Raw genomic sequence first — 60948 nt, forward strand, 5'->3', positions numbered from 1 at the left:
CAAAAGTAGAAAAGTGGGACTAACATAATTAATTTTTTTTTTGTAAAACAACATGTTCTCCTATTAAAAAATGTTACAAAATTTCATTTAACAAGAATAAATTTTAGTTTTGAAGTATTGTTTTAATATTTTGTAATAGGAGAATATGAGTAAGATAAAATATATGACATGTTCTCCTATTAAAAACTTTCAAATATTACCATAACCAAGCCATTTATACAAATTTTTTAATATTTTGTAACAGGAAAACATGATTTTAAAGAGTGGAAAATAAATAAATAAATATCATAAAGATATTTATGATATTAAATTCCCACCTCCTGACAGAATAGTGATTTATGACATATGCATAATTGACGTTATTTATAACAAGAAGGCGGGTTATATAGATATTTTAAGCCATAAAAAGAGTGGAAAATTTTTAACATCAGGAAAAATTCATTTAATCTAAAAGTAAAAATGTTATCCCCACCAAGGTACGAACCAGCGTACCTTGGTTTCATAGGCAAGTGCTATACCCACACAGCTACTTGGCTTATGTATAAATATATAATTATGTACATAATTATCAAATTCAGATGATGATTTTGCTAAAATTCCCTATGTATGAGGTTTCCGTAAACAAAATAGAATGAGCTATGACATAAGATGATCAGACTAAGTATCCATGGAGTAAACACGTATCTAGCTAGCCTCTCTACGGGTCGAGCTAGTAATTTTTATTACAGTTGTTGCAAGTAAACAACACAAGTAAAAAACAATATTTCTCATTAACAGTTTTGTAATGCATTATTTATGTATGCAAATGATTACACAATTATTAAATAATATAATATTTAATTTAATTAATAATATTGTTACTAATAAGTCTCACAGTTTTGAGTAGCAACAAACAATATTGTTTGTTTTATCTTATTAATATATTGCATAAGATTTTAACAATAAAATTATTGTTAAAACAATGAAAGAGTGTTAATGTCGTGTAAATATTATTTATTAAAGATGTTCCCTTACAAAGTGAAAACAGTGCAACAGGTTTCGTAAACAGACCGTCCACATATTGTGTAAACTACATTCAAGTAAATAATAACAAACAATACAATATCGGCATAATTTTTCAATTCGTGGCATATCATGCGAGAAAATAATGTCTACACACAATTAATCTAAAAGTAGTTGGATTTAATGTCTAAATTGCATTTTGTGCAGTTCTAAAAGTTGCTTTGCTTACCTACATTTCCATATTTATGCAATGAAAAACACCTCGCACTAATGAGAGCCTCCCGATAGTGTACTGCAATTTTCAACTGCTAAAGAAACAAATCCTTAAACTCCGGGCTGCAAAAGAATATTCAATTTTTTCACAAAGCTAAATGCTTTGTCTTTTAAACTAGTTTGGGGTGGTTAATTTTGAATCACCTGTACAATTGATAATTATTAATTATTTATCTACTTTTATATTTATGATTTAAAAATAGACAAACACCGTTTATTAAATAATAAAACTCCTTGAAACGAAAATAATTAAAATTTTTCTTTAGAATTATATATATGCCTATAAAATAATCTCGGGTTAAAACATATTTTATTAGGCTACGTATAACCAGCTGCAATTTGTGTATATATGATTTCATCTTTGATTACATCTACGTACATACACTGTACTCTGTAAAAATTACAACGTATAAAATATGAAGTATCTGAATGAACGAGCCATGCTACAGCGAGCTTTGCTCGGTATTTTTTGAGTTAAAATGACAGAAATTTTATCACTAATATAAGAACCGTTTAAAATGTCTCTACACAAATACATATATATAAATACATATATTCCTGAAAACATAGATAAAACGAAATTTTGTAAAAATGATACCTAGCTAGATCGATTTTTTGCCCAAAAACTCTCTGCATATTAATTTTCTTGAAAATCGTTGGAACCGTTTTCCGAGATTGCTGATATAAATATACAAGATACAAAGTATAAAACAAAGTCTCTTCGCGCTGTCTTTATGTTCCTAAATCCCTATGTATGCTTAGATCTTTAAAACTACGCAACGAATTTTGCGTCTAACAAATTCTGCTCTGAAAATTTGCTCATAAAATATACTTAGAATTCAGTTGAATAAACTTTTCTTCTAGGGTTATATATTTTTCCCGAAAGAATGCCAAATTAGCACAAAGTGTAGCGAAGGTTGGCAAGCCACGATCTTTTGGTCTAACCTCATAAAATCAACAGAGGGTCTAGAGGGTTGCTGCATTTGTATATATGGAGATCATTTGGCATTCATGCAACCTATATTTAAAAATATATACGTTTAAAACCTAATTATTTTATATATATTTTATTAAAATGAAGGTTTTTCATAATTCATTCATTGAAATTGATTAAATTTTTGTGTATATTTAATTCTGTTGATGCGATGATATATATGTTAATTAGTTTTTTATTTAATATTGCTTACCATTACTCTTAGCTAAATAAACCAAGAGCTCAATTTTTTAAATATAGCCCATACCTCTTGAGAAACAAATTATCCTACAATTTAGAATAATTCATATTCCTAGCGTTTCCATCATTAACTTAGAATTTACTTATTTCAAACTTATTTTGCCTACACTCTAAAATTCTAAAATTTATTGCTAACCGGAGCCATACATTCCTATATGAAACCAGATGAAATTCAGATTGCACTCCCAAGTAGAATAAGTTTGACCTGCAAACAATAAAAACTAGTCAACTTCCCTGTAAGCCTTCTTTATCTTTGTAAGCCAACTTTCCTGCGCCAACACAAGCACAACACATTTTTACAAACCTAAAATGATTTAAAATAAGGTCAAAACTTTATCGTACATGTACTCTACTAAGCGGCCCAGAAACACCACTCCTATGCAAACCATTTTATAAAATATTTTTCTGGGAAAAAGGCCCTGCTCGGGTGCGTTTTCTTTAAAAAGGCTCTTGGTCTACAAAGAGTGTGTTTGATGATTTCAGCAATGTTTTTAATATATTATTATTTATAAGTATTGTAATGAAAGTATTTTTTTTTGTTTTTATTTATATAGGTACACAATAAATCAAGGTTAAATTATAAATGATGTATATTGATGTTTATTAAAGGTATATAATTCTTAAGGATGTATGAGCATCAAAGCAATTTTAAATAAAAAACTTGATTTATGAAGTTGAACTAAGTCTAAATCAATTCTGAAAATTTTAGGGGGGTTCCTCAATTATTTAAATATATAAATGACTTCAAAAGTTGGCTTATTTGGTTTTATGGTGAAACGGACGATCGATGATATCTTTTCATAGATATCTCCAAAACTAGCCGGTGGAAAAAAAAACTATTTAAATTAAAGTTAAAACCTTAATAAATTATTGAAAACAAAAAAACCCGTTGTGTCCGACTAATTAAGAATGTATGAGCACGGTAGTGAAGACACAAATTTAAAAAAATCAGATTTTCAATTTTGATGGTGAATTATCTTATAACTTAACAATATAAGACGAAAATTGTTCGATATCTGGAGTAATTTTCAAAATATAGAAAATTTTGTTTAATTATTTAGCTTTCGATATTTAAAAAACCAAGGCAGATATCGAAAAATTTTATTCTTATTTTTCGTCTACATTCATGAATTTATAACAAAATTCATCAACAAAGTTGAAAATATGGTAAAAATAATTTCAACCCTAAATCTAAAATTGCTTTGGTGCTCATACTACCTTAAAAAGATTATTTTAATTTTATGCTGTAATATTTTATGTATAAAGTGAATAAACACATTTAAAAAAAGAAACTGAATACTTATTTTTTTATTTTATAAACAAAATTTCTTAGCGCTACTGAATAAAAATCCATGACTATTTTAATGCCCATGACATTTAAATCAAATTCTATTAATCTAGTTTTTTGTTTGCTATATTTTAATATTGTATGTTGAATTGTTAAATTGAACAATATTCTTTATTTTACTTTTGTATGTCCCACGTACACCCACAAACCATAAAAGTGAGAGCTTAACTGTAGAGCCATAGATCTATTTATAGAATGGTCATCTAATAGAATTCTGATTTATAAAACAACAAGCTGTTCAAGATATATCATGATTTTCCCATAACTTTCCATAACTGCCTCAAGCACCACAATTTATGTTTTTATTTTTTTTTAAACGATGATGGGTAATCCAAGGCTAAGTATGCTTTTGTTTCATGTAGCTTTCAGATCCCTTAACACAACCCTAGCCGTGATTTATTTCATTTTTTAACGGGAGCAATTGGAGAGGCCAAAAATCTGGCTTACCTTTAGTCCAAAATTGAACCTCTTACTAAATCTATCCGATTCTAAGGAAAGACATTTGCATTCGTGGCAATAAGATGTGATACATCTCTTTTTGTATCAATCTCATGTATGGAATTTCGATTTGTGATAGTTGAAAGTGATGTGATAATTGTCATATTAATATACATTGTCAAATAAGGTCATGCCAGAGATAATACAATACAAAATTATCGATTAGCTTCAATTAATCTCAAGGTTAGATCAAAACAATCTACAATATCTGTTTATGAGTTACGTAAATAATAATAATAAATTCAAGCACGTGATATAAGAAATATTTCAATACTGCGCCCATTTTTATTGAATTTTATAACACGCTTTTTACTTTTCTTAAGAAGAAAACAAGAAGTATGCAAAATTTAACACGTGAGCGATATGTATTGTTAATAATTTATTACCCTTGATTGTATTTGATTATAATTGAGGAGCTGGATGAAGTAAAGGCGTTAGTGTCCTTTTCTCCGTTTTTACACCTATTTTTTGTTTGTTTTTAGATTCTTCTAATCATAAAAATTTCAGTCAATATGGCTTAAATTAAGAGCATTAAAAACAAAAATTTAATCGCTCGAATATACCTTTCTTCCGTAGATTTTCTACAAGACAAATTATCAGCTTACACAGAAAATAGGCATTATTCAAATCAATTTCCATAAATTAGCAAAGATCTGAACACAATCGCATTTAAAGAATAATATTTTTTGCAAAAATTCTATTGTTACTAAAATGGACATTTTTTGACTTCGCCTACTTTAACTTAAATTTACGGAAGAATTTGAATAATAAATATAATCATTGAGAATTTGAATAGAGTTGTTATTTTAAAATCTAAAAGAATTTTGAAAAATGAAACCCATACCCGTTTTTCAATGAAACAATTTGGTATTTCTTTGTGTATTTAATTTGTTCACTTAAGGGTAAAATTACTTTCTACATTTGATTTAAAATTTCTTCACGAAAAATGCAGCTGATAATATGAAATGTAGCTGACAGGTAAATATTGCTTTTTTTTACCACTTTTGTTTAAAAACCAGACTTAATGAACATCTTGGTGAACATGACATTCATTCGAATTAATGATGTGTCTTGATTATTGTATTCTTTTAAATTCCAACATTATTCTGATTTTTAATAACCATTTCACAGGGTGATTCACTCAAGTAGAAGCAAGAAGAAAACTAATAAAGAATGTCGATATATAATCTTAATAAAGGATATCGATATACACGGGGAGCACTTTAAAGCTTAATGCTTTGTATACACCTTTATCTGCTAAATTCTTACGTTAATTCCTAACCCATGATCATTCCGGCCGCTTGAACCAGTGAAATTTCTAGAATCTTGAAATTTTACATGGGAGTGCTTAATATAATGTAAGTGTGAGCGCTTGGGTTTTTAAAATTTATTAAAGAATAAAATTATAGCGATGAAAGTTTAATTTTTTTAAGTTAAGTGAAAATTGATATTAATTAAGCTTCTGAAAATGCATACCCTAAGAACGTGAAATAACATAGCACATTTTATAATGTCCAAAATTAAGTTTTAAACTTAGTGCGAAAATTAAAAGTTTATTACGAACAGGTCTTAGACTTTTATGGCATCCTAACTCCTTTAATTGGGGGATATTTAAAAACATTAAAAATATAATAAACTATGGTCACAAGTTTATAGTTTTACTTTGAAGATTTTTAAATTTCACTTTGTTAAAAAACTACAAATTATAAAAATGAATAACCCAATAAAAATATTCATTTGTAACCTAAATTAAATGAAGTGAAACATAAAAATCTTTTTTTATTTAATTCTTGTAATTAAAAAAAAATATGAAATAAAAAGATACTTATGCCGACCGACTCCAAATTATTGTATTTATTTTATTAACGGTGAAAATTTCTCAGAACAAATTTTAAAAATTATTTACACTTCATCAAAAATGCATTTATGCTGTTCTGCGTTTTAAATCTATAAAAAGTAGTATTAATAAATATAAAAATAAAATTAATAAAAAAAGAAGAAATAATTAACCCATAATTATGTTCCGTTCCATTAGTGGGTCAAGTTGATCCATTTTTTTAAAAATAATTTACATATTAATTATTAAAGAAAATATAACAATATTATAATAATAAGAATTAACAATATAGCTTGTCAATAAAATGTTTATTGTATTTTATTATGTTTAATTTAAGCAATTAAATAAAAAGAAAATTACTTTGAAGATCAAACTTTCCAAGACTTCCCACCTGCGTCCTCATTTAATTATAATAAACCTTTCAAATCTTAATTCCTTTTTTTCTGAACATTATATTATTTAATTTATTTTTGATATCATAGGCAATTTATTGGACAGTAAGTAATGTGAATTGCCTATGTTAAAATGTAGATGGTTGATTTTAACGATAGAATTGTTTAGAAAAAAAAAATTTTTAACAAAAAGAAAACCGACTTCAAAAGAAAATCTTTTCCAAACAAATTAATATGCACTAAAAAAAGTAAAAAAATAACGATAATATAGTTAAAACGGCAGTTAAAATTATTTTTTTTTTTTGGAGTCGGTGTCAGCCAAGCTAATGTAGGTAGGCAACTGTTCTGTCAGAGCTGTTTCCTTGGCTGACACCGACTCCAACTGCCGTTTTAACTATATTATCGTTATTTTTTTACTTTTTAGTGCATATTAATTTGTTTGGAAAAGATTTTCTTTTGAAATCGGTTTTCTTTTTGTTAAAAATTTTTTTTTTATTTATATCTATTTATTTTTTAAAATGTTTTTTAGTATTTATATGTGATTTAAACTTATTATGGAAAACATATACGTCACCCATGCTATTCAATATAGGATTACAGAGTATCTCGAAAATATTAAAGGTGGAATTACATTTAAAACAGATTAAACATTCAAACTTCTTCACAAATTCAAAAATTATACAAAAATTATGATATTAAATTAACATATTTTTTTAGTTATATGGAATTATGTGGAAGTAATTCGTAAATAGTTTTTATGTATTTTGATTTTATTTAAATAAAGTTGAAAACTCAAAACATGTTTTTCTTTTATTTTTCCCCATGTCTCTGTAGCTATACATTATTATTTCAGTTAAAAATAGGTAAGTATTTCGAACCTTGCAATAGGTAAGTATTTCAAACTTCGTTTGCCATTTCTTTTTCTAATAAAACATCAACAAATTTTCCGAAAATGAGTTTTACTTTTTGTAATAATTTTTATTAGGGAATATTGAGTGAAAGTCAAAAATATTAATATAATTATTTATTAAAATGAAAAACAGAGGCCTTGTGGTATAGTGGTTAGCGTATCTGCCTATGAATAGATAGTCCCCTGGTTCGAAACTAGGGTAGTAGGACTATATTAAAAAAATTCTTCTTCTTTCTGTTAAGCAAATTCTGATTTTTATTTTCATTTTTTTTTTAATTTCCACCACAACATGTTTGCCTAGTACAAATGATGAAAAATTTTAGTTTTTTTTCGTTTAAAAACTTCAATTTTTTTCACATTTCTACTAGGAGAACATCATGAACGGACCGAATTAGTAGTACCTGATAGCAAGGTAATTGTTGTCAGCTCGTAAGTCAGAAAGTTAGTGGTCTGCACACCCGTGTTTGGTGAGTATGACTTCTGGGCAGACCAATAACTTTCTGCCAAAATAAAATTTTAGACTTTCGGGGTGAAAACACTTACTTGCTTTTTCTCCCTATCAGGAACTACTAATTCGTACTTATGTTCTCCTAGTACAAATGTTGAAAAAATTGAAGATTTTTTCGTACTTTTTTGATGAAAAAGTTTCAATTTGATTGAATGGAGGAAAATGATTGATTTTTTTCACATTTTTACTAGGAGAACATAATGAACAGGAAGGAATATCCTGATAGGTAAGTAATTGTTTTAACTTCGAAAATCAGAAAGTTATTTATTGGTCTGTAAACTTTTGTGGTGAGTTAAAAAAAAAAAAAAAAAAAAAAAAAAAAAAAAAACAATTAAGTTAAAACCTTATTAAAATAAAAAAAACTCATCAACTTTTGTTTTAAATAAACTCCGTTTGGATGCGAACTAGGGTGCTTTGTATCCGCATTCAGAATCGCAACCTACTGAGATATTTGATACATGTTTTATCTATTAAAAATTTAATACTTAAAAAATTTTTAAAAACCTACCTGTCCTAAACTCATTCTTTTAAATCTTATACACTTCATTCCTTACCTGCTAATTCAAATTTTCTTCAATAATTTTCAATCTGTAAATAAAAAGGGAAAACGGAGTGGAGGATGCAAATATGTCTAAGTCATCGTATAAGTCTCAGTCATACAGTTAAAGAAAAGGAAAATTAAATTAATGGAAATAAAAAAAAAAAAACAATTGAAAGTTAAAATCTTATTAAATTATTGAAAATAAAAAAAAACTGAACTTTTTTGAAAATATCTTAGAACTTCCGCTTGGATTTGAAACAGAGTACTTTGTATCTGTAGGCAGAACCGCAACCTACTAAGCTATTTGGTAGATATGAAATCTATAATAAAAAAAACTTTTAACAAAAAGAAAACCGACTTCAAAAGAAAATCTTTTCCAAAACAAATTAATATCGAAATCGGTTGACGTGATAATGAGTTATTCGTCCTCTTGTCGTGCATAACGAATGCAAATTTTAGACTTTTATGGTTTTCTCATGGATGGCGTTGTCAGAACTAGACCAAAATGAAATGGGACACAGGGGAAGCACCAGCTTTCAAATAGCTAATGAATCATCGAAATCGGTTGACGTGATATTGAGTAATTCGTCCTCTTGTCGTGCATAATGAATGCAAATTTAAGTCTTTTATGGTTTTCTCATGGATGACGTTGTCAGAACTAGACCAAAATGAAATGGGACCACACAGGAAGCACCAGCTTTCAAATAGATAAAGAATCATCGAAATCGGTTGACGTGATATTGAGTTATTCGTCCTCTTGTCGTGCATAATGAATGCAATTTTTTTGGTTTTTTATGGTTTTCTCATGGATGTCGTTGTCAGTACTAGATTAAAATGAAATGGGACCACACGAGAAGCACCAGCTTTCAAATGGATAAAGAATCATCAAAATCGGTTAACCCAGTCAAAAGTTCTGAGGTAACAAACATAAAAAAAAAAAAAAAAAAATACAGTCGAATTGAGAACCTCCTTTTTTTTGGTTTGAAGTCGGTTAAAAATGGCACTCTACGTAGTGTCTCTAAATCTAAAATGAATGTTATTTTGCATTAAGGAGATGAAGATTTGTTAATCATCGTTTTTAATTTTGATAATTTTCAATTTTTATATGTCAAATTGAAATATAATAAGCAAAGTTTTAGAAAATAAAATTTACAATTTTTCTACGTTTAATTTACATTAGATATCTACTTAAATTTCTTCAACCTCTTTGAAAATATAACGTCTCAATTGCAAGACCCCTCCTCCCTTCATAAGCAAAAAAACCAACCAGCTAAGACAAAACAATGAAATCCACAACGAACTGTGAATTAAAAAGTGATCTTAAATTGACGAAAAGCCAAAATCAGACCAACAATTGGACTACAAAAATCATTTAGGCTGTCAAGGAGAAAAGAATAAAAAATTAAATGTATTTTTTACAATTCCTGACCAATTTTTCGTGGAATTCGACTAGATTACATGGAGGCAGTAGTAAAGAAAGCTTGCGAACGGCGCTAGTTATTGTACCACTTACTACAATTAATACTCGATAACTCCCAATTCGGAGGTCAAAGAAAAATATTTAATTTAACCCTTTCCAGCAGTCGAAAATCGGATAATTCGAAAACACTGAATTTCTCAGCCTAATGTAGAGGAAACAAAATCTATATTGCATACAATCCTGACCTAAATTGGTTGTACAATCCCTTAAAATGTTTTCATAAGGTTGTAATTAAAAAAAAAAACTGAACTATTATTTTATATTTTATAAAAATGATTATTTTATTTATTTATTTTTTATACAAAATATATTTTACATAATACATTTCTTAACAATTCGTATAATAATAATATAAAAAAAAGTTAATTTTTGTGGATAGGATAGGTAGGTCGAATAATAATTATTAAATATATGGTTTATGATTTCAAAGCCTTTTTTTTTTTTAATATATATTAGAATTAATAAATAATAAATATATCACCGAGTACGTTAAAAACATTTTCACAATTTAAGTGAATCTAACTCACAACATAAAATAGTTAATTACTTTTCCATGATCTATTAAAATTCACTGAAGAAATAAATAATTCATTTCGACAATTTTGATGTATCTTAATCTCATAATCAAAATCGGTTCATTAGTTTTAGTTCGAACGAGCTTTTCAGCTATTAAATACAGTTTGTTTTTAACTGTAGTATTTCATATGTATTTTGTAAAAAATAAACGTGTATATGTAGTAGCCAACTTTAATTAGCCGTTCAATTAACATCCTAGCCTTTTTACTAAATAGCGCCGTTCGACTATCGTCTTGTATGATATTCAGTCATAAAGTCTAATTCTGATGTGGCATTTAATTAATTGGTTGGCTGATGCTTAGGTCATTCGTACGATAGTACAATGTTTAATGTCACAGTATTTCACTTCGATTTATTGTTATAAGTACAAGAAAATACGTTCATACCAAAAATAAAAAATAAAAAGTGTTCTGTCTACATACAAATAAAAAATACAAAAAAAATGTCTGATACATACAAATAAAATATGATAACAACAAATACGAAGGCGAACATCACACAAAAGCTAAGATAGGCAAGTACCAAACAGTATAAAATGATGAAGACGAATGATTATAATCAAGTCACTTTGCCTCTTGAATTCCCTGTTTGATACTTGTCATTCTTCGTTGTTGTTTGATGTTCCACAGCTTAAATCTAAGGCACATATGACAAATAAATTCAATCCATTCATTTTGCGATGTTGTTCGGTGTTCGTCGAGTGATGTTTGTCGTATATGTAATCGAAGCTTTAACTTCGAGATTTATACAATCTTCAAAGATTTGTATCTGTAGATTTTTGAACAAAGCAAGTAAAAGGAACCGAGGATCAGTTTTCAAAGTTTTCCAAATGCTTTTTTATAGCATTTCCGAATCGTTCCGTTCAGAGAATCGATATGAATTCTTCACAAAAGACGTATAAAAAAATGATTAATTGATCAATGAAATTTCGAATCATTTATCAAAATACCTTAAATAGATGCAGAAAAAAGGTTTATGTATCTAGTTAACCCTACAAGATTCATCTCATTAAATGGTGGCTAAGAATGGGGCACAGTTTATATATAATTCCCAAACAGACATAAATCTCAATTTTTTCAGTAATTTTTTTGAAGACTGTCTTAAAAAGTAATTAAACAGTAAATCCTGGTGCACAATGTTCGACTCGATTATCCGGTGGTGGATATTTACAACAATAAGATGTTAACACCCCTAACGATGCTAACAACAATGATAAAGCGGATATACCACATACAGCTCCGGATGTAACATCAGCTAGTGGAGTTCCCGGTTTTGGGCGTAAACCAAGTAACACCAATAGACCGGCACATGTTAATAAACTGAATACACTTAATACGATATAACCTGAAACAAGAAAAGAAAAATTCGTTAGAAATTACAATTAAAATTTATTCATTTTTTCAAATTATTATATCTATTGGCACCGAACATAATTAAAGAAAATGAAATAAGCAGCTCACTCTTTGCTAAAACCTGTTGGAATGTGTATCATTCGTAAACTATGAATTACTTGCGAAAATATTTCTATTTGTTAATATACAATAAATTGTTAATTAAATGGATAAATAGGCAACTTGTATTACGTGTATACATGTTATACATGTGTAAGTAATATTGCATTTTTCTTAGCTGTAATACAAGCTGCCTATTTATTAGTCAACTTAGGCATTTTTTATCCAACTTTTTTACATGGACCGTTTAATTTCAATAAAAATTTATTGTTTATTAACAAGTAGAAACATTTGCAACTAACTCGTGGATTACGAATGATATTTGACATCTAAGAAACACATTCTACCAGGTTTTATCCAGATTTTTTAATTTATTTCGTATTTTACATAATTTCGAAGATATTTCGAGATATTTGAATTGTAAGGCATGTATATTGGCCAATTTTTTTGAGGAAGAAACTTAATTCCCGATGTAACATGATTTCTATGCTTAGATTCTTTTGGAGACAAAAAGGAATATATTTTGGAGAAATTAAAAATGGCTTTTAAAGGGGAATGAATGGTACTTATGATGGCATAAATTGTTTCGAGATGGAACATAACTTCAAATATAAGGAAACAAGTTTTTTTTAAATATTTTATTCAGTGTAATTTAACCGAGATGCATGTAGTCTTTATTTCAGTAAAATAATTTTTTAGGGATATCCTTTATTGAAACTTTAGATAAACTTAACTTGCGGTTTCCTGAACACCAGTGCTTTGTGTGAAAAATCAGATATTCGGTTATACTGGAGTGGAAAACCCCATTCTCAATATGATTACAAGGTTAATTTTTTTTCAAAATTAACTCAAACTAGTAGCACCGTTGATTCAACTGTTCAACCTATCACACTTTATACTCGTAGAGATATCGCAGAGATTTAAGTAAACGTATTAAACAAAATTATAAACATGAAATATCTGCGATATCGTTTTGTTTGCGGAGTGCCTAACGTAACGTTGTAAAATGACTAAATTTTTTAACAAATAATAATTATTATTATTGTTCTTTTAATCATTAAGCAAACAAATTAATTGAAATAATTTCTTAAGTATATTTTAATATACGAATGCCATTTTGACCCTATGCCATTTAATTATTATCTGATCTTTGCTTTGTTCAACGAACTCTTATTTATAATTTTATGAATTTTCACACGATAATTATAACATTTTATTTTGTTTGATAATTTTAACAACCCAATTTACTAATTGCATTTCAATTAATTTGTGGCCTTGAACAATTTAAATTTTAGCTGTGATATTCGAATCCGGAAAATTGGCTGTCTAATAATTTGAAAAATAACTTTTAAAATCGTTTTCGAAAAAATTTTTTGCCTCCTATTTTGATAAAAACATGGATTTAAGCTTATTTTTATATGGCGAAAACGATGCGATAGGAGAAAATACGCTCAGATTTATAGATTTCAAGATTTCAGCTCCATATAAATAGGAAACAACTAATTTTTTTCCCAAAGGGGTACATACTCAAAATTTCTATTACTATAACTTCGTAGCAGGTATCATTTTCGTATTCTAGCCGCTTATAAGCCAAGTGGTTATTTGAAGAACAGTACATGCCAACGACGGTTTTGAATTTTTCAATTTTCAATATGTGAAATCGCAGAGAATCATTTCAAGAAGATCACAAAGTTTCAAGAATGGAATTTATACTTCACTCCACAAATCAAGTTTTTCAACAACAAAACAGTGCATCAAAAAATGTACTGATTTTGAAAATTTGAAAAGTTATTTCACTGCTTTCAGAAATTATTAATAGTTTTTCCTTCTAATGCACTTGTACAAGGTAGGACCCAAAAAGAAATTCCATAAGAAAAATGACCCCCAAAGGCTAAATTACACTGCTGATTTTGCAAATGGTATCATTTAGTCTAAACAATAAATATTCGTGGGTTGATGAATGCTTGGGCTAGTAATATAACTGCGCTAATATATCATGCTTGTATGTTTGTTTATCAGTAACTATGTTTAGTGTACCTAATCATAACAACTTCCTTTTTAAGACAATCCCAATTTATTAATAACATTAATAAATATTATACTATACATTAAATATAATCATATGGACCCCCCCCCCCCCCCCGCTTTACTTTTTAAATCATCATTATTACTCTGGTAATATCGTTATACCAACTTTCATTTATGGTAGGAAAGCTGGCAAAATTTTTGAAAGTTTGTGTTAAGGCAAACAAATTTTGGATATTTATTTCCTTATTGAACTTAAGTAAGGGTGAAGTATGTTTTTTACCTGAGAACGATTGAGTTATAACAAACATCGAAAGCGCGCTAGTAAAGCAACCTTTTAATTATTTGAATAATATATGGCGCTGTGTTAGCAACGGTAAAACTGTCTGGTTATTATAATTTATATTGTTAAAAAGACAATAAATATGATTTTTACCCCTCATCCACACTCTCGCAAAGTATACTCGCCAAAGTTAGCCGAAGTGAAGCCACTCACAACTACACTTTCGTCTTACTTCAAACTTCACAGGTATATTATTATTATGGCTGATATCGAAGTCGCAACAGCTACTGCGGTGTCTTGTAACAAAACTTTTGAACGGAATGCCTCGTGTTGTCTTTGACTCGGGTACAAGCAACCGCTCTTATAGCGAAATAGGGCAAGGCGAAGTGAGTACAGGCGAAATATCGCAATTATCATCTATACATTCTCGTTCCGTTCCTCACCCGACTTTGATCTAATTCGAAGAATGGGGAGGGCTTATAAAAAAATTGGCTTTAATTGATTTTAAAATCAAAAAGATTTGGACCAGTTTATTTAAAAAATAGACCAAGGCTGCTGACTTATTTTCTTGTGGGGCTTTGAAAACTCAAGAAACATCTCTAGAAACTGGAAATAAAAAGTAAAAGCAGTGCAAATTCAGCAAAAAGAGATACGAAACTTCAATACACAATTGCTGACATACAAAAGAATCAAATTTCTAAAAGCCTTCTAATTTCTGAAATGGGTATGGAAGTAATCAGATAGAATAAACGCAAAAAAACTCTTTGTCCAGCAGATAGAATAAGTAGAACAAATCTTTGAGTTAACAGTGTGACGCCATCTTTATAATATCCATTAATTAATATTAAGTGCCTAGTATTATACCAAAATGACGAATTACCTTATGCCTACAACATATTACTACACTAAAGAATGCACCATCAAAATTTAAAAACATAATACTTTACTCACCGGATATGTAATTTCGATTCGGTAACCATCGACATGTACGTGTCCGAAACCCAAGTAAACCTAAAATAAAACACGTAAATCCTGACACCAGCGCAAAGTCTAAATAATATCGACGTCCAATTAATGAAATCATATAAAACCCAAATCCCGACGTTAATGCCCCGCACAATATCATCATTAAGGCTGCAACAGCTAATGTTGCATTTGAATTGTCTTTCAGTTTTTGACTTAAATTCATCCACGAACTAGATTTTGATGCTGATAACGTAGTTTCACTGTAAACACTTTGTGGCGGTGGACTTCGACTTCGAATTGGTTGAATAATTGCAGTATTTCGTTGATTTTCCATTGGATTCACTGTTAAATTATACCGTCCGTTGTGATGCGGGGATGGTAAGGTGTACTGTAGCTTCTGTTGTGCCTTTGGAGATAACATCATTGGCGTACCATTATGCCTCGTTTTTGGATAATTTGGCGGGGGATAGTGTGACGGAGGAGAAACATAGTACGGTGCTTGTTGCAATGGTGCTTGAGTACGGATAGGACTAGTTGGATAGCTTGGTGGGGGTGATTTAATACGCTTTGGTGTCGATGCTTGCATCGGTGGTGACATTTGGTGTTTTTGCGGTGTTATCATAACGTTATTCGATCGCTGTGGTGTTTTCCTGGGTGTTGATAACAACTCATGCAATTTTTGTGTAGCAATTGGATTATATTTTTTTGGTGTGACTGGCGATGTTATGCTATTATTTGGTGTATTTCGTGGTGATATTATTGTTCGAGGTGCTGGAATCGGTCGATTTTTCGGTGGAGTATTTCCATTATGATCTACTATATCGATATTTGTTGAAATTTTTTGACGATTATTATAGTGGACTCGATTTGGTGACATTCCACGTATTTGGATTTGTTCTTCGCAATTTTCCTCCTCGTCTTCTTCTTCCTCTTCATCTTCCTCGTCTGTGGGTATTGTTGCATATCGATGCACTCTACGCCCACTCGATTGTTCTTGATAAACAGGTGGGGGTGATATTGTACGACTTTTATTAGTATCTGGTATATAAGCGTAACGATTTCTTGAAATATTCATTTCTTCCATTTTTAATTCGTTGATAACTTGTTGGTTAATTTTTAATTCATTTTCATCCATTGGTGGAGGTTCATAACGATTTTTATTATAATTTCGCATACTTGAATAACGTTCAAATTTTTGCGGAGATGAATTTGCACCAATTGGTGCTTCTCGCATTGAGGAACATCGCACCAAATTTGGTTTTGGTGGCGGTTCTGGATAATATTCACTCTGTTGACAAAATGCTGGATTTGTATAATAATTAACACGATGATTTTGCGCCATTTTATTAATACGTTATAACGGTTAAAAATAATAATCGTACAAAACAATTAAATGTTCTTAAAATGATGTAATTAAACCATTTCCGGACATCCGATTGTCCGCTTACACGATTTTCCAAAAAAAAGGAAACAGCAATCTGAAATATTAATCTTAATTATAGTCACACTTCAGTAAAATTGCAGTTTTTAGCCACACTAGATAAAATTCACTCCAATTCAGTTCCAATTGCTAAAAAAATCTTTAAAAATTAAACGAAATGTTTTTTAGACATAAAATTGCTGTTGATTTTTTAATTTTTAAGATATGTATTTAAAAAATTCAAATAGCGTGCTTGGTTTCAAAAATGCAACCTAAAAAATTCAAATCGCGTGCTTAATTTCAAAACTGCAACCATTGGTTTCAATTATGGCTACCACTTTTGAATCAACCTGTTTATTCGATCGATTTTGCAAGGCTTTATAATAAATGGTATTAGATTGCCACAATTCCTATAAAAAGATGCCACAATTCCTTTTTTTTTAAATTATCGTGATCAAATTAAAAACCTTTGGGATACAAATTATCTAGGATGGCTAAATAAAATTATTGGCGTATTCTAAGGACATTACCGATCTATACGTTTTCTGATAAAACCGCGGAAAATAAACAATTCAATTTCAAAAAATGTTCCGTTTTCACTAACAAACAACTTTTGTTTGAAACTTTTACATAAATCAATAAATTTGTAGCAAAAAGCCCACTTTTTTAAGCTCGGGGTATAATACTTTTTTTAAATTTTTAAAATTCACATTTTGCACGATTGTTCCATAAAGTTAGCACAGTTAAAGGCCACTTTCACTTCACTTTGAGTACACCGTATTTTATCACTTTTCCAGACACTAAACTATAAATAACTCACTTAATTAATATAAATTAAAAACAATAAAACTGATTTAAATTAAATGAGCATGTATTAAAATTATAAGTCGTAAGTAGAAGACGCTCAACTAAGATTTCATAGACATGTGACTATTATGTTGTCGGTTTTTAACCGTTGAATGTATATGTATGGAAGTTCAACGGTTTTTAATAAAAGTGTTTTATTTAATACGTAGAAACGATTCAGTTTGGTGGTTGTTGCTTTAATCGTTGATGCAATGAATTGTTGTTATTTAGTTGTGTTAAAATGTTATTGTAAATACGGGACAGGGGGGATACAATATTTATCATGAGGGGTATTACATATATCGTGTATTGTATACGTACATGCGTATAACGTTGCAGGGGTATTCCGAATATTAAAAGACAGCTGGAGAGTTTAATAATACAGAAAACCCTAAACAAATTAATATTTTTTTGAAAAACCGTTAAATTTGTCTATTATCGCACTTTTATTAGCTTAGATATTTTTCTTTTTAGTTTTCATCCATTTCCGGATGTCTGATATAAAAACGGAATTCGAAAACACGATAAGAAATATAAATTTGAATTGTGGAGGTCACGCAAAGACATATATTTGGTTAACATGGGTGTCGAGTTCTTGTCTTCTATAAAAGTATAGTTTTTTTTTTTTATTAACACGCCTTATTAACAAGTGGATTAAAAAGTACAAAATATTTCCAATCGTAATATAGAATTCAATCTTTAAAAAAATAGTGGCGCAGGAGCTGCTTTAGATAAGCGAATTCTTCGGAGATTGAAAAAATAACATATTTTTCTTAAAATCGAAAATTGCATTTTTGGAATTCGCAATAATGTGGCTTATTATTGGGAAGGCAAACCTTGAGGAAACCGAGAGTTATTACGTTTAAGTTTCTCTCCTGCAAAATAAGTTTTAAAAATTTAACATATTTATACACACTTTATTAATAAAAAGATTAAATAATTTTTTTATGTATATATACAGACATTTTGAGAGCAGCTGCTATGGCTTGCCGCCATATGAGCACGGGTCGTTATATTTGTGAGGGGCAGATCTACAGCTGCATATGTCTAACGTCACCAAATAACACACATAAGTATATTATTTTAACTTTAAGTACTGTATTGTGTTATATTCGTGTAAATTGAAGGCATAATAAATTTAGGCAAAAAGAATATTTTTCTTCAATTTATCAATTTCCATGAAAATTAATATGTTTATCTATTACCTCGAAAACCATATATCCAACCCGAAAACAATATTTTGAACAATGTAGAACAACCTTTTTTCCTATTCTAATTATCTTGTAACAAAATTTTCTTAAAAATTTCAAATTAATAATTTTTATTAAGTTTATAATTTTTGCAAAAATTGGAAAGATTTTGTGAACGTTTGAAAATCATTTTTTATCAAAAAATACTAAAATCATGTTAATTTAGTCGTAAGATTTCAAAATATTACGCACGTCGTCATTGCTTCGAATTGAATCTGAGTCCTGCAGAGCTGCTATTCAGTTTCAGACAAAAATGACCAATAATCGTTAAAACGTTTTCGTTGGACTTAAAATAGCTAGGAGAAAATTGAAGGGAATTTTTTCAAGGAGCAAACAAATAATTTCTTCATTATTATTCAAAAGCAATTTTTTGGTTTGCTATTTGAACGAAAATTATTTTACTAATCAATTTAAACTAAAAATTATAAAAATCAGGTTTATCTTGTATATTGAGTTTGTGCCTTGAAGTAATTTTGAATTTTTAACAACAATGCGCAAATTGTCCTATGTTTATTATGGTAAAAAAAATGTAGAAACTGGAAAAATGTGAAACTAAAAATCTAATAAATATTTTACAATTTCTAAATCAGTCGGTGCCTTATCTTCCAAGAAATTTCGAGTGCCTTACATATATAGACAGTTCACATTTCTCAATTGAAAATATTTTTTTGTTAAACCTAGTCTAATTACTATTTGCCTATTTTTTGTATGCCTACACCTTTTTTTGTTTAAAAAATCAACAGTTTGAACTCCTACATTCAAAGCAGAACTCAAGCGAACGAATCTTACAAATGAAAACAAAGAAAGTCTAAAATAAATAAGTAATGAATAATATATTATTTCCATATTGTATAATAAAACAAACACTTAAAATAATTTTTATCTGCATTTAGATTTTTGAAAAAAATTACTTGGTACTTTTACAATAAAAGATTGAAGTATAGGAAAAAAATTTAATTCGCCCAACGTGGGGCTCGAACCCACGACCCTGAGATTAAGAGTCTCATGCTCTACCGACTGAGCTAGCCGGGCTTGTTCAAGAATGTTGTAATTTCAGTACATATTATACGAAACCTTTAAAACAAAATATATAATTAAATATTTATCTTACTTATCGATTTAAAATAAATATACAAATTTTACGAATAGTTAGGTTGTATTATATAAATTTTAAAACTTTGGTTTTTACATTAAACATGCACAAAGTAAAGACAACAACTATTAATAATATGGATTCTATACTTTTCATGATCAAAATGTTTTCAATATTTTTTTCAAACAGCTAATTTTTAAATATGTATAATATATGTTAGTCTAAATATTAGCAGATTTTAATTTTTGATAATTAATTATTCAGGTCTTCAAAATTAGTGAAAAAAACAAAAATAATGAATAGTTTATAGAACTGAATTCTTACGACGCTTTCCAAAAAGAAAACATAAAAAACTTTAGTTTTTGACGCTTTTACGATATTTTTAGAACATGTTATTACATTACCGTCATACAAATTGCCTAGTTTACGACAATTTTAGAGTATTTTATTAAATTTACGTCATACAAATTGCCTAGTTGACTGCACAACAGCCGGGCTACTTTAATATAGGAAATATTTTTCACAAAGTCTAAATTGGTTGTTATCAATTACTGGCTCAAAGTCATTTGCCGTGACAATTTTGCTCAAGTTTAGGGTAGGTATATTTTTTGTACATAATGTTTGTACAAAAACATTTCGATAATAATATATAATACTAATACATTATTATCGTTTTAAAATTCCAACTTATCATTTTATAAATCAGTTAACAATAACAATTACCGATATTGCTCCCCTAGATTTATAAATAAAAGAATAAATAATACATTCATCCCCTTTAATATATGATTCATGTTGCATTTGCTGCAATAATAATTATACACACCCGCACGTGTTTCGACAGTCATTATTTTGATTGTTAGAAAGGTCAATAATAATGGTATTGCATTTAGGATTTAAAAGTTTTATTAAATTCAGAAAAATAAGGGTAAATAGTAAATTTATCATCAATTTTAGTTGAGCTTTTTAGTGATGATTACAATTCGCTAACAGTCACGTTACAATTAAAATTTTGAAATATTACTTATCAAGAATAATGAAAGAATTAATTTATACTTACCAGAAATGAACGAGCCAGTGTGTTGACAAAATTGCCTTAGTTTTCAATCCAGCAAGACGTTGAAAAAAAACATTAAGCACACGTTCGAAACCAACACAATAAAATATCATAAAGTTATATTTTTAAATTAATTACTGGTTTATCTAGTCTTAAATAACGTACACATGTAGGCCGAATTTTTAAACCAACAAGCCAGCAAGCTAATAAAAATGAATTCGTTTGAAAATATTGACTTGTTTTTAACGTCAGCAATTGTCAGGACAATAAATTAATATGACTTCTAGTTCAGAATTTCAAGTAGTGCGTAAACTGCCTGAATTTTTGTCACTGCCATAGTGCAATCATACTGATTTGAATTTCAAATCCTCGTGTTGGCAAAAATGGCTTATGCTAAACCGACGCAATAAACTAAGTATGTGTGATGAAAAGTTCCATGTTATCTTGGCTTAAAATATTGACCTCGTGTGCTTAGGAAATGAAAAATCCTTATTATAGGAGCTGAATAAGAAATTAGATAATCAAGTTAGTACGTATAATGTATTAATTATATAAAAAATATCACAACAAAATTGAAAATAAAAAAACTGAAAATAGTAAATTCTAATTGAAAATAGTAAATTCTAACTGAAAATAGTAAATTCCAACTGAAAATAGTAAATTCTAACTGAAAATAGTAAATTCTAACTGAAAATAGTAAACTCATCTAAATCATAAAAAATATTTGTTCAAAAATTTCAAAAACAAACAAGTTACATTTAAAAAAAATTAAAAAATGCGAAAAAATAATTATGTGACAAAAAGTTCACAGGATTCTTAAAGTTAAAAGTTCTTCGTATACATCCGTAATTAAATGCGAGTATGTCTCTTTCAGTTTTTTCCATCCCACAGTAGCCGCTACCTTTGGATTGTTGTTAATAAAATTAATAGCCTGAGCTTTTAACTGATTAGCTCCGTGAAGATCCGCAAATATTAAAGTTTCCGCTGCATTCTCTATTGACAAATTTCTACATAATTCTTTCTCACATAATATCTTCAATCTTTCTAGAGCATATTTATCAGCTGCCGCTAAAAGTTCCGAAGCCATCGTTTGTAAATTATCTACTTTTCCCGTATATATAAATTTCAATAGTTCATGTAATATGTCATATTCAATATCGGTTATATTTACACGATTTAGCTTGCGTTCTTCCATTTCATGATCGAACATTGCGGCGAATATAGGACTCCGAGCTGCCAGAATGGTTTTATGTACTTGAAACTCCTTGCCATCAGCAACGGATAAAGTGGCATCACAAAACTTTTTTGTTTCAAATAGAATTTCAAGATCATCAATTATTCGACATTTTGGCACTTTTATGATACTTTCTATAGTATCACCCGTAACTATTTCTATTACACTTATTTGACAAAATATTTTGAATTTATCATCAGAAATTAATCCATTCTGCTTATTTAAAATTGCACTCACATTGGTAGAATAGATATTTGCTTCAAATCCTATGCCAAATTCATATCCATTTTCTACTTTTGTTATTAATTCTTCTTTATCATTTACAAATGAAAGTTTATATACCGCTGGTGTTTTAGTTTTATAACTTGATACTAGTTTTATAGCAAACGTCAGACAGTCGAACTTTTGTTGATTATCCTCGAACCTTCGCTGAATTTCCATATATTTAGTTATTTTAAGAGACCATGCTAAATTATTATTATTCCCTTTGGTAAATGTGGGAGATACTAACCCCTCATCAAAAGCTAGTTTTGGTTGTAAGAAAGCAGTAACATTATTTATAGTCCATAGGTAAGAAAACTTATTTTTTTTTAAATTCGTAATTCCTGCGTGATCCATTTTCTCCTAGTTTATCATACGGTACGGTGACTCACTACTCCAGAAAATACTGTAGTATACATATAATCAATTCTACAAAAAAAGTTGTGAAAAATTCAAAGTTATAAAATTACGATTACCTACACTTACACGTAAAAATTATTATCCAGTCAAATAACACTTTGAAAGTTACAAAAATTCCCATAAAGCTAAAAATTGGTACGAATGTTCAGAATACTATTATAAATGAATTGTGAAAAGTCCTCATGAATCCCCCCTGTGCAAAAATTTTATTGAGGATGGAAGCTTGCAAAAAATAGGTTTTTTACGCTTTTTAGCAAAACGGTGAGTTTAACAGCAAAAATAGTTCAGACAAAATTGTAGATCATTCAATTTTCTACTAAAAGTGTTCCTACATACTTTTTCATAAGTGCTGCCATTTCCGTGATATAGCGGTTCAAAGAATTGAAAAAATTATTTTATTTGTAATATGCACGTTAATGTAGTTTTATTCAATTGTCAGCGTGGTGATGCTCGTATTCCTACCTCGTTTCAAAGGTCTCATAATCCACAAAATACTGTTAGTTGTAAGTATTGAAAGAGATGATGAATTTTCGGAGTACCGGAAAGATCATATATCTGTCAGTGAAACTACATTTTTTTTTAATCAGTGTTGTTTATTTTGCGGCAATGAATTAAATGAAGAGTTGGAGAAGAAAAAACACTGCAGTACCGGCGTAAGATTTTTAAAGTGACTACACTTTCGTTTAAAGACAGTATTCTAAATATAGCTAAAACTCGTTGTGATGATGTAACCAAAGCTGTTGCTGCTCGTATCATAACGATTGCTACAATTCTTTTTTGAAACCGACCACTGGGGTAAAGTCGGTCGTCCTCAAGTTGAAGCTACAAATATTGCAACGAGAGAAATATTTAAGTACATTGAAATGCGATTGAAGTTGGAGTATGGTTATTACAGAAAAATCAGGATCATTAACATTCGTATGTTTTATTGATAGTCACCATGATATTTTAGCTCAAGCTTGGTATGAAAACAAAACAGATAAAAAAAAGAGCGATTTAGTATCCTGGAAGCTGCAGCAGTAATTAATCAAGAGGATATTCAATGCGCTGTGTTAGATAATTCTAATTCGTATAACGGTTTAAAAATGTATATAAAAGTACATTAACCTTACTTATATTTTAATTACTAATTTAACTAGATAATTATAATTGATTCCTATTGAAAAATTTATGTATCATCAAAGCAATCTTTTATGATTTTATATTTAAATTAAATTTGGTTTATGGTACATACCTAACACAGAAAGCTTTTCGATATTATCACTTTTTGTAATGATATAAATGAAAAACGTGGGACGTTTTATAACGTTCTTAACTTAATACATGTGTGTTTTTATATTATAAAGTATACAGCATATTTAATCTTGCAAGTCTATGGTGCACACATTGACCATAAACTTAAAAGAACTGGACATGCCTTTAAAAACATTGACGTTAGAGTTATATAGACTGAGTGCCAAACGATTTTAAACGTGCCATCATTTGATGTAATTGCTTAAATCCAATCATTGTAGATTCGTAGGAAAAAATGTAAAGTGATACGTGATAGGTATTTTTTAAGTTAAAAAGCGAAAAAGTTCAGTGAAATCACGATGTTTGCACCCCATTGAAAATGAAGAATCAATAGTTTAGATAAGTTCGGTATAGTTTCATTTATCTTGTCTGCTATAGGGGCTATAGTCACTCGAACATCAAAACTAACGATTTTCTACTAAGTTAACAAATAACTCGACACATGTGTCCTAAAGTAGTCACGTCACCCTGATATTACAATACACAAAATTATTTTTTTTAAAGTAATAAAGATTATTAATACTTTTAGGTAATATTTTTCGTAAAATTATGCATCCGGTCACTTGACGGCAAACATCAATCAGATGTACTTTGAAAGTACTACGTACTTCACGCCAAATGAAACACTATATAAACTTACATAATACAAAAACATGTAAACTTGCATATACTTGTAACTTAAATATACAAAAATGATTGTATGTCAGAGTCTGATGTCATTCAAGACGCCATGACACTCTACCCTGTTTTAGAAGTAAATTTGAATTGTTTTTTTTTATGCAAAATACATAACGTGTATAGTTTTTGTTTTTTTTTTTTAATATTACTTTCTTGGTGTAAATCAGATACTAATGTAACGTATAAACCAATTTTTCAAACGACAAAAGGCTATTGTGTATAACTTTGTTTATATTTCTATTTTGAAAAAAATATTAAATTCATATTTCAAATGGATATACAATTATTGATATTTATTAAGACAATATTATGAAATACAAACAAATAAATCAAAAAATATTGTTTTTTTTTTTAAATATAATTATATAACAATAATTATCATTGTTTTACAAGAATATATGATAAAATACTTCGTATATAAATGATAATAAATAATTGAAAGAGAAATAACAAAATAAGTTGATTGATTCTTTGATTATAACATAATGATAACGCAAAAACAAACCTCTTACATGCAATTATATAGATTTTTTTTAAATATTTTTTTATTTTAAATTTAACACCATATATTTCGTGAATTAATACACCCTTCTCATTTCATTTCAAGTGTGAACTGTGACGTCCCCAAAAAATATTTCAACATAGGTATCTTCATTGACACAAATAATCCTCAAATTTGAATTATTTGGATGATCAAGAGATATCTAAAAACTAAATTAAAAAAAAAGGTTTTGAATTAAAAAATAATTTAATGATTTTTTTCAATTAATCAAGTGTATGAAAAATTATATGGTTAGATGAATAATGAGTTTTAAAAAAAAAATTTTAATTTATAAAATACTATATTATTGGATATTTTTTTGGTTTCGATTCAAATCATTAACCAAAGTTATTCCATTCATTCGATATTCAATTTTTGGTCCATAAATGAAATCCCGTATACTTTCGATCCAAATCGCTGTTTGCCACATGCAAATTTATCCGTAAATTAACCAAAAAATATCATATTCGATTGTACGCCAATTCAATTTACAAGTTCGGGGTAATTTCCCAAAAGTTATTCTACTTATTATTTACTAAACACAATTTTTAAATTTTTCAACATCGCGTTTTATAAGGTTTTTAATTTTGGCCATAATAACGGAATAATCGGCGAATTACAGCCACTGATCTCGCAATAAAGCACTATCAAAACTTTAATACATAGTTGTTATAAAACCTAAATTCATGATTTGAAAACTTTCTCTGGTAAAATCCAAAAATGATAATGAATCTTTATAACTAATCTACCACTTCGAAATTTTTAACAAATCTGAAATGGTTTTGGAAAGTTTTCTAATATTATAATACTTAATCGAATTTGAAATATGAGCAATATGAATACCATTATCAAATGCAAATAATAATGTAAAAAAATTTAAGAAATATACTGTACCACTTCAAGTGTTTAAAACCCGAAAAATTCGGTTGTACGTGTCTCGTACTCATACTAAATACATACATTTAAGTTGCGTACCCGCAAACGTGTCGCGATAAATGACCTACTTGACGACACACGAATGCAAAAACGGAGGTGTACTCATAGCGGATTGAACATCAATAATCTAATATTGGAACTGATAAAAAGTTTTTGAAATATTAACTCAATTTCCTGTAAATTGACGTACTACTCCAGCTTTTTTGTAAGAGTCATTTAATTCCACATTTTAACACGATTACTCAGTTTTTCGAGTAAGCCAGTCATAAAATTCGAATTTTAAACTTTACGCAACTTTAAAGAAATGCGCCTATTTACGCAGCGAATTTTAGAAGTTCTTCGACTAATTTCTTTTGTTCAGACGCTTTGGTGGGAATTGTCCTTGAAAAGCCCAGTTATTGTTTATGGTCCAAAATACAAAATCCAGAACTTGCCAACAAAAACCCTTTTTGGTTTCGATTCATAACTTAGTTTTGCTTATTATAGTCATTATACTAAAACAGATATTATTAACCAAAAAAGATCTTTTTTCCAAAGATTGACTTTTTTAATTCAAATTTATTTTTAATAGCAGTTCTTTTCTAGACAAAAATTTCAACAATTCATCTATGATACTTGTGGAAAAATTTATCAAAAGCGTTTATCTAGGTTTTTACAACGAAAACTGGGCTCGCCTTACAAAATAACTATTTAGCTGGCCTATCAGCAATGTGACATTTGGAACAATACGCAACTAATTTAGGGATCAACGGCGTATACGCAGGCACGCACCTCAAGTAACACAAATTCAATAAATCAATAATATACTCAAGCTTATATCAGTAACAGAAGCGGAAAAAATCTTAAGGTTTCGAACTGTCAGTTTTTATAACTCCCAATTAAAACCCAATATACAGTGTTATTCAATAAGATGTTACCACGTAATGGGGAGGGAATTTCCCAAAAACATGTTGATTGGAAGAAAAATCTTACCACTTAATTGGGGGAGGCATGTATTGCCCACAAGGGTAAACAGTCAAGTCACCTAGCTATTATAAATAATAAATATTAAATACTATAATATTAAATTTTTATATTACACATCTCCCTCATTTAATTGATAACATCTTTTTGGAGAAAGTACCTCTCCCATCTAAGTGGTAACATCATTGAACAACCTTATATAAACGCAAAAAACGTTGATAGGAATTTTAGGAATTAAGTAAGGATAATTATTGATAAAAACAAAAAACAAAATCCAAACATTTTTTTTTTTTTTTTTGTAAATTTTTAATTTTTGTTAAGCTCTATTTTCAGAGTTTAACTCCACAAAATTGAATCAAAATGAATACCTAATTTAAAAATAAATTTTATTCTGAAATTACGCTTCTTACAATTAATTCTTTTTTAATAAAATAATTAATTAAACCAAAGTGTTTTGTATAATGATGCGCTACACACACACCTAGGGCATATCCCTTTTGTTTTGCAGCAAGTATAAAATATGTTTTGATATAATGGACATAAAGACATGAAAATTTAGTTAACGATTTTTCTTTTTAGACAACTGACAGTTTTTTAATTAATATTTACAATCTAAATTATCTAATCAATGTGCAATTACTTTTTTTTAACAAAAAACATTTCTCACGTCAGGAAAGGGTTTGTTTCACAGACGTTTAGCCTTTTGACGCACTTGACGTGCATTAACTTTCATTCAATAAGAAATGCAAAACCAAAACTTATTGGTTGTAATCGAATTTCTCAAGGTTGATCGTTGAAGCGCATCAACGCACTAAATGTCTGCTAAACAAGTTTTATGTTTTAGAATTTAATGTTAAAACGAAAATGAGGGAAACGTTTTTTTTTTTAATTAAATATTTTACAATTTTTATTTTTATCAATATGACGTGAATAACACGGACGATTTTCATTTTTGTGTCTTAAATTTTCAATATTTAAATTTTAATTGTTTATGTCGAGAATATTAGTTAAGTCAGTTCCAGCCAAAATTGATAACTGCTAGATTAATATCACAGAAATTGTAGAAGTCGCCTAAAACAGTTGGCGTCCTATTTTCAAGGTAATAGTGGTTAATTTAATACGACTCTCGTGATATGGATAAGAGTGATGTAACTGACTAAAATTTGAAGATTTTTTAAAGCTTTTCTTTATGCTCTTAATATTTTATGAATTTCTCGCGGTAAAAAGTAGCATTTGCCCGTCTCCATCATTCAACTTCCATGCCAAATTTTATCAAGATCTAGTCATTCTCTTCGTTTGGAATTGAAAATATGTATTTCAAATCGAGAGTATCGTTGTACTACTAAAAATTTCTTTCTTTAATCCAACAGGAAACAATTTTAGACATAACAGACTATAACTTTAAAAATAATGGTCCAAGGTAAATTTTAATTATTTATTAAAAAATTAGAATGGTTCGCATTTCAAATTTTTAAGCCATACAAAACAAAATTAACGATGGCTAAATTTCTTAATTACATATTTTTGGAAATTTTCAATTATCCAATTTTTTTTCGAACATAATTATTGTATAAAAACGCATGTCAATTGTAATTATTTGATTTATTTTAAAAAGAATAAAATTGTTTGTAAAATTAGTTCACCAAAATACAGTTCGAATTGTATTCTATAAGTAACTTGCCTGAACTGTGTGAATTGGTTGATTTTTTAAAAAAAATGATTTATTTTTTTTACTTTCAAATGTGTCCGATTTTGAAAGAATTAGGGAGAGTAATTTAAAAAAATGAATAATTTAACTTTACCTTCTATTAGCTAATTAATAACAAATCATTAACCACTCAAGAGCTGCTTTTAAAAAAAAGCAATATTTAATCTTTGAGAGTCTTAGATTGGAAACCCATGTTATTATATGGATTTCAGCAAGATTTACACGACCAACAAGGAAATATAAGCCATAAATAAGGTATTTAAATTTTTCTGAAAGAATTTAAACGTAAATCTCACCTTTTTTCAATAAGGTATACTTTTCGGGAAAATTGTATTTTTTTATTTGTTGAAAAGAAGTTTCATATTTTACAGAAATGACTTTCTGTCGATACCAGCAATGATTGTTTTAATAAAATTGTACCGGCAGACATTATAAACGGAATATATAAACCGCAGTCGATTGGTGGCCATTTTATTTTATGTATAAGGCCATCTTTCAGAATAACTCCTCTTCTACTACCAGAAGTGTCATACCAACAAGGAAGAGACTTGAATTTATAATCTTACGATAAACTTTTACCTATCAATCACTTCTTTAATTTGCCTAAATCGCACAAAATCTTTCATAAATCCATATAATAGCAGATTTGATATCATGTGCTTCCAATCTATATTATTAATATACATACGATTAATAGTAAATTTGTAAAAGTTTTTTATGTTGCCAACTTGATTCAAAATTTTTCCCTACATGAAATTTATCAATAAATGTATATACTGTTTCCGCTAATGAAATGGTTAATGCCATAATGATGTTTTTTTAATATATATATATGTATATATATTTGTACAAAATGAAAACCATCCAAATCTGTACGAATATGATAGTAGTGGGAGAGAGAGGAGGGAAACGCTTACTTCTTCTTATTCTTATTGGTGGCTCCCCGTGGTGGTGTTACTGGACGGCCTGCATTTAAATTGCCATACTGAAATTTACGTTTGTCAGCCGGTTTTAAAATCTGGAATGAGCACATCAATGTTTCGTCCACGGACATCATTGCACCGGCATTATCAAATTCACCACAATAATTTGGTGCTGAAAACAATGTTACTAATTGTCGTTTTGCGAAAAATTCATAGCCATCTTCAACAACTTGATGCGCTCGACATATTAAATCAAAATCATGTTTATTTAAAAATTTGGCAACGACTTCCGCACCAAATGTAAAACTAACACCACGATCGTTCTCACCCCAACCCATTGTATCTTTATCTGGATCTGACCATAATAAATCACATAAAAGGCCTTGATCGGGAACATCTGTAGGTCTCATAATACGTCGAATTTGTTCCATACTTTGTAAATCTGGGCTAAGTCCACCATGACAACAAAATATTTTCTCATCGACAATTGCTGCGACTGGCAAACAATTAAAGCAATCTGTGAATGTTTTCCATAATTTGATGTTATACCTTCGCTTGCATTCATCATAAAAACCATAAATGCGATTAATTGAGGCGCATTCATGATTGCCACGTAAAAGGAAAAAATTTTCCGGATATTTTATTTTATATGCCAATAATAAACATATTGTTTCAAGTGATTGTTTACCACGATCTACGTAATCTCCCAAAAATAAATAATTTGATTCTGGTGGAAAACCACCGTATTCGAAAAGTCGTAATAAATCATAATACTGACCATGAATGTCACCTGCAACAAAAATTTATCGAGTTTTAATTGCAAAAATAATTATTCATTTAATTAATTCGAGTTTATTTATCATCAAAGGATATTGATTAATATGGCAATCAGCCAAATATTTAGGTGGGCTAATCTGTTACACGTACTTAAATATTTGAGTATTACGTACATCAAAATTTTGTAAACATATGTTTATATTTTTAATTCACTAATTTTATAATTCGAGTTAAACTTTAAAAAAAAAATAATTTTTAACCCTATTTCATGTAACAAAGTACATTTAAAAAAATTCAAATGTATACAGATTTTCGATAATCCATTCAATTATTGAACGAACGTTAAAATTAGTTAATGGATTTATAAATTTGTTTGGGATGAAAAATGAAGGATGAAAAGTTTATAAAAAATCTAAATGTATCTTGTATCTAAATACCTATACAACTTTTCAAAAAAAATGTTTCACCATACGACCCTTTGAAACAAAAATAAAATTCTGATCGCCGAAAATTACATAAATTCAGTAAAATGCATGAATTTTTTGTAAATCATGTATCATTTTTGTTTAAAATGACAAAAAAAAAAAAAAATTATTTTTAAACCAAACACTCTTGGGTTTTTAACTTTTCTTCTAGTACCTAAAACGTTTTAAAACACACATTTCTGTTGGAACCAGGGACTCAAAGCTACATACTCAACCATGAAATCATTTTTTAGTTCAATAATACACTATTATTGGTAGAGAATAGCGTATTATTGCTATTATCATACACGAACAGAGAATAACTGATAAAGTGATTTTATGAACATAGACAGACGACAGATTAAGAAAAACTGATAGTAACAAATATAAAATCTTAAGGCTTTCTAAGATGTAGGATTGACATTTCTATCAGATTTTTTATTTAAGAGATTTTGGCGTTTTTGATTACTGAAATTAAAAAAAATTAATTAGAATAATAGCTCTTTTTATTAGAAACTAAAATGACTAAAAAAACAGTCATTGGCTTAGAATTTAATTCATTTTAGAAGCTATTATATCAGAGAATAAGTATCTATAAAAATATATAAACAAATTATTTATTATGAATGCCATAAATTGCATACTTTTCTTCTTAATAAAATCCTATTATTATTGAAGATAAAAACCCTGATTATATTTAGATACTTCTATTAAGTAATTATTTTTATTAAAACAAAAGAAATTTACAAAATTTAAAAAACCGTCGACAAAAACAAATGCCATAAACAAATCGTCACGCACATAACCGTATGTGTTTTTATGCTACTAAACATATTCTGATATGATTCAAGTTCTGAGTTCTCTGTTGTGGGAGAGAAAACAAACTTTGCATTAAATATATCTTGTAGGGTCTTCGTTTTCTCCATAATTATGAAAACTACCATACCCGTATGTCACCATAGGTACACGTAGGTTGTAGAGGCACAATTATGTCCAATCTCAACCTTTTTTTATAGAGTAGTGGAGTTAATAATGAACTGCGAATCGAATATTATTTGAACCAATAGGGCGCGCGTCGTCTTTAATAAGAAATTCGATTTATACAGGAGATAGCGGATATTCGTAGCATCACCGAAGAGGACATCGTCAAACCAAACGCGACAAAACTACACTTACATTTATTAGAATTATTTCCAAAAAACGAACATTTGTGTTGTCACGGTCCTCTCTAGGTAGTTTCTGGCTCGCTAAACTTTATAGTTTAGGCCCTTTGAAATTTAATATGACAAATATTAAGATTAATATCAATCGACAAAAACCGATTATGTTTCACTCAAACACAATCTCTATCTTTGTAATATTCTATCATCCTGAATAAAAACAGGCAGCGGTGTACCGCAGCGATTGAATCAATAGTAGCAATAGAACCCCAATCAGTTTGATTGAACTATTTACGTAGCTAATACTTAAATCACCTAATATTTCTTAGCTATGAAACGCAACCACCCGCAGCTTCATTATATGATTATTGATGTCATCAGGATATGTTGATTCAACGTGATATAAATAATCACAGACTCTCAGACCATACACGACTTTCTTTTCTAATTTAAATTCTTGCACAAGTACATACACCGCAAATTACATGACTTAAATTTCCTGGGTTTTTTAAATTTATCTTACATATTTTTTTAAACAATTTTCCCATATAAAATACTTTTCATAATACAATTATACAACAAATGTTATTTGTTTTCCTTGTTAGTCAAGGTCAAGTTTAAATAAATAAACACGAATGGTATTGTAACTGAGTTATTAGAGTTACATGTATTGTTTTTAAACATATTTGAACAGAATGTACCATGTGTTTAATTTACATCTTGGCATAACCATGTCCCACGAGTGTGACAGAGTACATGCGTTAAGCAATGCATATAATAAAGAGGTGTTACAGATGTTATACAAATTATCAAATAAATTAATAATATTTGTATTCAACAAAAAAAAAACCACTCTACAGGCACACAGCAAAAGAACCATCGTACAGCTTAAAGGGAACCGAAGCTACAACAACAACACACTTTCGCAAGAAAACATACACTTCTTTCATATAACACCTGTAAGATCTCTTTCTTATATGCATTGCTTAACATATATACTCTGTCATTCTCGTGGGAGGTGCCTATGCCAAGATGTAAATTAAACGCATGGTATACAAAGCAATAAAACAAAAGTAATATTATAATTACCAAAAAATTACTAGATTAATTCCGCCATAACTATTACTAATGTTAGTATTCCCTCAATTATCAAATCGAAGGGCTTCAAATATATTTTAAAAATCAAGAATATTAAAAAACCATTTGATAAAATTAAAGGACCCTATCCCAGATGTGGTTCGACCGTTAGAATTTTTAAGTATAAATTTAATTGTAATTTTTGAAGTTATTATTTTCAGAAATTGATATAAATAAAACGAAAGTATTATCATAAGTAAAAAAATTTTTAATTATGGAAATTTTAGAATTTTTCGAAATAAATTTATTCGTCCTCTTGTCGTGCATACTTAATGCAAATTTAAGATTTATGGTTTTCTAATGGATGCCGTTGTCACAACTGGACCAAAATGAAATGGAACTACACGGGAGGTACCAGCTTTCAAACAGATAAAGAATCATCAAAATCGGTTCACTCAGTCAAAATTTCTGAGGTAACAAAAAAAAATAAAAAAAATACAGTCGAATTGATAACCTCCTCCTTTTTTGTTTGAAGTCGGTTAAAAATACCAAAAAATTTTACTCTTTAGAATAGGTCCATCAAATTTCATTGAGCTATCGAAAGTTAATCGTAATAGTGATTGTCGAAAACGGAGACGTTTGTCTATTTGCATCAAAACGTAAGAGCAAAAAAGTGTTTTTTAGTCGCCTTTGAAAGTAAGTAGGACTTACGTTAGACTTTGTGCCGAAAAAATCGTGTATGACAAGTAAATCTATATACAATAATTTTAAAGGTTAATTAGTGTTATCTTAAGCTACTGATAAAACATGATTTGAAAAAAATTAAGTTTACATTGAAAAAAAACAGCGCTAGCAAACAAAGTAAAAATTTGGTACAATGACATTCGGCTCTAATTGATTGTCAAAAGTATAAATGTACAAAATTTTGGATATTTAATATAATTGTGTATAATAGATAAATTTTTACATTCTAATTAGAATGTAATATGAAACTAATCAAATAAATTTGAGTTGATTAGGTATAATTTATAAAGATTACTCATATAATTTCGTCATAACAACTATTAAACGTAATACTTTGGATACAAATTAAAATTAGGTAAACATCTTTGTATTATCAATCATCAATAAAAAACATTAAATAATGGAATTTTTACTTATTTAATATAGTTAAGAAATAAATTCAAATTACCACAAATTTTCAGAGGCGCTTCAAGTTCCAGTAATATTGGTTGCGATAAAAATATTTCTCGAGACTTCAAGCACAAACCACGAATTTCATTTTCGGTCAACTGAACATTTTTCCCCGGCCTTGCTCCACGAACTATATTAAACAAAATTATAAAATTTTATACATGATTTTTAAACAATATACTCGGGCGTTGGCACCGCCATTGACATCAACAAAAAAACTTTACCTTCAAGAAGACGAGCAATAATATTATCAATATTCAATTTATCTGTTTCAGCCATCTAGGCGAATATTAGTACTGCTTATAGCAGTGTCCAAAATAATTAAATTATTTAAGATGCCTTCAGATATTTTGGATAATTATTAAACACTTTACACTTCCAATAGACAAAACAACTGCACTTTTATTACTAAAATGGCCGTGATGATATATTCAATGTTACCACTATTATATATATGTCATAATCAGAACCGAATTATTTAATTTTTTGTATACAGTTATATTAATTTCGTTCCTAATTTTAATTAAATTATATAATTTTTTTTAATTATTTTGCACTTTTAAGTAAAATTTAACACTAGAAAAACTGAAATAGTTTTGTGATTATATGGTGGAATTTTTCACACAAATGATACCACCTTTCAAAAACACAATCCACTTGTGTCAGTAAAGCTATTAGACCAGTCATTTTTATACGATAGTCTCCGAGTTATTAGAAGTTTATTATTTACAATCGAGTATTAAATTATTACATTTTCCATTATATTATGATGCAATATAAATAGTTTAAGGAAAATAAATCATTACGGTTTATCTCTGTAAAAATAGTAGCCTTGCTGAATCATTTGTAAAGTTTACTCTCAAAGTTCAATTAATTTACCTGCCGCCTCAGTTTTGAACTTTCGTCTTTTTGCAACAATCGTTTCCATAACGCAAGCACAGTTTTTCAATGGGATTATTTTCGTTTGCATCAGCATCTGTATAATAGAATACGGGCCGTCTTTAGTTTGCAAATTTGAAATATGTGTATAATTGAATGAGGACCGACTCCACACTAACCTCCCAGTTTTGAAATTTTTTTAAGTTAATCGTCTACACAACATTAGTATTCGCTTATAAAATCATTATTTTCATGTTGACACATACATCAAGTTTTCAAAGATGCAAATTTGAACCAGGGTGCAAGTTGTGCAAACGATTGATTAAAAAAAAAAAATAAATTCAAAACCAAGAACAATCAGAAATTTTAAGCATGTGTCATACGAAAACATACGTAATAAATTTTTCCTACTGTTCGACGATGTCACTCAAATAAAATCTGCAAATACCCCCAAATACTCAAATATAGCTCAGTTTTACGTCAAAGTGCTTCATGCAATAATTTCATTATTCTCTTTTGCCAGAACATTTTCCTCTAATGACTGGACTACATAAACACAGGAAAAAAATATCTATTTTTAATAATTTTATTAATATATTTTTCATGTAAAATGTATTGATAATCCTTAATAAACTTACAAAATCAAATAAAGAACATTTTATATAAAACAATCTATTAATAATTGAATCAAAATTTTATTCTGAGCTTTCAAGATAAATCCGATCGATTTTATTTTCTTTATGAATATCTGTGAAGATAAATTTTGAAATGAAATTAATACAATAATGTTTAAAACTTGAATATAACTGATAATTTTTAATTAAAACAAAATAAAATTTAAATCAATTCTTATCAAAAATTTTATAATTACTTTTAATAAAAAGTCTTTTAAAAAGTACGTCTTATTCCCTCTTTTCATAACAATCAGTCCGTTTTCATAATAATCTAAAATTAATTATCCGCGTCCCAGCGTTTTTCCATCAACCATATTTTTTATTTCTTGTTTTATTATTTCAGTTGTGCACCTGCACAAATTTGTATAAATGGCGCTAAAATATAATTTTATTATGCGCAAAATCCAACCTAACAATAAAAATGTCATTTTGACAAATACCAATGTAAAGTTTATTAAAAGTAGATAGAATTACAAAACAAAGAAAATGTTTTCATTTTTTTCACGAAAAAAAGAAACTCCACCAGCGGACGATATAGAAAAGGAATATCATATTGTAGAAGATAAAGATACTGATGAATATCCAACAAACAACTCTCTGTATCCTTCACCGTATCCAGAACACTTGGTTCCACCAGCAATACCGACTCTTCCGCCTGCAAGTCCAGTTTTAACAAAGCAAAATTCAATTACACATATTCTGCAAGATGTTCCGTTTCGACTATCAAAGCAATTTACTGGTCCGGACTACACAATGGCATTAATTAAAGCTAAAGACATTTTAATGTACATCAATCGAAGCGCTGAAAAAAGTTCACAATATAAATATGATTTTAATGTGGAAAAAAGTGTGATGAATGAACGGAGTGAATAGATTTATTAGCTTTCGCAAGTTACAAGACATCACTCGTACATGTACAAAATTTGATTATGATCGACGGTTTAGAAGTATTGTATTTGGCTTTAATTATAGATTTGAATTTGTTAATTTATATTACTATACATATTATATATTTTTTGTACATATTTTAAAAACTATACGGTTGCATAAAATATACCTTGAACAGTACATACTTACAATTAATATTTTTATCCCAACTTACTCCTTTAGATGGATAGAAACTAAATGGTCAATACTATGTCAACATGTTTAATATTATTGCCAATGATTTATAGTTTGTATAACATTGTTCAATATGTTAAATCAATGAAGAGTTTGGTCTTTGGATTCACAATGTCAAATCTCGTAAATATTACCTCGTCTGATGTTTCTATTGCGCAATATACTGTATGGAGGGTGATGAAACTTCCATACATGTTATTTACACCTGCAGAAATTCGCAAGGCGTCAGACTTGGCATGTTCGTTTCCTTGGATCCATCAATCCTGGGAGAGATCTCGACGGAGAAGCTGTGGGCTTTCTGAGTGGCGTCTGGCTTCGACAGAATTCTATAGCCTCATCCGATTTTAATATCACCTCTTACCCGAAGACGTTTCGTCTTTGGGTAACAGGTCGTTCTTAAAGAGGGTACAGAGGACTCTTGGTCTAGGTGCTAGGGATCCACTTGTTGTATCCCTCTTATTGTTATTATTATTATGTATACACACATACCGCTTTACACAGAAATGTAAAGCTTTTATAGATCGCGTGAATTTAGCAGGCATCCTTTTTCGGATGCGAATTTGCTAGGTGCCATAAATATTATTATTAACTATATTAAACTTATATGTATTTTGTCTTGCCACGATCGACTTGACTTATGAGCCCCGACTGACTCCTGAGACATAGTTTGTAAGAGACACTATATAAGAAATTCCGATGTCTACCGCAAATCATCCGAAAATATTTTTAGAGAATCTGATTGCCAGATGAATGAGGTTCGGCCCGATATCTAGCTCACATTATTAGAAATTCTCATAATCTCGCCAGAAATGTTGATAATGTGCAGGGTGGGTCTAATATTAAATATTAGATCAGAATATTTTTTAATAATTGCGACCGCTCTAAATACCATTAACAATTTTAAGAACCAGTAGACGATTGACTGACAGTATTTCAGAGAGTTTGATCTATAGTAGAATCATTTCCTTAGAAGATGGTAGTTCAATTTCTCTTAGAAGTGAATAAAAATCAAGAAAAAAAAAAAAACATTAAAAATTAACAAACGTATATAATTGTTATTTTATTTACTCATTTTTTAAAAATTAATAATAGCGAAACAATAATAAATTGTATTATATATGATAGTTAATTAAAATGAATAATATTTATATTAATATATTTATATATAATTTAAAAATTATAAAGAATCATTCAAGATTTTTGATAATAATGTTTTCTTTATCTAAGATATACACCCAATTGATGAGCACTTTGTAATAAAACTTTTAAACCAGGCATAAATGTAGCTATTTGTGAAAAATCTGGTCCAGATACTAATTGGGTATGTACATTAAGACCACCATTATAGTCGCCTTGTTGAATCATTTGTATCATTTGATGTAATAATGTTAAGGTATTTGGTGATAACTGTAAAATAAAAGTTAAAATTTAAAATAGTGAAGATAATAACTAAGAGTTTTAAGCCACCATATATATTACATCATGGCGTGTTAAATATTTAATGCTCGATTAAATAATTTTGGAAAGATAGTTAATATGGCAATAAAGTATAATTCGTCAAATGCAGTCAGCGTGTTCTCTAAAAGTAACAGTTACTTTGTTACTTAGTAGAAATAGTTTCGATTTCTAACAAGAAAGGATGGTAACTTGAACAAAGTAAAAATATATAAAATGACTTAACACACCAACTTACCAAATTATCTCTTAGTAAATCATATAAACATTCTAATTTTCTTTTAACATCATCCAATTTTCTTTTATATTGCTAAAAATATCAAATTCATATAATTAAAAGTAAAAACAGACATTTTTGGCTTGTATCTTGAAAAATATATTTACCGGATTATTTGCTGATTGATAACACTGTACTTGCAATTCATCTAAAACTGTTTTTAAATGTATATGTTCCTCTGGAATAGGACCTTTTTGTTTTGGAGGTGCAACTTCTTTTGCTGCCTCTACAACGGGTGGAGTTTGTGCTAATGGCATTTGTTGCATGGGAAATGATCCAGTGGTATTGAACTGAGGCGGTGCTGTACTTCCAATATTCGGAACTTGATTATATCCATTCGTAGTTTGACCGGTATTTCCGTATGGAGCACCATAACTTGGTTGTTGATTCATATAACCATTATTTTGATCGGGGGCTGCACTTGCATACAGCGGGTGTGTTATTGGATTGGGTGGTGCACTTTCATTTTTGCTATGCTAAAAATAATTTTTAAATTTAAAATTTCGAATATAGAACTAGCTTAAAAAACCACAAATAAGATGCAAAACAAGGCGTTAAAAATGTGGTTTAGTAAAAATCCTCTACGTTTATACAGAATATTAAAGAACTATAGTTGAAATTCAACATTTTACGAAAGGTGCAAGTGATTTCTTTGTTATCTTAAATTGTATAACCTCACCATTTAAGTTAAAATTGCTAAGCATTTGAGCTAATTTTTTATTTAACTTTTCAGTTTCTATGGATACTAATGATGCTTTGTTGAGTACTGAAGTGTTCAAAAATCAAATTCATTAAAATTAAGTAAGGAACTGAGGCCTTAAGGCTCTTTCTGTTAATCTAAGGATAATCTGACTAGTATATTCATTTTTCAATCAGTTTATACAATGCATTTTAAATGAATGATATAAAATGTTTTCTAGGCAAACGCAGAGCTTAAATTTTATTTTTTATCGTCTAGTTCGTTTAAAATAAATATGATATGATATCCTAGCGAAAAAATACTCAGATCAAGAATTCCTAATTTATTTAATCTTTGGCGAAACAACGTATTTTTTTCCCTAACAAACTGTGATTTTTTTAGTTTTCCTTACAGACATCAGTATTCCTTAAAAATATTTAATATTAGAAAAAGCTTGTTTTTCGCTATGGGTGCATTTTTTAACGCATGCTACTCTAAACGTGTGTGTTTTCATTGACATTATGTGTCAATTAATGTCAAGCTGACAGGAATTCCCACTGGCCAATTATTGACAGTTTGGCATGATGCTTATTATTTACGCGCTAAGTAATATCAAAATGACACTAGTTAACGCTATCTTCAAATATTTGACGCAAATGTCAATTATTGTCAGTTTAACATTACTTGACGCTCAAGTTGAGTGCCAATGAAAACACACCTTGAGTCTATATATATATATATTAAAGGTGGTATTTCGAATTTAATTTCTAATAAAATGAAACTAAACTAAAACTATGAATTCCATAAATTGGCCTCTAAAATTTTTACTACAATTAACTTATCGGTTGCAATCAACTAAGTTCTTAAACTGTTCAAGTTTTTTTCATTCTGTATAAGTAGATTAAAACAACTCGAAAAATATTTATTTGTTTATTTTGTGTTTATCCATACAAGCACTAAAAAAACATTGAAATTCTAATTAGCTCAAACAAATATCTAGGGATAATTACGATGAAAAAACTCTTTTTGATCATAAGGTGAATTTTCAAACCATAAAAATGGGGATACCTCATCATCATGTGATATAACATTATTCCACATACGAGTTCCAGAATGATAAGGTGACATCTCTAACTGCCCCCATATATTCTATAGAATTTATAATATAATATTACGAATTTGATAATAGGTACTTACATCTGAATAATGACGATAATACGCTAGCTATTAAAAATATTCAACGTTTTTAATTTCAAGCTAAAGTTGGGTAGTTGTGTGTTTCAAATTTGAATTTATAATACACATACATATTTACTTACACTGACTGACAACAGTTTTTTGTTCCTCGAAACATGTTTATTTTGAGGAAAGATTTTGATAAGCTGAATTAGAATCTGAGCTCAAAATTTTACAAACAGTCCTATTTTCGAGAAATTTCATCTTAATAGTGGTAAAAGTTCATTTTCATTCGATATCCGAAAGCATGTTACATCAGGAAGTAATATTTTTCCATGAAAGAATTTACACCATCAGAAAGTACCATCAAATTCTCTTTAAAACTAATTTTGAAATTTTCCGATATATCTTTTTTCTCTATTTGTCGGTCAAAAATAGCCATTCAAATCACGAAATAAAATTTGTACACTATCGCCATCAGATTTCGTGTAAATTAAAAAGATCGAATAGTTTATTGATTAAAAATCACAATGGCTGCAAAGTGAATTTTTCTGTTATTTTTTTATATGAAAATGGCTTATTTTTCAACATGGCGATCGCTATTAATATTAATAATCAAAATGTATGTATGCGTATTATAATCAATTTATAACAAATTAATTCAAAAACTACTTAATACGAAAGGCGCTACTATTTTGAACAGATATAGCCTACTTCAAATAGGGTAGCTTAGATAAAGTAGCAGGCTTATCCTAAATTTCTCAAATAAGGGGGAATAATTCCATCAAAAAAGTGACATTATCGACCTTTTCTTCCCTCCATCAAGCTGGCATAAAGTTAGACCACCCCTCTACTCCTCTCTCTTTCACGTTATGTTTTACTACCACCCCATTGCTATTCTTATAGTTATAAGGGCAATTTTTTATAAAAGAAAAGACTTCTGAAATTTTTATAAATTTCTAAGTTGATTACCAAATCCTTTATTTTCTCCGATCACTCCAACTTTCTAAATTTCTAAAATGTCTTAATATTTATTGGTATCAAGAAAATGTTAATTTAATGTAATTTGATCGATTTTAAAGTTATAGCGAATTAAATTTTGACGTAGTTAAGGTTATACGGTCACTGTATTCGCTATATAAAAAAACAATTCAAATTTACCTATATGTCGTTTACGGTTAGCGACATCCGTTTTCAAATAAAATAATCTATTTATTAAACTTACTTGTTTATTACTTTTACTTAATACAGGTGGGTCATTCCATCCAGGAGCTGACTGTTGATAAGCTGTCGGCGGAGCTACGGGTGGCGGAGCTGTTACCGTATTTGCATTCATTTGCATTTGATTCGATGAGGGTGGATTGTAAATATTTTGATTATTTCCAAAATTAGGCCCAGGAGGTAATGGATTTGATGGATAGGGTAAGGGATTGTTGTTACTTTGACTTACGTTAACCGGATTTAAAATATTCGTTGTGGATTGTGGATTTGTCGGTATCATTGGTGGAAGTAATGGATTGCTCGTTTGTTGATTTAAGGGATTTGGTGGTATTAAAGGATTATACGCTGGTGATGATACTGCTTGATTGTTATAGGATGAAAGTGCTGATGGATGTATTATTGGATTATTTGGACCTGGTTGACATGTAGCAAAATTCATGGATGTTGGTTGCGTTGTTAATGGAGGCATTGGTTGCGATTGCATCATGGGATTACTTAATGGTACAGATGATATGGGATTCGTATTGAAATTCGTCATTCCTACAGAGCCTCCCCCATAGGAGTTATAAGATGGTACAGATGGCTGAACAGATGGATCTAAAACGTATTTACTCTTTGGTAATCCACTGGATCCTAAACAAAAATAAATTATTATATATTTCTGGAATTTATAACTCAAATAAATCTAGCTAATAAATGATTCCTCTTCAGTAAATATTGATCACCATCTGATCGTAGAACAAAATGAATTTTTGTATTTGCTGGTTAAATATCTTAGAACAACAAAAAAACAAAGACAAATTTTTTTCACTTGGCAACTGAATTAATAGTTCTTGATTTCAGGCGATATTTCGACAACTATTCGTTCAATCTTTATGTATAATATCAATAATCAATAAACTGAGTTATATGAAAATAAAAAAATTCACAAGAAAATTTGATTTTGAGATAATTTATTTCAGCGATATCATGGTGTGATTTGAGATGTTAGTCAATCGTGTTCGAGTGCCGTAATCAGAAAGTACTTACTCAAGTATAAAATGTATCTATAAAATTTGACCGAAAAGGTAAGAAACTCTTATTTTAAGCTAGATTTTAAGTTAATTCAAGTGTGTTCAAGTGGCAATCAAAAACTACTCATTCAACGTTCAACCCTAAAATGAATGTATAAAATTTGACCGAAAGGATAAGAAACCCTTATTTTAAGCTAGATTTATTGAATAATGAATAAATAAATAAATTACCTTGTGTAGAACTGACGCTGGACGGCCGAGGCGGTGGGGGTACAGCAGCATTTAATGAAGGTGGTCCAGGTGAATAATTTTGAGGTGGTTGCGATGTATATGCATTTGGTATAGCCGATGGCATTTGTGGATTCATCTGTGGCTGTGCCGGTTTGTTTTGCTGCATCCATGCTGGAGTTTGTGATTGATTAGGAGCCGGGGAATTTATTCCAGTATTCGCATTATACGGATTTGTGTTAAATGCTGGAGGTGGTTGTTGAAATGCTGGAGGTGGATTTATAGACGGTTGTTGAGGTGCATAGTAACTATTTTTCCTTTGACTTGCTAAATTATGCGATTGACCTTGTTGAATTCTAGGTGCCGTTATTGCATTATATGCTTGTTTAAGGCCTAATGCACAATGTAATCTGTTTCGAAGATTATTTAACGTGTTGTCTGAACTTGCAGAACTCAAATAGGCTAGTGCTGGAGCTAAATTTCCTTCTGCTGCTAATAATAATGCATACTGTGTTAAAAGTTTTGCAAATTTTCCACTCACTTCAACTTGACGTCCTTGTAGTTCAATTGCTTTTTGTAGTATTGCAACAACCTCAACCAATTCTTGTAGTTCATCAATATTATGGTTATCTTTCCACCATAAGTTTACTAAATTTTGAATACTTCCAGCACATATATAGCATAAGATAGCATCTTCGTGGCTATTTTCAGATTGTTGTAATCGTTCACCCAATTTTTCTATGAAATAATTTTATAGTTAAAAAAAAATTGTTTGTGATATGTCAAAAACATTTGCAATTGATGTATATTTTTGGATTTTACATATGAAATGGAACAAAGAAATGGAGAATACATTTACTAAGTCCCTCTATGTTTAGTGTTTTTATGAAGAGACTTTTATTCAGGGTTTTCAATTCTAAACTTTACGAAAATTTTTCAAGAGTAAAATCCAAAAATTTATACGTTTTTGTAACATACTATATTCGATTTATAAAATTATACATACGGACAAGATATGACAATTGATGTTCGGATGCATATGTTAATAGTCCAACTAAAGCTTCACGCCAACAATTTGGTTTACAATTTTCAATAACTGCAAGCCAATCTTCAGTGATTAAAGCTTTAACAATTGGTGCAAGTCTTGTATTAGCTGTTTCTTTTAAATATCGTTGTTGTGCTTGAACAATAAGGCCAGGTCCACCAGTTGTGGCTAACGCTAAACCATCAGCCATTCGATCATTTTCAAAACATAAATCGACGGCTAATTCGATATTTCCTGTTAATAAGGCTTGTGTAATAAGGCCTTCACTATCTAAAAAATAAAAATTTAACACAGATTTAAATTTAAATTATCCATAATAAGAATAGGGAAGATGCGTGTAAATTTTTTGCAATTCTAAGTTTTTGAACAGAGGTTACTGGAATATAATCACATATATTTGTAACATTAATTTAATGCTGTTGATTGCCGAGTACTCGAAAACTCAATTCGGTGACGGTTAGGCAGCATCTTTAGGCTTTTGTCGGAGAAATTATTATCCATAAGTAATAGAAAACAACTATTTAAACGAGATTTAACTGGCATCAAAGAGGATCAGGACATAAAACTGGGACAGCATATCCTCTCATTAACTTATAATACTTACCGTCTGAAGTATTAATTTCAAAAGGCTGTTGTTTTTCTTCTTCTAATTGACTTGTGTTCGCTGCAATGGCATCAAATACTCCGCTACCATCTAATCCAGGCTAAAATACATAAAAAACAATTAAGTAATTATTTGAAGAAAAGAAAATCTAAGAACGATTTCAGAGAAAATAAAAATAAACAAAAAAAAGCATTTGAAATGCTGTAATTTTTTATGAAAAAAAAAAAAAAAAAAAGGAATGCAAAAATTCCAAGAGCACACTTAAAAAATGTAGAAAAATTGCTTTGCAGATTGGTTTTTAAATATTTTAAAAACCGTACGGAAAAAAATAAAATAAACGAAAAAGAAGAGTATTAAGAATAAGGCGATTTATACAAAACTCACCGAGAGATCGGCACTAGTATCACTGGAAAGCACCGGATCCTCAGATTCACTCTAAAAAAGTTTTTTATTCAAATCCAACAAGCCAAAAGCATCCCAATGAAATTAAAAAAACAGTTTTACAAGAAAGCACACAAAAGAATCAGAATTATATCAATGTAGTATTATTTTAGGTAATCGATATTAAATAGTCAAAATTCAGCATTTGTCTTCGTCATATGTCAACATTTTCGATAATTATAACGCATTTATAAACTACGTGCGCGTACTTTGAAGTTACTGACAATTGTAAACTTTAACCATATAAAAGTATCAGATAGATAGATATATAAATTCATCGATTGATTTTTGTTTTGAAAAATGATCGATTATGATTTTTATAAGTTGAATGAACGACTAAGATTATTCGTAGAAAACAAAAATAGAAATAAAATTTAAAACTTACACTAACTCCACGATTTAATGATGCCATTTGATTCGTTAAATTATCAACTTCAGTAGTTTTTGTCTTACTAACATGTTGACTTAATTTCGAATAAACATCCTCTTGTTTATATCCAAGCATATTTAAAATTTCACTTCTAGAATTTGGTTCGAAGTATGTTTTAAGGAAGTACCAAACATAGCGACGATGCTGTGATGTAGTTGCATCTGCTTTTAAACGACAATAATCCAAATAATTTCCAGTTTGAATGACATTTTCTAGTTCATTTGAACGTTCAACAAAATTTGGTTCCGTAACAACTTGACTTACATAAGCCATTCTTAAACCAATTTGTCCAACATCGCCCGGTTGTGGTGGTGCACTTTTCTCATTCAAAAATGAAACCAATTTTCCGCCAAACTGCAAAAAAATACAAACGTACTAATGAAAAAACATTACTAAGAAAACTGTAAAACTAGACTTATACCAATATAAAACTTGGAAAACTAATTAAAAAACGATGTTGAAAATGAAGTCTTATACTTCCAAGAGTTTATTGTTCATCTCTTTCTAGCAAAACAATTCGAATTTTTATATTATGACTCTATGGTCATTCACAGAAGTGACGACACTTCTATTATATATCCTTCTTTGCCTAATTAGGACTTTAAAACGTTCATATTTTGCGCATTTCTAAAGATTTTCAAAATAACTTTTCGTATACGGGAAGTAAAAATTATACTCTTTTACAAAAAAAGCATGATCCACATTATAAACGACTAGGTTAACTCAATTTCCTGTCTTAAATGAATTACATGTGTTGTTACTTACTCCAAATTTAGCACCAATTGGCTTCTTTAACCATTTTGGAGGCTTAGCCAAATCAGAGTTAACTTGCTCTTGTGTATGTTGACTTTGAGGAGGATTCTGTATATAATCTCCCATTCCAGGGAAACTATCTGCTAACATTTGCGAAGTTTGTTGCTGTGAAACTTGTATTTGCGCTTTCGATGGTCCACCCATTAACGAATACACAGATAACAAACCATCAGAAGTACTAGCTGATATAAGAGCAGGATTTTTGGGACACCATGAGACTTCAAAACTCCATTGTGATGTCCGCGCTAACTCGGATAATACTTCACCACCCTAAAAAAACATTCCACTATAATATGAAAATTTAATCTTTTTTTTTTTCTCAATTAGATACTTACAGGAACATTACTGTTTGGATTCCAACAAAGTATTCGATTATCTTTTCCACAACTGATTAATAAATCAGGATCTTGTTGACACCAGGCCATCGACAAAACACCTCTAGTATGATTTTCTAATACCTTTAGTGGAGCTGTTGCAAAACGTAAATCCCATAGTTGAATAATTGGAGCTAAATCATCTTCAGAAGCTAAGCATAGTTGTGTTGCGACATCTGGATGCCAAGAAACAATTCTCCAGCTAACGCGACCATTACTATCGGTTAATTTAATAATTGGTTCATTTTTCCGTAAATCCCATACTACGCATCGTGAAGCAAATGTTGATGATAGAATATGTTGAACCTTTTGAAAAACGAAAATTTTTAGATTGTTTATCTGTTTGACATTTTTAGCCCAAAGCTAATCAAGTGAAATCTTAAACATTTACCTAACAGAAAACTTGTTCCTCAAATACATCTGTTAATAATTTTGTTAGCGAAAGGTTTTAGAACTTACTTGTCGATTCCAAGAAATCCATTGTACATTTTCAGGTGGTTGTGATTTTGTTCCAGGTGTCATCGGTGTAGACGTATTGTTTAAATCCCAAATAAATATTTCAGATTGTGAAGCACCCGTTGCAAGTAAGTTCGTTTGATACGGATTGAAATCTAATGCTCGAACCGGTCCACTATGTTTATCAGTTTTTGCTACTAATGCACTTTCATTTGATTCAAGTAATTTATCAGCATTGTAAATTTGTAAGATTCCATCATCGCAACCGCCAACAACTATTCCAGCATTACTAGTTTTATCATGTGGACCCCAAACTAGTTTATGAAATCTAAAATCGATAGAAACAAAGTCTGGGTTATTACTTTTAATATATAACAAATCAATAAATTTCATATTAAACGTCCCGAAACACGTTTCTACGCCCGTGGGCACCATGATGCGAGCAGTAGTTAATTTTAGCAAGTACTGGTAAAATGTTAGAAATGGCTCCGCATAAAACAAATACTGTCAATTTACCTGATGGAAAAAATGTTTTAAACAAAAGATGTTTATTTTTTGATAAGGAAGATTTTTTACATTTAAACTTTTCTTCTATATCTAACGATTTACAAGATAAAACCTACGGACCCATAAGTCAAGACCCAATTGACTAATGTAGTTCATTTACGAACTTGACTTCACTTTTTACGCCCTGAGTATGCTGTAAAAATTTCAGCTTGATATCTTTTTTCGTTTTTGAGTTATCGTATTGGCAGACAGACGGACAGACAACCGAAAATGGGCTAATTAGGTGATTCTATGAACACCTATACCAAAATTATGTTCGTAGCATTAATATTTTTAAGCGTTACAAACTTGGGACTAAACTTAGTATACCTTGCATATTACATATATGCATGGTATACAAATGCTTGGTAATTATATATTTTATCTTTAGAAGCAATAAAATTAAAATTTACATAGATAAAAATAAGTATTAAGTATAATCATAAAAATTTTATTAAAGATTAAAAAAATAAGTATACTTGCTGAAAATGCTACTTTAGTTCATATTTTTACGAATAAAAACGTACAAACATAGTATGTAGTAGTAACTTCAAAGATTGACGTTCAATTTTTTGACTTATATCGTGGATGTGGTTCCTTTATGTATTCTATATTGTCTCTCTTTCAAATCGTCTAGCAGTAAAACGAGGGGACATTTTATCATCTCTCTATATCTACTATCTAATTCCAATCCAGTCCGCACTTCTTTAATTACGTTTTAACAAAAAAATTTAAGACATCAAAAATACCAAAAATACAAATTATACCTGTTTTCACTGGGGATTGAAGCTACTTGTTGCAATTCTCCTGTAGGTTGAGCCAATCCTAAATCAAATACTTCCAAGGCAGCCGATGTATTGAATGATGCATCTAATTGTTGAGCAGCTGAACCACCGATAAGTTGAGTACCTCCTGGTGCCCAGCTTGCAACAACGGCACGCTCTATTTGTTTTATGAGCATTGTGGACGAAACTATAGTGGAAAAAGTGGAGAAATTTTATTAATAAAATATTTTTCATATTTTGCATGTTAAATTATAAATAGCTATTTTATAATAATTTCTTGGGCGACAAGTTTGAATGGGTAAAGTTTTGGATATCACGTTTAACTACCATTTAAGCGAATTGTGCATCTACACATACACACGGCGAAACCGTGGGTAAAAGCGGGGGACTAATAATTTATTCGCAGGAAAATACCAAACAATTAATTTAAATAAGTGCCCTGATATTTTGGTTAGACTATTTTCTAGCTTCTCCGAATTTACGACTCCGACTTAACAGATCAAACCTTGAACATATTTCTTGTTAGTAATTATTTTTTAATAAAAAAAATTTGACCTAGTTCCTAGGTGCTTTTTGAGCGATTTAATTTAGTTGAATTGGACTTAGTATTCGGTAAAAAATCAGACAATTTAAATTGAATGACGATACATGCATTTATGAAGAACTTAATGCATTGATAGCTCAAACATAGAAGAAATAAAACTTTTAATTTATTTTGTGGAGTTTTAATTTTTGTAGAAATTTTAATTTTTGAATGAACGATCATTAAAAAAAGATGTATCCCACAGTTTTTTGTTTACTTATCTCGTTAATTTTACCAAAATATATAATCAAAACTTTTCACTTAAGATTTGCCGGTTGTTCCAATATTGCAAGCGGTAAAGCTCCGACACGTCATCAATTGAATTGGATTGATATAAAAAAAATTATATTTATTTTGTACACAATCAAAAAACTAAACATTAATTCGATTAATACACAGAAGTTTCCAAATCAATATAAAGCAATATTTAGAACATTATGTTATGATGAAATCTGAAAGACCTTAAATTTTATGAAATATGGTCGCAAGGCATATATAAGTTAATTGTGTTTTATTACTTACAATTAATGTTTAGGATTGTTTATAAATTTAATTATACAAATTAATTAACGAAACTTAAAAAATTATTTTTAGAAAAGTAAATAAATACGCCGATATGTTTATTAATTTGCATGAATGAAGAAAACACTTTGGAAAATATTATGCAAACCTTAATTTTTATGGTATAGTTGAAAATTTCAATGTTTTTATGTTAAACTTTTAATTAAAACAAATTCTTGTCATTATTTTTCGACACTTCCAACGTGGCTATCTCCTAGTCATCAAACTCCATATTATTTAATATATATTCAAAAGATTGCATTACTTATTTTTGTTACTTAAATGATTTACAAATATCCGTAAGAAAATGAACGATTGTACTTTTACTAAATTGACAACTGTATATTCGATATACCACAAGTAAAAAACTGAAAAAACTTCACAGGGCAGGGGTGCTTAAAACGTTATTTTATTCCTTATTTTCTGTTTGATGGATTTTCCTTTTATAGAGTAATCCGCTAGAACTATATGCAGTTTTTACTGAGAACGGGGGAGAAGCTATGAGCTTTCTGCGCCGTGTTTCGCTTCGACATAATCTTGTAACTTCATTTGCTTAAAAATTGCACCTTTTACTCGGAGACTTATTACCTTTGGATGATAGGTTGATGAAGAAGGGCATAGAAGACTATTTGATCTAGGTGCTAGGGACCCATTTGCGGTATCCTCGATGCGTTTATATCTGAACCACTTTCCCCTTTTTGGAATATTTGCAGTTTTTTTTTTGCAGGCAATGAACTTTCGGTATAAAGTTTGAATTTTAATTTCAGTGGATCATTACAAATCGTATTTTAGCTAGCGGTATCATTTTAGTCTGGTCAAAACATTTGTTATGGATTTAAGGTTACAGTTTAATCACGAATTAAATTAAATTTATTTTATAATGCGATTTTGAACTCAAAATATAAAAAGACTGGCTCATTTTGAGCCGGGTGAAACCGATGTATTTTCCAATTGGAAACCATTATATCAAATTTTTTTATTGTAGTTTAAAGTTCTAAGATTTATTAATTATTAGACAATAACTCAAAATCACATTTAGAGGAATTTATTGTATGATTCTGATAACTATGAAATTTTTATGCTTCCTCATTATTGTATTCCTTAATTAGCATTATAATTTTTAAGTGTATCGCCTACAAATCGTCCATTCCATAAGTTTGTTAACCCTGTTCAAAATGTAAGGCGAGCGGTATTCTTTAAATTAAAACTAAAATATAATTTTATTATAAATTATTGAAGTATGAATAAGTTTTAAAAATAATTTAAAACATTTACAAGATGCCAAAAAAAGTATTATTTCAAACTTATTTGGTTTATTCTTAAAATGAAATTAAAAAAAATTTCCTTGTATTTCTAACTTCACCATAATGGTGAATTGCAAAGTGTTATTTTTCTTTCACGTTCTGTCAAAGTGTAAAAGTTTTCCAGTGATTTTGGTGAAATAAATCGAATAATTTAAGTGATAACAAGTTTATTTAGCTAATGAAATGAATTTAATTGTTTAATACATGTAAGTTATTAATTTAGAATACTATTTTTATTTAAAATTAATAATTTGAAGGTCTTCGTATAAATTAATTTGAAGGATGATCGGTCACTTTTTTGTTCTTTGAAAATAGATAATTTCTTTTAAAATTTTAGGCAATTGTTTTTAATGGGGCTTGTATTTACTCATCATAATGTATGCAAATTTTGATGGAGATTTTCGTAGACGTCCGCAACAGAATTTATCTGGTGCTAGCAGTAAACTATCTCGCCAGGAAATAATACAAAAAGCCCAACAAGAACGACAAAAGCGTGAGACACAAAGACAACAATTACGGGCTTCATTGTGTATTCAATCGTTTTATCGAAGTTACTTGGTACGAAAACGGTTTAAAGAAGAACAAAGGAAAATTTATAATGATTTGCAAAAAAATTATGTAGCTGGAACTAGTTTAGAACCATTAATAACTCGAATATTATTGTTTTACGATAAATCTGAGGATTTTGATAGATTGGTGAGTAAATTCTCATTTACATATTTTATTGTTTCTGATCTTTGTATAAATAACTCTCTTACATAATTTCCACAAAAAGACAGACTACCATATTTACATACCACCAAATTTAGCTCAAAACTACTTTGGGCAATTGTTCTCTAATCTAGGCAATTCGTTGACATCTTGGTTTTTCGAGTGAATGTGAGAGTTTTAAAGGAATTGTTCAAATATTTATTTTTATTGTTTTTATGATGTTAACAAAACACGTCGAATAGGACCTAGCTGACCGAGCTATCCATTACTTATTCCCTTATGAATTTTTTGAAAGATTATCGAATTTTGTAAAATAACTTTTTTCAATTTTACCATTATCCAAGAATTCATTTTTTGCCAATTTATAAAAAGATTAAAATAATACAAATTTTTGCTGTAGAACAATCTAATTATGACGTCATCTGAACACGATAGAAGTAATATTAAAAATTTCACAACATGACCTGAAGGCTTAAAAATCTTTTAGACTGTTCCAGTCTTATTGACATGACTGTAAAATTTTTTTAATAAAACGGAAGTTATACTCCAATACATTCCGTTTGGAACTTTGAATAGCTATACCTCGTAGGCTCGTACAGATTACACATGATCTAAATGTGATTTCTAGCAGAAATTTGTATTCTTTTAATTGACAAATTGATTCAAAATGAATATTTATCCTGCAAAATGAAAATGACTGAAAAAGTAGCAGCTATTCAGATCGTTTTTGAGGTGTATTTTTATGGGTTGCCTGGCCACTCATTGATACCGTACTCAGGATAGCTACTAAAGCCTGTTTTATAAATTAAAACGCATGACGGATTCATGTGCTATTCAATCCATTTTTGACATTTTCTGCAATAAGTGTTTGTGGAAAGTTTTTCAGATATCGTGATACCACCACATAAACATGTAATTTTCACAAAACATTTAAATTCCAGAAATAGCTTTTGTAGGCCTTTTCATCGATTTGCTTTTGTTTCGGACAGTTGTCAAGAACTATACAACCAAAGAAAACTCATATATTTTACCTTCATCAAACAGCGTTTTTTGATAAAGGTGGAAGATACATGATATGTCTATACTTGATTGACATATGCCCCAAACAAAAAGAATCATTTTTAAATGAAAACCCCTACGATTCATGCGTCCGACAAGCGACATACGACATTTATGTGTAATTTACTCATTGACCCATGTCTACCAAGGGCTAGTATTCATTGACCCTTGTGAATATAACCAAGGGTTGAGACTCACTAAACTCAATAAGAGACTCCTATTATCATATAGTTCTAGGCTCTCAGAAGTCTAAATCCAGTGTTCGGTATAAAATTGAAATTTTATATTTCACCAAAACTTAATAAACATACACTTTCGAATTTTCAATAGGTATAATTTTTTTCTTTTTTTTTAATATTTAGGTATGGCTTTGTCAAAATATACTGAAACAAAAACAAGAACTGTTACAATTAATACTACAAAATACTTCCTGGCGTTATCGAATTCAAAGTCTTTTAAACTTATCTATTAAATCATTGCTACTCACTAAAAACAATGCTATTTTACTTCGTATATTAGACGTATTTTTATCAGAACAATTATGTACCAACATGGAATACAGTTCGATTGTGGCAATGTTTTATACTTCGTTAGCTAAAAAAGGTATTTATTATATTGTGGTGTTTGTTCAAATAAGTAAAAAAATTTTGGTATCTTTATAAAATTGATGTATTTAAAATTATATAAACAAATTAAATCACAGGGAAGTTCGGTTTAGAATATCAAATTAGAACATTTCGGTTGATGCAGTTGGATACGTTTCGTCTCTTTATTGAGACTTCTTCAGCAACTACAAATTATAATTATCAAAATTACAATATAACCTTTGAACCTATTCTGTATATGTTCCGGTAATGTTAATGGTTTTTTTTTATATTTACAGATTTCTTCGAAAATATGCGACAATTGTTAGAGCAATCAACAAAAATTGAATCGAATCCAACATTATTTATTGAACTATCAAATTTTGTTATACGACCAGTAACATTAATAAGAAATTTTCAAAATCTAGAGACTGTTTCACATTACTCGGAATTGATATTTTTATCCTTATGTCGTAGCATATTGAGTAGAGAATTTACTGAAACGATTAAACATATATTTATAGAAAATATGATCAAAGTTCAATTTCCGTATAAAGAATTTTATTATTTTTTAATTAATTATCAGTCAAAAATTGATTTGTCTGTCTATTTATTTTATAGTGTATTAAAATTAGTGCCCAGTAAGTATATGATTTTATATATTTTTAATATTTACAAAACTTTCCCGTGTTCCCATTTCCACAGTAGACTTAAAAGACGAAATCTCATAGCACCCTACAAATCGATTCTAAGTAAAAATTATCAGCTTTTAAACAATTAAAACTATAATTCAAACTTTTAAGCGTTTCCTCTAAATTCAAAGTTAAAGTGTACTTTTGGAAGAAGGAATAAAATAGACTTGGAGACATTGGCACACAATTTTATGTCACTTGTTACAATTCATAGAAAAATGATGCTCATACCCGTGGTCAGCGAGACGATTATTCGAACTTGTTACAGGCTTTATTTGGTACAGACTAATTTTTTTTAACTAATCATTTCCGTACAGCTATTCCTCAAAATGACAATGATATATTATTTCAACGATTTCACCAGCAACCAATTCTTTAACCCATTATTTTCGTATTAATTATTCGACCTACCAAAGTAATTCAAATTATTTAGGGTCGCCATACTTGTAATAAATGACTTGAAATTTCGTATCAGTATATTAAAGTCAAAAAAATTAAGTTGCATGTTTTATTATTATTATGCTCTTATCCACAAAACGATTAGACTGTGCTTGGAAAAATCTCTTAAGTTAGAACATATGAAAGTGCGATATCCCAAAAAACAAATTCTATTAGTGTACACTATATGTGTACACTTATAAAGCAAGGTCTCTCAGGTCTAAAATTTGTCGATAGGCGTCTCTCGACTCTCTTAATTCGTGTTCTATGAGATATGGTAAAGCAGAAAAACTAAAAAACTGTGTGATTATGAAGATGACATCCAAAGTTGTGGGCTCACCAAAGCTATTCTACTGACGTGTTTAAAAAAAAAATTTTTTTTCAGATTTTGCGAATGAAAGTCATATTACAATTAATTATTATTTACAAGCAATTTCACTATTATCAGAAAATATTCGTAAAAATTCAAAATTTGAAAAATTAAATTATTTAAATAATTTTTATACGCATGATTATGATGATGACGATGATGATATGGATGTGTATGAGAAGATATCTGAAACCGATGCACCAAGTATGCTTATGGAATGTGTTGAAATGTGTAATGAAGAATCATTTGTCAATAATATACTAATATGTTTAAGTAATCATACAATTCATGAAGATATCATGAATAATATCATGAATTCATTAGCTCAAATATGCTTCAATTTATTAACTAGAGAAGAAAATGCTGTACAAAAATATAAGTAAATATATTTTTTTTTTTAATCTTTATGTTTTAATAAGGAATATTCATGAAATTTAAAATTGGTTCAAATATTTTTCTTCCGTAACTTTAATGACTGGACATTTCAACTAAACCATTATTTTAGTAATTAATATCTTTTTAATTACTTAAAATTAATTAATAAAAGTACAAATTTAGTGAGGGCATTTAAAAATTTCTAAAACAGAAATTCAAATTTTTATACGGACGTGACATCATAGTATGAGCTTGTCAAATTTGTTGACATACTGTTTGATGTGCAAAGGAAAATTTTTGACATCTTAGTAACAATCTGCACTTTAAGACTACCTACTGTGATCCAATAGTGTAGCACTTCGTTTAATTTTTTAAAGTCCTCTTGATCTAAATTAACGCTATCTAGGTGCTAAAATCACAAATATGGTAAATAAAAGCGCCTACCACGCTTTAATAAAATAAGTTATTCGGATAATCTCGAATTGAAAGCTTACATATGAAATTACATAAAATCGTATATGATTTTAAATAACAATCGATCATTTTCACAGATCAAACTTTCATGCATTTTCTAAATTGATAGTACTTTTCATAATGTTACATTTGTGTAGAAAACTTGTTTTGTTAACTTTTTTTAAATGAAATTTGTAGATTTTTATACATGTTGGCATTTAAACCGACATTTTTACGATCATTGTGGAACGCACCAGATAATAAAGAACTTGTGGATGGTTTACAGAAGGGAGCTCATGTACTTGATATACGATATGTCCCTTCTGCGTGTCGGCTATCAACGTTTTTCGAATTGTTTAATCTATTACTTACAACTCTTCATGATGATGAATTTTGGTCTACTGATTTAGGTTTGTGAATTTATTTGATCTAGAATTAAACAATAACAGATTAATAGTTTTAAAACAACTCTGAATATTTATAAGACTTAAGAAATTAATAATTTATTAAATTTCCAGCGGGTGAAAGACAATCGGGTGTTAGCAGTATGCCTTTCAGTGCAAATGAATTAGTTAACATGTGTGAAACACTAAAACAATTAGTCGATGGTTTAATTGAATTGACTGCAAGTACACCGAGACATTCCACCATGACTTTACAAACTTCATCAGCTTATTCTAATAGTACGTATTTTTTATTCAGTATATTCTTATATAAACAGTTAAACTCAAAATATAAATGTGGATCCGGAAATGTCTTGTTTTAGAAAGTGGCAGGAAAATAACTTTGTGAAGCTTAAAGTTCACAAGAATTAGTTAACGAGATAAATGATTTTCATTATCAAACTGTTTTTCATCGATTTGAAAATATTGCCCAAAACTCAGATAAATTATTTTAAACTGTGAATAGACTTGATTCTAAATATTCGACTTAAAATATATTATCCGCACTAATTATCGAAACTCCGGATCCATTAAAAAATAAAATAATTATTTTCTTGAGCTTAACTGCATACTTAAATTAAACTTGTTATTTCTGTATGAAATTGTAATTGTTTAAACTTTTATTCTAAATTTCAGACGAAAATTTAATGAAATTTTGGTACGTGCTTTATAAGAGTGCTGTAAAAATAATTACAAATTTACATCAAAAAGATTCCCGAATACAATTTTGTTCAGAAAATTTGTGGACGAAGAAAAATATGTTCAATTTTCCAACAGATTTCAATCGAATTGAGCAAGTTGCTCGAGTGTTTGCTGAAATTGATGGTAATTATAATTTTTTAAACCTGTAATGTAGAGCCTTTCTTGATTTCTTGCTAAAAACATTTCTTGCTTATCGAAATTGTGTGAAATATCGTTTCACTAAATTTAAGACTTAATATATTATACGGCCCTATTTTTGCGAATCTGTTACAAAAAAAATAATTGTCCAAATGTAATGAAATTTAGAACTCAAACCCATTGGAAGGTTTCCTTCGCACCAAAGTAACTTGGTACCCAGGCCAGCCTGACTGTCTCAATGTCTTCATAGAGAGTCTCCGTTTGGAACATACCAAAAAAATCGCTTTATTTATTGTAGGACTAAGAGAGAGAAAAAGCATTTTTATAATAATTTTGCCCTAAATTGAATGGCTCTAATTAATACCAAAGATATTTAGATATTTTTCTAAATTAGTTAAAAATATTTTTTTTATTTTAATTTTAGTTGAAAATAAACCACCTCTAACAATATGTGAAACCAGATGGATTCAAGTTTTACGAGATTTGCCATTTTTATTACCATTTACATCACGTGTACTTTTATTTCGTGCTTTAGTTAATCGTTTACATCGACAACATCAAGATCCCGATAGAACACCATTTTTACTCGGTCCCAGTGTAAACATATCCGTTCGACGATCTCATATATATGAAGACGCTTATTTAAAATTACAAGATTCCGATTTACGACAAAAATTACGTGTTCAATTTGTAAATGCCGTTGGCTTAGAAGAGGCTGGAATCGATGGCGGTGGAATATTACGTGAATTCTTATCAGAATTATTAACAACATGTTTTGATCCAAATCGTGGCTATTTTAAATTAAATCGTTCAAATTTATTGTATCCAAATCCGAATGTACATAAAGTTGAAGTAGATTTTTCGCGACATTATTATTTTATAGGGAAAATGTTAGGGAAAGCATTATATGAAAATATTCAAGTTGAATTACCATTGGCTGAATTTTTCTTAACGAAATTAGTTTCTAAGAAATTTGATGTTGATTTTCATTATCTAGCTTCGTTAGATCAAGTGATGTATAAAAATATGTTGTTTTTAAAAAATTATCAAGGCAATATTCAAGATTTGGGTTTGGATTTTACAATTGTTAATGAAGAACTTGGTGAGACTAGGGTAAGTTTTTATGCGATGTTTATAAACTATATTAGATGTTACAAAGAGCTGCAAACACGCAAATAAACGTCCCGAAATCGCAATTTATTATTGTAAGTCTAAACTTGAAAAAATGTCTTGTTTTCAAGAAATTCTGTCTGCTGTATCATAATTTCGATTATGTGTGACTGAGAACCAATTTTAAAGTTACTATAAATGATGTTACCTTTTGAAATAACCTTTGTGTGAAATAATTTTTCGTAAAATGAGATTCGGTAATATTACTTGCGTGTTCGGGTGTTTTATAATTACACCTAGTACATTAACTCTTAATTTTAAAATAATATTTTCACGATGCAACTGGAGGTGAACGATTAGCAATTTCTTTTATCAACGATTATCAACTTCTTTTATCAACAAAAAATTATCCCAGTCAAATAAAATCATTCAATTAGTCTTTTCGCTTAAATCTGCATTGTACTTCGTTAAACTTCGTTTTTTTGTTATCAGCATATAAACTTCAGTTGATTGTCAATTTTGCTTTCAAAAAAGAATTGGTTTCAATTGAAATGTGTAAACATAGAATTAGTCAGTTTTTGTTGATCAACTATCACCGGTCGTAGACAAATATTTAAATTGCCCGTTTTTTTTAGGTCGATGAATTAAAACCTAATGGTAGTAATATTCCTGTAACAAGTACAAATCGCATAGAATATATCCATCTTTTAGCTGATTATAAAATGAACAAACAAATTCGACAACAATGTTTAGCATTTAAGGAGGGCTTACATTCGGTTATAGATTTGGAATATTTACAAATATTTTCAAATAAGGAATTGCAATTAATTATTTCTGGTGCTGATTATGATGTAGACATCAATGATTTAAAAGAACACACTAATTATTCAGGTAAGCATTTGATTTGTACCTAAAAACCTTTCTAAGCTCTGTAGCTCATTCGATCAGTGAAATCATTGAAATGCGGTCTATGGTTCTCTATACTCGTGAACAAACTTAAATCTAAACATGACGTCGGGGAATCACTTTTTGAAATTGGCTACTGTTGTAATTCTCCAATTAAATACTATTCTTTGAAATAAATATTTAAAATTATTAAAAGAAATGTACAACACACGACCAATCATCAATATTTATTTTGTCGTCTTCGGAGTTGGCCCTATTTGACGCAACATTCTTACGATAGCTGATTGAAACTTTTATCATGAACGAATTTGGGTATAATGCTTATACGCTTTTCCTTTTGGTAGTAGGTAAGTTTCGGCAGTGTCCACGAGTGTTACGGAATAGCAATTTTATTATCGGGAATACGAGATGTCAGGCGGAGGTACATCTTTGTAAAGTGGTGATTACAGTGGCCGATCGGTCATTAAATTCGATCACAGTTACTGATCTATGAAATTTTGCTTTTCGTTGTGTAAAATTCACTTTGTTATTTTATAATTGTGGGTATTTTGACGACTTTGTTCTACTCCAAATATATTTCTATATTCTGGAACGAATTTATGGTGGGTTAAATATTTCGTAAAAAACAATAAACATCACTTTGACTCAGATTTTGGTACATCTGATCTTAATTAACTAACGAAATAATTAATTTACAAAATTTTAGAGTAAAAAATTTCCGGCATATTATTTGCAGAAAATAGGAAAGTTTACAATATATAGTATCCATTTTTCAACAAGCAAAGTTCAAACCGGTGGATTTTTATCGAAATTATCTCGGATTTTTTTTTGCTGTTGATTAAATGATAAGAGAGATATAATAATAATAATTTTATTTGTTTAAGATCAATTACAGGTATACATATCGTCAGTATTAATAATCATTGGTTTTTTTAGGGGATCGTACAGCAGAACATCCAGTAATAAAAATATTTTGGCAAATTGTTGAAAGTTTTGATAGCTTACAAAAAAGACAATTGTTAAAATTTGTAACAAGTTGTAGTCGACCACCGTTACTTGGTTTTAAAGAATTGCAACCTGCATTTTGTATACAATTATCCGATGGGACCGATCGTTTACCAACAGCTAGTACATGTATGAATTTACTTAAAATACCTGCCATTCCAGATCCAGATGTGTTACGTGATCGTTTACTGTATGCAATTAGTCAAGGCGCGGGTTTTGAACTTAGTTAAAAAAATTGTATATTTCATAATTATTGATTTAAAAAAGATAAATATATTTATATATACCACATTATACATATATATAGATATATATTGGTAATTATGTACAAATAAAAGTGATATTGAAGTTTTTTTAATTACTTGTTATTATTTTTTTAACATTTGTTGTTGCGGAAGCTTTTGCTTAATCAAAGCTCTGTCGGTCTCCTCAGGAAAATTCGAGGGAAGATCTGGAAATCTATTGCGCCTTCGGACAGATTTTTCTTAACATCTATGATAAAGATTCTAAGGAAGTGGATTTAAACCTGCCCAGAAAGGATCTCATCCCTTGGAGGAGAGAGTTATACCCAAGGAGCTTTGAAGCTTCTCCAAATTCAAAGTGATAAGCGAAAATAAATCACTTTCATCCAAGGAAGAATGTCTCGATATCGCGATTATGGAGGTAACCGACCACGA

The 60948-nt window shown here is 29.2% G+C and overlaps 5 protein-coding genes and 1 non-coding gene across 10 annotated transcripts; 1 reads left to right on the forward strand and 5 right to left on the reverse strand.

Moving 5' to 3' along the window:
* Window positions 1-11053: 11053 nt before the first annotated feature.
* On the reverse strand, window positions 11054-17295 carry LOC123300238 (serine/arginine repetitive matrix protein 1). The gene is made up of 3 exons (XM_044882770.1): window positions 17275-17295; window positions 15310-16802; window positions 11054-11943 (listed from the first exon to the last, which is right to left on the reverse strand). Exons 2-3 carry the CDS (start codon window positions 16664-16666, stop codon window positions 11711-11713), a joined length of 1590 nt encoding a protein of 529 aa, XP_044738705.1. The 5' UTR covers window positions 16667-16802; window positions 17275-17295; the 3' UTR covers window positions 11054-11710.
* A 2504-nt stretch (window positions 17296-19799) lies between these two features.
* Trnak-cuu lies at window positions 19800-19872 on the reverse strand. The gene has a single exon. It is a non-coding gene; the product is annotated as a tRNA-Lys (tRNA).
* Window positions 19873-21775: 1903 nt separating this feature from the next.
* On the reverse strand, window positions 21776-24216 carry LOC123300709 (speckle-type POZ protein-like). Its single transcript, XM_044883329.1, has 2 exons — window positions 24140-24216; window positions 21776-22914 (listed from the first exon to the last, which is right to left on the reverse strand). Exon 2 carries the CDS (start codon window positions 22840-22842, stop codon window positions 21796-21798), a length of 1047 nt encoding a protein of 348 aa, XP_044739264.1. The 5' UTR covers window positions 22843-22914; window positions 24140-24216; the 3' UTR covers window positions 21776-21795.
* Window positions 24217-29379: 5163 nt separating this feature from the next.
* On the reverse strand, window positions 29380-35112 carry LOC123301547 (serine/threonine-protein phosphatase alpha-2 isoform). Its single transcript, XM_044884324.1, has 3 exons — window positions 34844-35112; window positions 34618-34749; window positions 29380-30737 (listed from the first exon to the last, which is right to left on the reverse strand). Exons 1-3 carry the CDS (start codon window positions 34896-34898, stop codon window positions 29938-29940), a joined length of 987 nt encoding a protein of 328 aa, XP_044740259.1. The 5' UTR covers window positions 34899-35112; the 3' UTR covers window positions 29380-29937.
* A 3376-nt stretch (window positions 35113-38488) lies between these two features.
* Window positions 38489-50239, reverse strand: LOC123299647 (protein transport protein Sec31A). 5 transcript variants are annotated; one of them, XM_044881918.1, is made up of 15 exons: window positions 50091-50239; window positions 48820-49024; window positions 47510-47834; window positions 47012-47356; window positions 46629-46946; window positions 45819-46217; window positions 45377-45427; window positions 44993-45092; window positions 44350-44658; window positions 43347-44081; window positions 42107-42735; window positions 40774-40854; window positions 39134-39502; window positions 38988-39059; window positions 38489-38701 (listed from the first exon to the last, which is right to left on the reverse strand). In XM_044881918.1, the coding sequence occupies exons 2-15, from the start codon at window positions 49011-49013 to the stop codon at window positions 38513-38515; spliced, it is 4116 nt and encodes a 1371-aa protein (XP_044737853.1). In that variant the 5' UTR covers window positions 49014-49024; window positions 50091-50239; the 3' UTR covers window positions 38489-38512. The 5 variants fall into 5 exon arrangements, with proteins under 5 accessions (XP_044737853.1, XP_044737855.1, XP_044737854.1 ...); XM_044881920.1 differs by lacking the exon at window positions 50091-50239 and adding an exon at window positions 49943-49957; XM_044881919.1 differs by lacking the exon at window positions 50091-50239 and adding an exon at window positions 49682-49740.
* A 1110-nt stretch (window positions 50240-51349) lies between these two features.
* Window positions 51350-60553, forward strand: LOC123299557 (ubiquitin-protein ligase E3C). Its single transcript, XM_044881782.1, has 11 exons — window positions 51350-51491; window positions 51623-51981; window positions 53418-53658; window positions 53939-54280; window positions 55155-55518; window positions 56166-56377; window positions 56486-56650; window positions 57047-57235; window positions 57675-58363; window positions 58996-59251; window positions 60203-60553. The coding sequence occupies exons 2-11, from the start codon at window positions 51661-51663 to the stop codon at window positions 60499-60501; spliced, it is 3078 nt and encodes a 1025-aa protein (XP_044737717.1). The 5' UTR covers window positions 51350-51491; window positions 51623-51660; the 3' UTR covers window positions 60502-60553.
* Window positions 60554-60948: the final 395 nt, after the last annotated feature.

Source organism: Chrysoperla carnea, chromosome 5 (assembly GCF_905475395.1).
Source record: "Chrysoperla carnea chromosome 5, inChrCarn1.1, whole genome shotgun sequence".
In the NCBI taxonomy this organism is placed as follows: domain Eukaryota; kingdom Metazoa; phylum Arthropoda; class Insecta; order Neuroptera; family Chrysopidae; genus Chrysoperla; species Chrysoperla carnea.

What these genes read in the sequence shown, in the direction of transcription:
- LOC123301547 (XM_044884324.1), bottom strand. Translation starts at nt 34,898, where the DNA reads ATGGCTGAAACAGATAAATTGAATATTGATAATATTATTGCTCGTCTT. An exon ending in TATTGCTCGTCTTCTTGAAG is followed by an intron (nt 34,750 to 34,843) that starts GTAAAGTTTTTT and finishes TGTTTAATATAG; the next exon opens with TTCGTGGAGCAAGGCCGGGG. An exon ending in AGCGCCTCTGAAAATTTGTG is followed by an intron (nt 30,738 to 34,617) that starts GTAATTTGAATT and finishes TTTTTGTTGCAG; the next exon opens with GTGACATTCATGGTCAGTAT.
- LOC123299557 (XM_044881782.1), top strand. Translation starts at nt 51,661, where the DNA reads ATGTATGCAAATTTTGATGGAGATTTTCGTAGACGTCCGCAACAGAAT. An exon ending in CTGAGGATTTTGATAGATTG is followed by an intron (nt 51,982 to 53,417) that starts GTGAGTAAATTC and finishes TTTAATATTTAG; the next exon opens with GTATGGCTTTGTCAAAATAT. An exon ending in AGAACACACTAATTATTCAG is followed by an intron (nt 59,252 to 60,202) that starts GTAAGCATTTGA and finishes TGGTTTTTTTAG; the next exon opens with GGGATCGTACAGCAGAACAT.
- LOC123299647 (XM_044881918.1), bottom strand. Translation starts at nt 49,013, where the DNA reads ATGCTCATAAAACAAATAGAGCGTGCCGTTGTTGCAAGCTGGGCACCA. An exon ending in CAATTGGTGCTAAATTTGGA is followed by an intron (nt 46,218 to 46,628) that starts GTAAGTAACAAC and finishes ATTTTTTTGCAG; the next exon opens with TTTGGCGGAAAATTGGTTTC. An exon ending in CATTAAATCGTGGAGTTAGT is followed by an intron (nt 45,428 to 45,818) that starts GTAAGTTTTAAA and finishes AAACTTTTTTAG; the next exon opens with AGTGAATCTGAGGATCCGGT.
- LOC123300709 (XM_044883329.1), bottom strand. Translation starts at nt 22,842, where the DNA reads ATGGATCACGCAGGAATTACGAATTTAAAAAAAAATAAGTTTTCTTAC.
- LOC123300238 (XM_044882770.1), bottom strand. Translation starts at nt 16,666, where the DNA reads ATGGCGCAAAATCATCGTGTTAATTATTATACAAATCCAGCATTTTGT. An exon ending in GAATCGAAATTACATATCCG is followed by an intron (nt 11,944 to 15,309) that starts GTGAGTAAAGTA and finishes TTCTTGTTTCAG; the next exon opens with GTTATATCGTATTAAGTGTA.